The sequence below is a fragment of the Emys orbicularis genome, chromosome 1 (genome assembly GCF_028017835.1).
Source record: "Emys orbicularis isolate rEmyOrb1 chromosome 1, rEmyOrb1.hap1, whole genome shotgun sequence".
NCBI classification, from domain to species: domain Eukaryota; kingdom Metazoa; phylum Chordata; order Testudines; family Emydidae; genus Emys; species Emys orbicularis.
In genome coordinates this window covers 299,286,997-299,359,085 of record NC_088683.1, presented here as the reverse complement: position 1 = coordinate 299,359,085, position 72,089 = coordinate 299,286,997, and positions in this window count along the sequence as shown.

The following is a 72,089-nucleotide window of genomic DNA, read 5'->3' as shown; positions in this document are numbered from 1 at the left end:
TTGAGTTAATCGTGTGAGTTAATAGACAGCCCTAGTTTTAATAACACTTTATTAAAAAAGCATAGTGTGCAATTACATCTTTTGATGCAATTATCACAATTGCATGTACAAATTGTTACATTTTTTGCATGTGTAAATGGCCAGTTAGATGCACATCTGAGCATTTGCACACACAATTGCAGTAACTGTATGAAAAATGGGACATTTATTGCACATTTATTTTTGTGTACACCTGGCTTTTTGAAAATAATCCCTAGTTGGTTTATATCAGTGATTCTCAAACTTTTGTACTGGTGACCTCTTTCATATAGCAAGCCTCTGAGTGTGACCCCCCTTATACAGGGGCGGCTCTATGTATTTTGCCGCCCCAAGCATGGCAGTCAGGCGGCTTTCGGCGGCGCGCCTGTGGGAGGTCCGCTGGTAACGTGGATTCGGTGGCATGCCTGCAGGAGGTCCGCCAGTCCCGCGCCTTCGGCGTACCCGCCACCGAATTGCCGCCGAAACCACAGGACCGGCGGACCTCCCGCAGACACGCCGCCGAAGGCTGCCTGACTGCCGCCCTCACGGCGATTGGCAGGCCGCCCCCCGTGGCTTGCCGCCCCAGGCACTCGCTTTGAGCACTGGTGCCTGGATCTGCCCCTGCCCTTATAAATTAAAAACACTTTTTTATATATTTAAAAAATATAAATTATAAATGCTGGAGGAAAAGCGGTGTGTGGGGTGGAGGCAGTTCGTGACCCCCCACATAATAACCTCATGACCCCCTGAGGGGTCCCGACCCCCAGTTTGAGACCACCTGGTTTATACACTATATCTTAAGCAAATGCTGTATAAGTACACTGTTGCTGTACATGCAGTGAATGCCCAGTAGCTGAATTTGCTGCACAGTAACAACTAATTGGTACACCTGAAAGTACAAACTGTAACACTTTTAATGTTGAATATTATTATTCCATTTTAAATATGAGGTATTTTGCTGTTGTATACATTGAGCTATTTTAGGGATATTTTGTAAATAAAAATGTGTTAAAGAAATAATATAATTATCTATTATTTTTTTTATGGTTTTTAGAGTATTTTTTATAGAATCCTACCGGTTTCATCCTTATTAGATTCTATATGAGTTCACATTAGTGGAAATACACTGAACATTATTATAAACAATTGAAATACTTGCTGAATTATAGCTAGCTCATAGGTAGATAGCAATGATTTTCATATGGCTAACAATCTGTACTCCAAAGTAAACTTGTGTGGAGAAAGGCAATTCCATTTCAGAAGATTTCAATATATAAACATTTGGTTTTGTGCCTATTAGGAACAAACCCCCAAATTACAAAATTCATGATGAAAGGGAAAACCCTGGGGTCAGTAACTCTGGGACAGTCCACCTGGTTGACTGCTTCGGAGCCACACCCTCTGGAAGCCCAAGGGTCCCTGACTCAGGGCCAGTCCACCTGGTTCACTGTTCTAGAGTCACAGACTCTGGAAGACCTGGGGTCTGTGACTTCTGGGCAGCCTCTTTGGCTGGTTGTCCTGGAACTTCAGTCCCTGGAAGTCTGGACTCTCCAGCAGCCCAGCAAATGGAGTTTTGAGGAACCAGGCAAGTGAGCTGGTAGAACACCAGACAGGTTTAGAAAGTTGCCTAGCAGAAGGGGTCCTGCCTTGTTTCTGGAGGAACTTCACTGAAATCAAAATGTCTTCACAGACTGTTTCCATTTCAGTGAATTGGTTAATTCTGACAAAATAAAAACTAAACAAAACCCTTTTGTCTGTATTTTTCCAACCAGCTTTACTCTGAAGTATGCTTTATATGAGGGGACAGCCTGCTCAATTTATTTCCTCTCTCCTATTCTAGCCACATTAATCTAGAGAAAATTTACCAGACAAACAAAAACATCCCAACTCATTAACCAAATGATGCAATGAAACTCCATGAAAGAGATTTGGACACTGACTCTTTAAAAAGCAACTCACTGAGAGCCTGTCCCAATTCTCATTGAGGTCAATGAGTGTCTTTCCATTGACTTTAATAGGAGCTAGATTGAAACCTTAAAGGGCACCAGATACACATGTGCTTATTGAACCGTTATTGAATTTCACTAAATAGACCTTTAAATAGGTTATTGGGATTAAAATGTAACAAACATAAGGGCTAGATTTTACCTGCAAAGACATCCGTGCATGGAATTTCCATTAAGTTCCCAATGAAGTTCCTTGAGAATTTACGGGATAAGGTCATAACTCCTTAGGTAACTATATACTGAGGAAAACATATCCCGATTATTCATAAAATATTCATTTAGAATTAACATAATGTAACCAGTTTTTATTGTGGGGGTTTTAATGTTGAATAAGGTAGTCACTGATATTTATTGTTTATAACATGCAATAGCATTTCCTTTAGGAATAAATAAGTGCCAGTGGGGAACTGTATTTGAAAGCTTGACATTGTGTTAGACATTTGATATTCCCTCTTGTATTGCCAGTCTTAACGCCAATTTCTGCAGTGTTTGCCAAAATATAAACATCTGGAAAAAATTCAACATTTAGCACTGAACACTAAGCACTTTACCGCACAATGACTATCAACACTGTATAATAAAATCTGACAAATAAGCCATTACTGTTGGAGGGAAAGCTTTTAAATCAGGCCTTAACTACTTTTATTAAGGGCTTGGAAGGTAATCAGTGAAATTATATTTTTTTCCCCTGTGTATTTATGCTTCTGTCTGTAGTCTTTAGAGATGTGCCAGTTACAATTTATCCACTACCTGGTGTGAAACACAGGTAACCAGATAATAGAAGCAATTAGCAAGCATTTCTCACTGCGGAAAAAACTGTTATTTCCTCAAATGTATGTTCCCCAAGGGAGACAACAGTGTGGAGGTGACATTTTGTTCCCATCTTTTCCCAAAAGATACTTTGTTGTTCCCTTCTTATCCCAATTGATCAGTGACTTTCAGTGAATGCTGACTAGTAATATAGCAATATATTCTGTTGCACTGAAATACCATTATAACTCAAGTTCACAGACAACACCATTCTATGACAGGCTTCTATATGGACATCAACATGAAATATTTTAAATGTGTTTCTTGATATTATCCTTTGTTTTCTTTTATATGCCCCCTCCCCCAGGCACCTCCACTGTCTATTATACTACCTATGAATGTGGGACTTGATGCTCGCTTCAGGTAGGTAGGTTCAGTGAAACAGAGCAGGTGGGATTGGGGCATAGAAGAGGTTGGTATTGCTACAGGCTGTCATGTTTTGAACCTCCACAGCAATTCCATGTGGTGGAGTCACTCCACAGTGAACATGGGGAGGGATTTTAGGGTAAAATGGGAAGGAATCAAATTGTTGCAGCTCTCTGTGTCATGTTTCCAATGGTACCCAGAGAATTTCATTTGAGAAAGTCCCATATCATGTGCAGCTACTCCTTTCTATGCCCCACCACATTTACTGAATAGGGTAGTAGAGCACAGCCTTGGAAGACTGCATCAATGGCCATATAGCTCCTAAGGGAGCCTTGCTGCAATGTGGGAGGATTTCCTGCTGTAAGTGTGGGGGAGCAGATCATCGCAAGGTATTGCACTCTGCTTATCTCAGAGGTCCTCAGGGGCTGGCAGAGACTCTTCTCTTGCTTATGTTTCTTTTTGCTGTTGGAGAAAAGAATTGGATCCTTAATTTGTTTGGTTATTGGGGCAGAAATTATGGTCCTTATTCTCTAATCTGGGTCCAAGTTGAGGGAGTGGGTAGTGGCGGTGGCAAATGTGGGTCCTTGTAGAGATGTAGAAGCTGCTGCTGGAACTAATGGACTTGAGAAATTCATGTACTACCTGCATTTAAACAAGAAGTTAAGGAAATTTCAAGAAATGACGGACTTATATACTTGACTTCTGAAGTAGAGTATACTAGAAACACTAATCAGGGCTAGTTTATAGGGAAACACCCAGGAACATGTAATTTAATTAAGGATCGTCAGTATGATTTCACAAAAAGGAGGTTATAGCCACCATTTGATTTCTTTTAAAGAAGTAACAAAAAGCTGAAGAAAGAAAGCCAGGGACATAATTTGCCTGTACATTAACTTACTTATGCATTTTCTATGCAGTACACAGGCTGTTAGCTACACAGTTCCTATTAGAGAAGTAAATTGTGTAGATGAAACTGTGCTTTGAAAATGTAGGGTCTGCAAGGACAGCAAATACATTATAAGGGTGATCTACTCGCTTGCACAGGCTTGGAACTCAAAGACAGAGGGTAATTGCTAAATATTTAGAGAGAGGAAGGGAGTGCCCCAGGATCAGTATTAGAAACAGTTCTGTTCACTTTGCATAGCAATAACCTGGAGGTAGGAATGTGCAATAAAGAGATAAAATGTCCTGAAACAGGTCTAGTAGTCACTGACAAAAGAGGGCAATATAATTCAAAATTACTTGGATACACTAGAAGCCTGGGCAGATAAGTGGCTTATGCACTTCAGCACTGAGAAATGTAAGGTACTGTAGATTGGGGCAATATGATATTAAAAATATTCAAAGGAAAATAGTCAGCCTACATAATTCTTTGGGGGAATATCTGAGCATAGCAAAGGATAAAAGTCTGAAAACTTCAGAATAGCCTCTAAAATAGTAAATAACAAAGCAATAAACAAATGCAACACTCATTTATTATTAATGTTTTTATATGCCATCATTTGTGTTATACATAACATGGTCCATGTATCAAGGAACTTACAAGCAAGGACACTGGTCTTACTCTCCTTGAAATCCCATTGTTTTCAATGGAAGCAGGATTTGGCTCTAGGTTTGAAAAGACATTAGATCCTTTCAAAAATAAATGCCTGATTTAGGTTTCATTAGGTCTGCATGGGAATGTTGGATCTTTATTGCCAAGACTGTGAAAAGGAGTGGATTTAGTAGGAGGAAGTGGGATGCAGAAAAAAAATGATTGGGCCAGATCCTCATCTGGTGTAAAATGATGCAGCTCCACTGACTCCACTGGAGCTGCAACAATTTACATTTCTGAAAATCTATCCCATTTAATACAAGCCTGAGAAAATAATTCTATCACCATATCAGATAGTACAGCAAAGCCACATTTAGAATGTTATATTTGTTTTTGTATTCATAGATTTTGAGGCCAGAAAGGGCCATCACAAAAACTTCCTCTACCTTGTAGAAGACAACTTCATTTTTCATCACTAGCTGGAGGAGAAGACATCCTGGATCTACTTCTGATAGGGAAAAATGATTGAGAATTTCAGGACAATGTCTGACCTCCTGTATAACAGAGGGCATAAAACCTTATCCAGGAATTTCTGCTCAGAGCTTCTGTTTTGAGCCAAAATCTATCTTTTAGAAAGATGTCCAGTCTTCATTTAAAGACTTTAAGTCTCCACCATGTCCCTAGGCAAGTTGTTCCAAAGTTTAATTACCCTCATTGTCTAAAATGTGTATCTTATTTTTAGTCTGAATTTGTCTAGTTTCTGCTTCCAATCATTGAATCTCATTATGCCTTTTTCTTCTAAAAAGCCACCCACTATCGGAAATGGCTTCCCTGTGTAATTACTTGTAGACCATGAACATGTCACCTCTTAACTTTTTTTTAAATTTTGGCTAAATTAAGTAGACTGAGATTTTATTTTATTCTGTTCTATTTTATTTGACGTGGTGGGGAGTCTCTTCTTCTTTCTTGCCACTTCCCTGTTTGGAGTTGGTGACTTTTATAGCCTGTCACAGTTCAGTTCAGGACAACTACACCTATATTGCCCTCTGTGGTCCAGCAAGGACACCCACTTTAGGCTTTTGGCTCCCTAGATGTTGCTCTCTTGGGTAGAGACACATGGCTCTCTCCCTTCTGACTGGAATATTTCCAGGCTGAATAGTTCCCTGATTATACTGGGATAACCCCAGCAAAAAACATACTTCCAGAACAGGCCTGCTTCACTTCTCTCCTCAGAAACAGTCCACAGCATATTGCCACAGTTAAGTTACCACACAGACTTTTCTAAGCAAGCACATTTATTCTTAGGGTGAAAGCATTACAGAGAAAACATATTAAAAACAATAAAAGAATCTACACACATTCTAATAAGCTGACCAGAGAGCACCCCTGGTTGGTGATTAGTCCTTCAACCCCCACGCAGGGATTCTTCCGGTGGTCACAAGTTCATCACAGTTTCAGCTCAGAACCAGCACCCTAAAAGGGTCACTCTTTTATCTCATTTAGGTCTTTGAAGCCACTGTGAATAGGTAATCAGCCAGACAAAGCTTCAAAAGGCTAAATCCTTGCATAACCGGAAGAGGTTCATTTGCATATCTCTCCCTAGAGATTTCATGGGAAGCCCATTTAATTATTAAAGTTCATTATTGTCTTAGCCTATTATTTAAAAGATTTCTTTGAAGCTCACACCATTTCTCAAGTTTACATTAGTCAAGTCTCCTAGACAAGTTACATACAATCCCAAAATAATCCATAAACACTTAAACCCACAGAAACATTTATATTTTAATACAAGGAGCTCCTAGAATATTTAAACTTAATTCTCAAGTATCAGAAGGGTAGCCGTGTTAGTATGTATCCACAAAAAACAATGAGGAGTCCGGGGGCACCTTAAAGACTAACAGATTTATTTTGGCATAAGCTTTTGTGGGTAAAAAACCCACTTCTTCAGATGCATGGAGTGAAAATTACAGATGCAGGCATAAATATACTGACGCATGAAGAGAAAGGAGTTACCTTACAAGTGTAGAACCAGTGTTGACAAGGCCAATTCAATCAGGGTGGATGTGGTCCACTCCCAATAATTGATGAGGAGGTGTCAATACCAAGAGAGGGAAAATTGCTTTTGTAGTGAGCCAGCCTAGTGAGCTAGCCTAGTAACCCAGGAACCAATCCTTGTAACAAACCCCGTTGCCTACTCTGTCCCCGTATCTACTCTAGCCATCACACCTCTGACACCATCAGAGGACCCAACCACATGAGCCACACTATCAGGGGTTCATTCACCTACATATCTACTAATGTGATATATGCGATCATGTGCCAGCAATGCTCCTCTGCCATGTACATTGGCCAAACCGGACAGTCTCTACATAAAAGAATAAATGGACACAAATCAGACATCAGGAATGGTAACATACAAAAGCCATGTTAGTTTGTATCAGCAAAAAGAACGAGGAGTACTTGTGGCACCTTAGAGACTAACACATTTATTTGAGCATAAGCTTGCATGGACTAAAATCCACTTCATTGGATTCATGCAGTGGAAAATACAGTAGGAAGATAGATATATATATATACACACAGAGAACATGAAAAAATAGGTGTTGCCGTACACACTATAACGAGAGTGATCAGTTAAGGTGAGCTATTATCAGCAGGAGAAAACAACAACAACAAAAAACCTTTTGTAGTGATAATCCGGATGGCAGAACACTTCAATCTCTCTGGACATTCTATATCAGATTTAAAAGTAGCCATACTTCAACAAAAAAACTTCAGAAACAGACTTCAAAGAGAAACTCCAGAGCTACAATTCATTTGCAAATTTCACACCATGAATTTGGGCTTGAATAGGGACTGGGAGTGGCCCTCTGCAGTTCTACAAATTCTCCACTTGTAAGGTAACTCCCTTCTCTTCATGTGTCAGTATATTTATGCCTGAATCTTTAATTTTCACTCCAAGCATCTGAAGAAGTGGGTTTTTTACCCACAGAAGCTTATGCCCAAATAAATCTGTTAGTCTTTAAGGTGCCACCAGACCCCCTCATTGTTTTTGTGGATAGAGACTAACACGACTACCCCTCTGATACTTGACACCATGCAAGTCACTGAATTTAGCCATATGAAGTGGAAATCCATCCACCTCATCAAAAAACTTGCACAGATACAAACAGACATCATCTTCCTCTCCAAGTGCAAACAGATGGACATCATTCCAAGTGGACTGAAGGTAAAAAATCCATTGCAATCGACATACTACACTGACTATGGTGAGAGATTGTGCCACACACTCTCAAAAAAACTGAGGAACCACCTGATCAGCATCCTGTACAGCAGACAGGAGAAGATCAAGAATGAGCTCTCAAAACTAGAGACTCTCATACAAAACCAACCTTCCACACAAACTTCCATGTGGCTGGACTTCAAAAAATGAGACAAGCCATTTACAACGCACACTTTACTTTTCTACAGAGGAAAAAGGACAGTAAACTATCTAAACTCCTACATGCCTCAGACTGAACCAGTAACTATGACGTTGTCTTCTTTCAAAACTCATGGTCTTATGCTAGGGTGTCAGGCAAATTGGTCTCTCTAAGGTCTGTTGATATCTGGCCCACATACCGAGTCTTTGGCCTCCCCCTAAAGTCATCTTCTGTCCATCATTGCAAGGGCCATCCTACTGATATAACTGTTGGGTCTCTGCTGTACATGTCCATATCAATGTAGCATAGCTTCCTTCAACTTGTCTTCAATTGGGACAACCTATATTAGGTCCCTCACAGCCTCATTTTGTTTCCTGTTATGGGTGTGTGGGGGAGCTATTAATTATTATTATTTTTGTTATTGTTATTATTTTGAAACTTTTTTATTAAGACAAAGTTACAACAGAATGTTAATATACTGCATCGTACATCACTTATTACTTATTCAGGATCACATAGAATAGAAGAATCTGGCAAAAGAGTCTGACTTGCTGGCTGGGGAGCCCTCCACCTCTGAATATGATAAAAGAGTGATTACATTTCTAAATATATATCCTCTTTTTGGTACTTCTTTTGTGCATGTGGTTGGTGTGAAAGCTTTTCCATAACAAAGAAAGTCCATATTTTACTATACCACAATTCCATAGGAGGAGTCACATTTTTCCAGTAATGTGCAATACAAAATCTAGCTGCTAACAATAAAGAATACATTAACAGTAATTTATAAAAATTTTCTTTGTGAGCTACACAGATTGAAGATGTATATCCCCTTTCCCATATAAAGACCCATTCATCTGGATCAGTTTCTTTGTCAACTCATGCTCTTATCTTTTCATCTGGGTTGTTTACTTATCAACATCTTTTTCAGTCAAAATTTTATAAGGAATTAAATCTTTTGTTCCAGCTTACACCTGGGTCAACTCCTCAAATGTGGTTAAAGGAAGCTCTATATAAAGCCTTCTAGTATCCAGATTTCACAATAACATGTTTGACTTGTAAATATTGAAACTATGGGATCTTCATATTATTTACATTATTTCATACCTCTTGGTATGATTTCAAATCAGTAGCCAGGAACAGTTGCCTGAATCCAGTCATATTAGCTCTTTACCTTCAACAAATAGTCACTTTGATATTTCCTAGGGGTAAATTCCTGATTTGTAATTAAGGGGGATGGTCCTAGCGACAGGAATCTAGAAAATTTGTCCAAATCTGCAAAGATGGTCTGGATGAAAGGGTGACTTTTTATTTTTTATTTTTTTAGATTGAGCTTTTTAAGTCTTTCACTGTAAGGCAGGTTTGCCGAAACTCAGATCATTCTTGTAGCTCTTGTCTGAACACTTTCTGCTTTTAGAAGTGTGGACACCAGAAATGCACTCAGTATTCCAGTAATAGACTCACCAATGTTGTATTCAGAGGTGGTATCACATCCCCAAAACTACTTAATATTGCCCTGCTTATGTATCCAAAGATTGCATTCACACTTTTAGATTCAACATCACATGGGGAGCTCATGTTCAGTTGGGTATCTATTACCCTTTTCAGTGTCACTGTCTTCCAGCATCTCCATCTGATAATTGTGACCTCCATTTTTTGTTCCTGGATGTAGACTTTGCATTTGATTGTACTAAAATGCATATTGTTCAATAAGCCCACCTTAACTAGATCCAGATCAATCTGTATAACTGGCCTGTCCCCATCATTATTTATCACCTAGCCAAATTACTGTGTAATCTACCAATTTTACAGCAATGATTTTATATTTTCTTCCAGATCATGGATAATAATATTGAATAGCATTGACTAATTTGGTCATCTTATTTTAAGAAATATGGATCAGCGTTCATGTTGTGTTCCCCATCAGTACCCGGCCCAGGCCGGGGAAGCTAACGATACAACCAGAGGACCAAATTGGATGATGAATCCTGGTCAGGTGCCACCTGAGGCACGTTGCACATATGTGAAGAAGAAGAAATATACTGTAGAACTGGAGCAGATTCAACCCATGACAATCAGAATGTTACAGGGACTTGAGAAACTGAGGGCCTGAGTCTGAGCACACACAACAGCCATTGCAATAAAGCAGTTGATGGTACTACCACATAAAAGGAGATGTTCAAGCACCCTGTATGATTGGGCCAGAGCATCTGTATCACTATTGCTTCATAAATGAAACCAGCTGAGGTATTCAGTTCTCAAGGTAACAGAGAGATGAATGCTGTGAGTCTGTTTGGACGAACAGTAATGGCAAACACATGAACAAAAGGAATGAATGGGAATGAACACATATGAATTTAAAGGTGAACTGCAGAGGAAATAAAGCTTTTTACTGCCCATTTGTGATGTATGAAGACAGACTCAGAAGGTTTTCCTGTTTATTTTTTTTTTCATTAGAAATATGAGGAATGCTGCATCTTGAATTTTGGACTTTCTTCTTTTTGCAGGAGGGTTCTTTGTTGAAGCATTGCCAGCCCACAGTTGCAAGGGAAGAAGGCAACTGCTAAAGAATTTAAAATGCAAGTTAGTGGTAAAAAATATTTTATCTCATCTTCCATAGGTCATAAGAGGGGTGACCTATGGAAGATGTATTTCCTTCTGTTCTAAAAATGTCTCCAACACTTACAAAGTTTCTGGATGAATTTGAAACTATTGCAATATTAAGTCTAGCATGCCATAATATTTACTATGGTGTGCAACATTATATATTTCCTTATGAATATGTAACAGGATCTTCCCAAACCCAGCATCAGACCCCATATCAGCCTCAGTTTCTACACTCCTTTTACCAATGGCTTCATTTACTGTTCAAACACCCTGCCTAAGGGTATTTCTACCCTTCAATCTGAGGGGTGTGATTACAAGATCAAGGAGATATATCTATGCTAGATTTGATTGAGTGAGCACACTTAAAATGGAGTGTAGCCGTGGTGGTGTGAGTGCCAGGAGGGGCTAGCTACCAGACATGCCAAACTCACTAAAAAAATGCAGAAATTGGGATTTTTTTTGGCTTAATTGGCTTGTGAGTTGCTTGTTGGCTAGTTTTTGGCTTGTAGCTTGTTTGGCTTGTAGCTTCTTTTTTTTTGATCGGCTCCCGGCAAGCTGGGGCAAGCGGGGGAGAGAGTCAGGGGTGCAGAGCGGTCCCAGACTGCACGCCGGGGGCATCTAGTCACATAGAGTGTTGGGGTTCTTAGGGATTGGCTTGTTTTGGCCTTGTTTTGAAATAGGATTAGCTTGATTTTTGGTTTATTGTGAAAGTCGGGGTGCTTATTTACCACGTGAAAGTTGGCAGCTGTGCTAGCCACCCTGAGAACATGCCTAGCTTCTTGGATAGGTACATATTCAGGGCAGTTAGTCTTTCCCACCATTTGCACTGGTACAGCTACACTCTATTTTTAGTGCGCTAGTTTGATCAGAACTAGCATGGATAGGTCTCCTTGAGCTGGGAATTATACCCCCAGCTTGAAGTGAAGACATACCCTTAAAAGGCTTCTGCCTAAAAAGCAGGGATCCTCAGGCAGGTCTTTCACCTAGCTGGAGTGGAAAGTTCAATTTCAGGTCCTTTCCCTAACCCAGTGTCACCTACAGTTCTTATCCTTGGGTGAACTGCTTGTTGGCCTTTATCTCCCCAGCTGGAAGGCAGCTGAATAGTCACAGATGAAGGTTAAGCCCAGCTTCCTTAAAGGGCCATGCCAGCAGGATAAAGAACATGGGTATTAAAATGTTATAGAACAGTGGTCGGCAACCTCTGGCACACGGCTCGCCAGGGTAAGCACCAGTTTGTTTACCTGCCGCGTCTGCAGGTTCGGCCGATCATGGCTCCCACTGGCCGTGGTTCGCCGCTCCAGGCCAATGGGGGCTGTGGGAAGCAGCACGGGCCGAGGGATGTGCTGGCTGCAGCTTCCCGCCGCCCCCATTGGCCTGAAGCGGCGAACCGCGGCAAGTGGGAGCCGCAATCGGCCCAACCTGCTAACGCGGCAGGTAAACAAACTGGCCCAGCCCACCAAGGTACTTACCCTGGCGAGTCGCATGCAAGAGGTTGCCGACCCATTATAGAAAGAAGTAAGCTTACACACCCAGTAGTTATTTTTCAAAAGAAAATGTCTTGGTGGTTTCAAAATATTTTTGTATCCAAAACAGAGGAAGTTCTCAGGTGAGGGGGAGAACCAGGCATTGTCTATTTTTGTTTTGAACCAGGTGCATTATAAGCATTTCCTGCTGCTGTAAATTGGCCATGGATGCAATTTTTACGTCTATTTCATCTACCTACTTTCAGATGTCACCAGCCTACACTGATGAAAACATTTCAAACAAAACATTCTGTGCCAGAATTTTAACATACTATCTGTGTGTGTGTGTGGGGGGGAAATTACCATCTTTGGCTTCAAAGTTGGCAAAAAAAGAGAATGTACCTTGGTACCATTCATGTACCTTGAGCCTTCCTATTTTTTGCCTGTGGCATACAATAGTTTATTATATTGAGGACTGTAATTCTTTAGTCTAATCCAGGTTATTTGGCTCTATACTGGGGTAAATGGATGGGGGTTAGTGGTCTGTGGTGTTCAGGAGGTCAGAATAGATGACTCTTTCCACCTTTGGAAAATGCTATGAGATCTTGGGATGAAAAGTACATAGTGTGATTTTTTGTTGAAGAGTTTGTCAGAGGTTCTGTATTCAAGCTGAGTGAAAAAATTATGTTTTTCCTTTGTGGAGAATTTTGAGAAAATAAAATGGGACCTTTTGGTGAAAAATTGAAAAGTGAAATAATTGGATTTGGAAACACCACCAAAATCAAAACCAAAGGTGTCTGGAGCCAAAACCCTTGTATCGGAACCCCCAAATGCTGAAAGAAGTAGAATGAGGTAGGTTGGATAAATGGATCCATTGTGTCATTTTCTGTGCTTATAACTAGGGTTTACACAATTCATTTGAAAAATACTACACATAATAAATTATACTATAGTGCTAGATTGTGGCTATCCCTGTGCAGAAGGAGAGGTTGTGAGGAACTCTCCTCCCTTTTCATTTCCACACAACAGACAGCCACAATATTGATTCTTGTGCTTGTAGCATCTAAAGACCCAAGGATGTCCAGTGTGAAGTGATTATAGAGTTCCTGGTCCTTGACTGTTACTAGAGAAGACCAGGATGCATTGTAGTAAGGAACTTAATAATAAACAAATATTTACAAGACAAAGGAAGTTCCTGGTTAGGGGAGTTTAGTTCTACTTAAAGCAAGGCTCTTTGTGTTTACATCCTCACACTACATGGTGTAAACAGTAGGATATATGCTTCTCTCTAAAAAAGAAAGAAAGGAAAGAAAAGAGACCCTCCCCCCCAATACAGCCAAAGTAGTGAAATAGTGGGGAAAATGGAAAATCAGGGAGGAGACTTGGGTAAAGAGCAGTCAGAAGGAAAGAAGAGACCTGTGAGAGTCATATCAAGAATCCTCACAGAAACCGAGCAGCGATATGTTCAAGTGGAAGAGGAAGCTCTAGCAGTCACTTGGACCTGTGAACGGCTCTGTGCACATCTGTTTGAATTTTAACACAGAAGCAGACCACAAGCACTTAGTGGCATTGGGTTCAAAACCACGGAATGACCTTCCACCTAAGATTCAAAGATTTTGTCTATGGCTGATGTGATTTTCTTTCAACACTGAACACATACCAGGGAAAGCACTCAGAGCAGCAGATGCTCTATCGAGAGCCGCAATTCAGCAGCCCCCCCAATGGAAGAAGAAAAGGCTTTAGAGAAAGATGTCAACATCTACAGTGACCTTCTTCTGGCAGCAATTCCATCGTCTACCAGCCAACTTCAGCAGATTAGAGATTGCCAGAAACTGACTCAACTGTGGCAAAGATAGTGGGATCGAAGGAGTCAACTTCCAACAAACCTACTACCATATTGCCAGGACCAAAATGACCTTCACATGGCTGATGGCCTGCTTCTGAAAGGATGGTGCATTTTTATCCCTCTGGGACTCCAGAAAGAGATGCTCTCCAAAATCTGTGAGGGACACCCAGGTGCAAAAAAGTGCAGGGCATGAGCACAACAATCTGGTGGCCCAGTCTGAGTAGGCAAATTCAGACTTTAGTAGAGGGCTGCAAGATGTATAACAATTTTAACAAAAAACAATCCCCAGAACCATTACTCTCTACAAAGTTACCTGACCGACCTCAGCAGTGTGTAGCCACAGATTTGTTTTTCTGGAAAGGACACATACATCATTGTAGTCAATTATTTCTCCAGACATATTGACTTGGCTATACTTACAATGACTTCATTGGCACAGATCATCCGGATACTAAAGTTAATATTTGCAAGACATGAAGCTCCTGAAGTCCTCATATCTGATAATGGGCCTCAGTTTAGCTCTGATACATTCTTAGCATTTGTACAGGACTTTGATTTTTGAACATCTAACTAGTCGTCCACATTACCCCCAAAGCAACGAGGAGGAGGAGATAGCAGTGAAGGCCTTAAAAAGACTTCTGCAAATATCAGTGAACCTAGATAAAGTACTCCTGGCATGTTGATCAACATCACTTGCATCTGGACAGTCTTCACCAGAACTTCTGATGGGAACAAAGTTTGGCTCTAAAGCTCTCAGACATTTGAAACTGTTCAGAATTTGTCAGGAACTTCCAGATCCTCCTAGTGAAGACTCCCAAAGGACTTTTCTGGATGAATCTGGTTCATCTTCAATATTTCCACAATGAAGAGAGGATCTGGAACCAGCAGGTACTCTGTCAGGGAGTCCCCTCTGCAGGGATCCCCGTGCACAAACTCAACAGAAGTGAGAACAGTCTGGAAGACTGGTCCTCCCCAGTTACCAGAGATGACCAGGATGCATGTTGCAGCATAAAGTCCTTTGTTAGGGGAGTTCTCTAGTTGCTGTTTACAGCATGGCTCTTTGTGTTTATGTCCTCACGCTACATACAGCAACAAAAGGGTACTAGACACTCCATAGGTTATTCCCTATTCATAGCAGGTGCAGAAACTTAACCCAGTGTTGTCAGAGTACCTGTTGCATCTTTCCAAACTGTGGTGTGGTCCAGGTGGAATTCAGGCTCACTCAGCTAGAAAGTTTCCAAGGATTTCTGCCGGGACAGAATGAGTCTACATTGTGATTTTGGCTCAGGCTGTAAAAGCCAAAATGGAGCACTAAATATTGCACTGTATGCTGGAAGTGCTGACTCTTAGCTTCAGTATTTGACACTAAACTGTGAGCATCTATAACATACCACTTAAATAGCCTATTTTTATGAAATAGTTTGTGCACTTCAAGAAAAGGTAGAGAAAATAGTCTTTTACTCTTAATGCGGACAATCCAAGGCTAGAGGTTAGGTAGTTATTAATTCATAGAGTTTACAACTTTTAGTACTTGTAGCTTCATTTTATTCTCTTTTTGGTCACTGTAAGTGTGCATTTTTTTGCCATTATAAACATTACAGATTTAAAAATAAAATAAAACCCTCTCTGGACTGCATTTTTATTCCCAGATACTGCTTGATTTTGATTCTGGGTGACATGAGTTAATACCAAGTCAATGATAAGTTCAACTGTATTAAATGTCTTCAGAAGGGAGATGACTGGATTACTTTGACTGAGCCTGCTGGTAAAAATATCCAAAGATGACAAAGAAAAGGAGGTCAGTGGCAAAATAAATAAATGAAGGCAGAGGAAAGGAGATGGTGGAAAGATACCGAGATGCATTTAATCAAAATAGACATAACATAGAAAGCAAAGGCCAAAGAATCTTGCTGACAGTGGGGCAACTCAGAGAGCACCTATGCTATTCAGTAGCTCCCCTATGTCTTCTGTGGTGGGAATATCAATCCCTGGCCTTAGGCAATGTCTGCTTTGGGCATTGCGCTTTGGGGGTGTCCAGCTCCTGTGCAAATTCTACAGCTCACAGGAACACTCCTCCAACTCTATCTTCTCTTTTGAGCCTCTGTGTCTAAGTATTGCAGGTCCAATGATATATATTGTGACATTTTCTTTATAGGTATGAGTGCTTCCTTATATCTGTAGGTCCAGTGATCTACTGAGCTTTCAAAGAGACTTTTTAACCTTTTTGGAAAAAGATGTATTTACATATTGCAAAATAAGGTGGAAGGATGGAGACACAGAGAAAAGTCTGTTTGCTTAACAAACATATTGATTTTTTTTCACTGCTATATTTGCATTACCTGAAGCTTGCTTGCTTTTAATGTAGACCTACTGTCCAGTCAGCCTACTGTTGCTTTACTTTGCATTTTGATGGTCACAATCTTACTTCAGAAAGAATACTGTCCTCTTGCCAAGATACTAAGATGTATATTGTAAGTTATGCCTTCCACATCCAGGACCAAATTCTGCCCTGACTTGCAACCCTAAAAATAAAACTATGGAATCTCTTATTTTGATTGTTTGATAGTCTTTTCCATAGGCCTATTTTAAAGGTTGCCATTTGCAGGAGAAAGTGCCATATTTGAGATCTATCCACCTTGAGAGTATCCCTTTAAAAACAACTTTCCATTTTTTGGATATCTGGTGCTCATTTTCCCATATCAGTGTTGATATACACTGGAAAATTATGGGCTTGTGTGTTCAGCTGGCTCTCAGTCTAGCTCCCATTTTTATGGACACAAATATTAGCAGCTGTGGGCCTGGTTTTATAAAGTGTTAAGGGCTTCTTGTGAAAGCAGGGAAAACACCAGGGTTATAATGTTACAATACAAAAAAGATTAGAAATGGTTGCATTGCTCCAAAGATAAATAATTGTGTTTTAGGGGTAAAATCAAAGGCTGGGGAAGCAAAACCTATTCTGTGTGTATGGGCCCGTGGGAGTGGAATCTACAGGCAACATCAGGGAAAGGGTGTACCCTTTGCCTGCCTGCAAAAGACACCCTGAAATTAGCCTCAGAATGGATGGATTAGAGGAAATGTATCTTGATTTTCAGTTCACGGGAAATTCTGTCGAGTATTGTCACCTGGTATCCCAAGGGGAAACTCCAGGAGACTATTTATAATAAGAAATATGAGCCATTTAAAAGATGTCAGCAATATATAATAGGAAAATACCAAAAGAACTAGAGGGAATATTGGAATGAAACAACAGTGTTAATTATTTGCACTTACATCATGCCTTTCATTCAGGGATCTCAAAGCACTTTCGTATCAGAGTATTGAGTGTTATTTAATTAAATGCTTTTGGTAATAGATTTGTTATACTCTGAATACGAAGGAGATCTGGAAGGAATAAAAAGCACCGAAACACTTGCCTGATAAGCTGAATAGAATTTTATTGCAAGAAGAAGAATATAGTCACAGTATTTTCTCCTGTTGGTGGCTCCTTATCCTCCTTGGGCAGGACTCTGGTACAGAGGTCTTTAATACCTTGACTGGCTATCTTTGGATTTTTTTGTTTGTCCAATAAGTGGGAAGGGTTTCCCCAATCATTCTGAAGCACCCAGCTCTTCCCTCCTGCAACTTGCACTTCTCCCTCAAAATTCCATACAGGTAGAGCGTCCTGAGCCAGCTTTTCCCGCTTCCACATATCCTCAGACCTGCCAGTGTGGCGCTGAAGGTTTCCCAAATAAGAGCCACAATGAGCAGCTCTCCTAGTGGTCTAGTTTGGAATAATTTAATTAATTTTAAATTTTCCTTTCAACCACTCAATTTAACACTATTTTAAACATGCTTTTAGGATACAAATTCTGCATAAACAAACAGCAATAGCAAAAATCTCTTCCATAGCCCCACACACATTTAATAGCAGTTATTCACACATAGCTTCCAGTTTATTAAGATAAAATCAACAAAGAAATTGCTTCCTTATCTTCATTTCCCTTTATATGTGCATTTTAGCTTGATTAGAAGTCAAAGGAATCCAGCCACGTGAGGCTGCCTTTACAATGCTGACCTCCTAGGCCCATTTACAGTGCTATTGTTGTGTCTCTCATTATTGCTAGTATGTGACATTTAGTCACATGTAAACTGTAGAGATTTGAAGAGGAGTTGAAAAGAAAATGAAAAATTTGCTAGATGAACACAACAAATTTGGTAGGCAGGTCAGATATTTTGAGGGTGCACTTAAGAACTGTCACACATTCAAAGAGGTTCCAGAGGGTAGCACTTATCTACAGAATCATTTTAAACAGGAGTTAGTCGCTATTGCCATTCAGTTCAGTACAACACAGCAAAGTGATGTGGTCATTGTCAGTTCAATTTCTTGGCACACCTCTGGGGCATAATTTAACCACTTGAGCCAGCCACACACGAAGTGAACTCTGGAGATTGAAGTCAAAGTCACCCTTAGATTTCCCTTTTATCCTGATTCTGTGGAATACGGTAGATAATTTCCAAAGAAAATATGCCAGTACAGCTGTTACCCTGTTGATAACTTGCCTTTCATCTGTGAAATCGCTTTTACACTTGGTACCTGCCTTGAACATGAGCATTATATCTTTACTACGCTGTTGGATTCATTTGAAAGGTACCCTGCTGCTGCAGCTTGGAAGGGGAGCATTTTTAGGGGCTTGTTTGGAATCACAGAATGACTGGCCCATATAGGCAGCAATGACAAGATATTTGGATAATAGTTCTCAGAAATAATAGTAGAGGAAAACCTTGTGAAATTGTGGATAAAAGGAACCTTTCTAGCACTATTCTATTTTAAGTACCATTTAGTATTCATCTGTTTCTGCTGTAGTGTCTATTCTAATGATACCTTCCCTGATTCTAATGTTCTCTATAGAAACATGCTCAGCTCATATCTCCAAAGTAAGCAGATATTCATCCCACTTAACACAGTCGTTTACAGAGAGAGGTACGTGGTGAAACAAGAATTCAGATCTCTCTGCTTCCTGGGTATATGGCTATAGGGCTTGATTGTTTGAATGAAAGAAGCAGCTCCAATATCTCAAGCCAGAAAATGTGCTTTCAGATTTTACATACGCTTCCTTACATTTTTCTGGTGGTGATGTTTATCTCTAAAGAACCACATAGTCTTAGTGACAAGAAACAACCATTGCTTCCTTAATACTGTACTCAGATCTTTAATTCATTAATGTTGTGTCCAGGTGTGAGCTCTGATAAGAAGATGTCAATAATATCATGAGGAACTGAATCATGATTAAAATATACAAGTGATGGGCAACATCCTGTTTAAATGAAACAGGACACATTCTGCTCGCAGTAACATCTGTACAATTTTATTGAAGTCATTATTTCGGGTGTTGTCTATGACATATAGGAACATTCTGAAAGGCAGGTTTCTTTAAAATAGTTATTGATTTTTGTCATTTAATCTCTATTGTTTATAATAACTAAAATATAAATTTTCTCTCCCTGTTTTTCCCCTTTTCCATTTGGCAAGCACAGGATCTTCCTCCTTGTACGTTTTATGTAGTATGAACCAAAATAGACAGAGCCACATTAACTCCTCATTTTGTGTGCCCTGAAGATGTAAGCACAGCTCACTGCTGTATTCTCGGAAGCCTGCAGAGGAAGAGAAGTACTGGAGTGCAGTGAGACAGCACTCATGCAGACCCCAGTTTTGTAGCCTAGGGAACTGGCTGGCCCACTAGGCAAATATCCATTTCCCCAGACAGCTAGTCTAGGCCTGGCACAGCAAGTGAAATAATGTTTGTCAGTTATTTTTGTGCATGCTCCCCCACAAAACACAAATGCACTCAATTTGGACTTGCTGGTGTGACTGTGCATCTCCCTGAGCCAATGGGGTCTACTCCACTATAAGGTAGAGGTGAGGACAAACCATGTGGTAGGAAAGGTGGTGTTTGCATTGCTGCCCCCCTCCCTATTTCCCCCAGGTTTCTAACAGAGAAGAGTGGCAGTAAACAGTAGTTGGAGTGTGCTGATGGAAATTGTATTGGGGATACATTAATTCAGTGCCTCCTTTTGTTGTCTGAACCATGCTCTTTCCCCGTCAATACTTCTCACTTTTTGGTCAGCCCTGAATAGCTGCAAGCCCCCTAGTGGAGGGGTACTGTTGGTGCCTTGTGTCAATGCAAACCACGCATCAGGTGCATTTTCTGCTGCCAAGGGCCCCCCACCCTGTTTGGAATGTAGCCCAATATATTGTTGGCCTCACCTAGGCAGTAGCTATTGTATGTGTGGTTTTGTTTTGTTTTGTTAATACCTTGGTAACAAAAAATTACTTAGTAGGATTTTTTTTCTTTTAACTGTAATAATTTACTCTCTTTGGGCTATCTGAAGCTTCCGTCATTATGAAAAGCGATTTGCTGCTCAGTTCATTTTGCTCTGGGAGACAGTGATTCACTCTGGAGGTGGCAGCACTGTAGTATTCACTGTATGGACATGCTAGCACAGGTCTGTCAGGATTTCCCTGTCCAGCGTAGGCAGAGCTTTTTGTCAGAGAAACATGTCAAAACACCAGCATTGCCAGCTCCAAGCATTCAGAAATCAAGTCAAGGCCCCCAAAATCAAGAGACTGGCTTAAAAATAAGGAGATTAAAAAAACTGCATTATAGCTATTAGCCTTCTGGATTTAGCCTTTAGGGGTCACATTTTCAAGCTTTTCTCTGCTACCACGATGGCTAAAAACTTTCTTTTTCTGACTTCATCATAGTACTCCAAGAGCTGGGGCTTTAAGAAAATCTCCCACAGTATTCTTGCTGCCAAGTTAAAGAAGTATGGGCTGGATGAATGGACTGTAAGGTGGATAGAAAGCTGGCTAGATCGTCGGGCTCAACGGGTAGTGATCAATGGCTCCATGTCTAGTTGGCAGCCGGTTTCGAGCGGAGTGCCCCAAGGGTCGGTCCTGAGGCCGGTTTTGTTTAATATCTTTATTAATGATCTGGAGGATGGTGTGGACTGCACTCTCAGCAAGTTTGCAGATGACACTAAACTGGGAGGCGTGGTAGATACACTAGAGGGTAGGGATCGGATACAGAGGGACCTAGACAAATTAGAGGATTGGGCCAAAAAAACCCTGATGAGGTTCAACAAGGACAAGTGCAGAGTCCTGCACTTAGGACGGAAGAATCCCATGCACTGCTACAGATTAGGGACCGAATGGCTGGGTAGCAGTTCTGCAGAAAAGGACCTAGGGGTCACAGTGGACGAGAAGCTGGATATGAGTCAACAGTGTCCTCTTGTTGCCAAGAAGGCTAACGGCATTTTGGGCTGTATAAGTAGGGGCATTGCCAGCAGATCGAGGAACGTGATCGTTCCCCTTTATTCGACATTGGTGAGGCCTCATCTGGAATACTGTGTCCAGTTTTGGGCCCCACACTACAAGAAGGATGTGGAAAAATTGGAAAGAGTCCAGCGGAGGACAACAAAAATGATTAGGGGGCTGGAGCACATGACTTATGAGGAGAGGCTGAGGGAACTGGGATTGTTTAGCCTCCAGAAGAGAAGAATGAGGGGGGATTTGATAGCTGCTTTCAACTACCTGAGGGGGGGTTCCAAAGAGGATGGAGCTCGGCTGTTCTCAGTGGTGGCAGATGACAGAACAAGGAGCAATGGTCTCAAGTTGCAGTGGGGGAGGTCTAGGTTGGATATTAGGAAAAACTTTTTCACTAGGAGGGTGGTGAAGCACTGGAATGCGTTACCTAGGGAGGTGGTGGAGTCTCCTTCTTTGGAGGTTTTTAAGGCCCGGCTTCACAAAGCCCTGGCTGGGATGATTTAGTTGGGAATTGGTCCTGCTTTGAGCAGGGGGTTGGACTAGATGACCTCCTGAGGTCCCTTCCAACCCTGATATTCTATGATTCTATGAAAACATATCCCAAGATTCACAATAAAATCATGAGAACCGGCAACACTGACCGGTGTCGTCTACAATATGAATTGGATAGCAGGGATTCTATCATAAGGAATTTGATTGTGATGTGAGTATGACCAAAACATGAATATGATGTTCCAAATGGAAATTTCAATAAGCTAAATCTGCCACAACAAGCATTACAACAGAAATCCAATCTTACTCTCCTAATTGGCTTGGGTGTTGCACAACAGTTACAGAGCAGAGTCGTGTGTAAACATCTCCATATGTTATGCCGGCATGAATTACTATTGATGCAGTGGCTTGCTTTTCTTCTGCATTGGTGCTATTCTGATGAGGTTATTATTTATGAGAAAGAGTGTCAGTGTGTTTCCCTATAAGTCCTGGGTATCTAATATCTCTGGTTTAATTAGTATTGTGTGCTTCTAACACAGAAATGTGGAGCTGCTTGAAGACGCATTTAAAAATTCAAGTGGTGGAATAATTGGATGTAGCCTCCATACCATGCACTGGCAGAGCTATAGATTTTTTTCCTGCAGTGAGAGCTGTGATATTCTCTGGTGGATTGTTTTTTGAGATGATGACCGGCTCAGAGGTTCTCAAACTGTAGTCCATGGATCATTGGTGGTCTGCACTGAGCTTGCTGGTGACATGCAGCTGCCTCTCCTTCTTACCTACAGCTGCATTAAAAGAAGTTAAAAAACCCCCAAACCTTAAATATTTCTCCAGTATCACTTTATGTCTACACTACAGAACTGTACCACTGCAGCTGCACCTCTGTAAGGTCTCCAGTGTAGCCACTCTATGCCGATAGGAGAGAGCTCTCCCGTCGGCATAATTAAACCACCCCCAATGAGCTATGGCAGCAGGAAAGCATCTCCCACTGACTGGCACTTTTGTCGCTGAAACTTATGTCTGTCAGGGGTGTGTTTTTTCACACCTGTGACTGACAAAAGTTTTACCGACAAAAGTGCTAGTGCAGATGTAACCTACACATCTTCTGGGTATGGTGTTCTGTCCCACCTAGTGGCACCGATACCACTTAGAGAGAGATATAAAATGGGTCTGCTCTACAGCCTTAGCAAAGAGCCACTTGGCTTTTAGCTCATGCGGTAGAGACTCATGCACTAAGCTCCGGAGGGTCCCAGGTTCGATCCCGCCTGCCGACGACCAGGGTTTGTCGCCATTACACAGACATAGCCTAGGTAAGCAACTGCTGTGGTCCCACAGCGATGCTAATGGTTGTTAATGGGAAGGGAGCTTTCCACACAATTGCAAATGAAAGGGCAGGTGTGCCACAAGACAATCTTTGGATTAAAAGGTACTCTGTGTGTGAAAAAGTTTGAGAATTCCTGATTTTGCTCAGCCTTATAAGGCTACCTACTTATTCTGGTTATCACTGACAGTTCTGGCAGACACATAGTAGCTGTAACAAGTTGAATTGGATAGAATGGCATACATTTCAGTATTTCTGCTTTTGCATGGATCCGTCTAGTTTTTTTATAGCCCAGTTGTTGCATCACAGTGTTTTCATTTATGTTTACACCTCTCCTAAAGCAGTTTCTTACTATATGCTTTGGTATAATGTTACATGCAAAATAAAACTGAAAAACATTGTGGGGAATATTCATGTGAGAAACGGCCTTCCGACTCGTACCTACTGCTATTTAATGGCTTAAGTATTTCCAGGTCTTTTGATAACATAAGTATAATAAGGCATATTGATTCAAGTGTTACCTGTGAGGGAACTCTCACTAGAGGCAGAGACAGATTGTTTGTACTGAGTGAAGATGGTTTACTCCCAGGACTGTATTCATTACAGGAATCCCTGCGTCTCTTACTTATCGGATTTAAAACTTCATAGTTTTGTGTTCTTAAAAATCTCCCTTTATCTCTGACTGAATTCAAAGAGAAGACATTTTAAATTAAATTATCCCTCAAGCTGTTCTCAGCCATCATGTGTTCAATTTTTTTTTAAATTAAAAAAAAGTCAGCCATGGAACAGAGAAGCTGTTTGTGCTTGTTAAAATTCAGTTTTCATATTTATGTCTGAGGTGTTTCTATGGGACTTGACTTCCCTCCTTCTTAGGCTAATGATGACTTTATAACTTCAAATTGCTTGACACTGTCTCTGCAGAATACAGCTTTTTTGTTCTGGGGGGCTCAACATCTTCCTGCCTGGAGTAAGAAACTGTGATGGTTTCCCCCAAAGGCCTGTAGAGTATACTGTATGATAGCTTTCTAGCATTAAACATTAATCAGAGAGTTTTATTTCTCTGTGTTCAGATATTTTTTCTTGTCTTGCTTTAAAATCTGAAATGTTCTCAAGAGATCCTAGACGGCAAACATTTAACAAGAACTTCCTTTGCCTTCTGTTCTCTCTCTCTCAAGATAGCTCCTTTATTGCAAGTTTTTTAAACATGGAACTTCATTACTCCTCAATTTGGGGCCTGGTTAACAATTTGAGTTGATTTAATACTAGACTAAAGTAGTTATCTGGTTAAATTTCATGACATTTTCTGAATAAATTATTATTTAAACTTTTTTTAAAAATTATTTGCTCAGTTTATAGAGCTAAGCCTCAAAATGTGCTACCTCACATGACTCAAGTCTGAGTCCCTTTCATCACAAGAACATTCTGTCTTTTGTTCTGATTTGGTTCTCTCTGCAGCCAGATTTGAGACAGATGGGTTGGGAGGAAGGGTGAGTTGAAAGAAAATATTCTTTGGCCACCCTCTTTTATAGAAACTTTGTAACCAAGGCATGTAGCTAGTGCAAATCCTTATTTAGAATGTGGAGGTATCTGCAGAAGCATCATTTCTGTAGTGAAAATGAGAAAAGTCATCATGTGAGCCCTGGAGCTCAGCTCCTTCCCATAGATGTCATAGGAGAATTTTATCGTGAACAATTAATTATTTAATGTAAGAACATTATCAACTTGTGCAATGTGTTGGTGCAATACTGGTGAAAAGTTAATCAGTGTGATATGTCAGTTCATATTTCTTCTATGTTACCAATGGAATGCACTTATTTAGACAGCAGACTCTGGGTCACATCCTCAGTTAGTGTAAGTCAGAGTAGCCTGGTGACTTCAGTAGAGGTATGCTAATTTACACTGTCTGAAGATCTAGGCCTTTAACCCTAACAGGGTTGAAAATATTGGTTAAATTTAGTGAATCTCTGTATTGAAGTTCATGGATGGGTAACCAAGTCAGGATAATGAAAAATGATCTAGCACAGTGGTATGATGAAGCTATTTTGTTCCTTTGTGGAAGCTTCTGGTGCCAAGTATACTAATGTTCAAAGCATCTCTTCCCCCCCCCCCCGCTTTACGGATAAGATTTCCAATGCACATAGAACAGAACAATCTTTGTTGTAGGATGTTACTCTTTAGAACAGGTTAGTGCAGGTAATATTTCCAGTAAGTAGTTAATTCCTTATCTTCAAGCATTGTGAATCCAAGACTTTAGTATCTGACAGCTCTGTTAGTGCAAACTGAAATAAGATTGATTGAGTAAATCCTCTTCTGCTGATCCACCTTTTCAATTCACATTATCTAAGCTTACGTGGTTCCTCAAAACAATATGCAACCTCAGCCTCCCATTAAATGTGCTTGGACTACTCTTCACTTAGAGCTGTGAAGTGTGCAAGAGAAGTGACATTTAGTATCAGGCTGATATGAACATTCATTCATAAAAGCTTTTAACTTCAACTGGAATGACAATGGCATCAATTTGTGCCCTTTCCACTGCTTGGTGTGCTCCTAAAAACAAGGTATTTCAGTGAGTGCCCTCTCTGGCTAAAAGAAATTGTGAAGAAGAGATACAGAACTATTTGACATCTAGCTTTGTGAGGGTGGGGCCTCTGCATTTCACTGAGCAACTTATGCATTACACAGGAGCTGATAAAGAAGCTGTGGACATTTAATACTTTCACTCACTAGTATGCAAGTAGGATCACTTAAATCTCTGTTAGAACCTGAAACCCAGTGTTAACCACTGATACTGTTCTATGAATTAAAAGTTAAATGCATGTTCATCCTTGGATTTATTCTTATTAGGTGAACTGAGTGTAACATTGTGAATGCAAAAATTTTTAGCGGTAGCTGGAACAGCGTAACTACATACAGGGTGGCTATATATTTGATGGAAGAGGCTCATTTTTATGAAAAACGTGGTGGGTTACTGCTGCTCTGATCCTATATTTGTTTTATAAGCTGGTAAAATCAGTCTTTACATACTGGGTGAGAGAAGTACAAAGACTATCTAATCTCACTGTGACAGGGCTTGGGTGGCCAGGCAGACTAGTGGTTAGATTGCCTAGCTTTCAGCTTCCTGCTGGCTGAGTGGCCTCAGTCTTTAAGGCTGAGGGGGTTAGGGGGACCCAGGCCCTCCCTCTCCTCAGGGTCCTCCCTCAGCCTAGGGCCCTGTTTATGTTAACCCCCTCCCCAGCAGGGAGTCCAAATCCGCTGCTCTGGGCTACTTCCTACCAGTCTGTTAATCTGTTCAGTTTGGGACCTGGCCCCTCTAATCCAATCTACTGGGCGTCTGGCTTCCCACAGGATTTCCTCTTGGATCCAAATGGTGCCTTTCTGCGGTCCGAGGCTCCTACGGGAGGGGCAGCCACAAACTGGTGAGGGTCAGCCCCACAATGTCTCGGGTTTGCTCAGTCAGTAACCTCCAGTGCTGGTGGTTTCTCTGCAGTATTCCTTGGCTGGAGAGCCAGTGCTTACTTCCAGGTGGCTGGCCTGGGTGGCAGGCCAGTGCTCTGTTCCTTTAGGCAGGGAGAGCTACTTCCTGCCTCTTCAACAGTCAGCCCTGAATTGAGATGGACTTTTTTCTCCCCCCCACTCCAGGCCTGGCATTGGCTGCAGGTATAACGGAACGGGGCTAGCTGGGTCCAAAGGTTCTCCTTAACCCTTCTGTGTGGTAGGTGGTTCCCCTGTTTCACCATACTCACTTTATTAGAAATTGCCCAGTATAGAAATTGCTGGGAATGTAAACTATAAGAGTTGGGGTAGAAAAGTTTGGATATGAAAGAGCATGGGGATATATAGTAGGTGACTATTTACTTTACTAGGTCATGAAATATATGAAATTAAGGAGAAAAATGCTTACATATCACTAAAAATATGCCGTGTCCCAGACACCATTGTTTGCTAATTGTTGGCAAGTGCTAACTTTTTAATGGTGACCATTGCAACTAAATATATAATAGACTTAGACTGCTTAAAGATGTGCAAAGAATTGTAAAATGATCCAGTGTTTTCTTTGTGGCCTCCATCATTCAAAATGGGCTTCAATAAAATGACCCTAAGCCTGTGATTCAGGATATTACAGCAAAATCCTACTTTCAGCCTCAACTAAAGCATTTTGACTCCGATACTGAACTGAAATTGGTTAAGTGGACCTGAGATTAGGATTTCCTCCTAACTAGATAGGAAGTAAGAGCATTGTCTTTCAATCAGGACTACTTATGAGTTGCATCCTAGGAAGCCAGCATGAATAACAATCTAGAATAATAGACTACAAGCAAGAAGCTCTACAATATGTATTCCAGACTAATCATAGACTCATATCACTTTGGGCCAGATTCACCAATATATCTGGATTAGTTTGTTGTACTCTAGTGGCAAAAAGCTGCACTAAATCTGACTTAACCAGCTATTTCAACTGTATTTGCTTTACTGTCTCTTTGTGGATCACCAGAAAAACACAGCAACTAGAAAGTGCTTATGAGTGCTGGTTCCTTATCTCCACTTCACCAGTCCTCATTCTAGAGTTTACTCCTAAATTAAGATCTAGCAGAATCAAAAAATTGGGTGTCACTGTAGTACAAATAATTAGTATAATAAAAATATTTCAGGTTCAGTCTTCAATTTGTGAACAATTTCCTTTTCAAACTGGGCTACAGATGAAGAACTGCCAATTTGTTATTGTGATAAATGGATAACGAACACAAGAGTTACATGACCTCATTTTGTAATTAAACTAAAGTATCTCAGATTAAATAAGTATGTAACAATTTAAACCCAAAGTATCTCAGTGTGGTTCCTTTCCCTAATCCCAACCTTCACTGCTGACAGAATCATCTGTTTGCAGGTGCATCTATCACCAAAGATAGTGCTTGGGTAGAGAAGCCTGTAGCCTTGGTAGAATTCCTTGTTTTTTAACAGATACACTATGCATACTTGGACTGCAATTTCTTCCAGTTTTTCCCCACCTATCGAAGATTACTCTTGCCTAAGAGCACACATTAACCATTCTGTAGGAATATTCTTGACCTTCCCTCTTGCATCTATGAAGTTTAAGATAAGGTGTCCTCCTTCCATTGAACTAGTAGAGCATGTCATGGTCCTTGGGTAAGCTACGCCTTCTGAGATCCTTTTCCAGTTCCCCAGGTGAACTCCTGTCACTTGACAGGCCCAACCCTCCACTTCTTTCTGGGGTGGTACCCCACAATCCAGCTACTCTCCAACTGGGTCTTCAGGTTACACTTCCCTGATTGCCATCCCTGATTCCTCGCACACACCCCACACCCTTTGGGAGCCTGTAAACAATAATAATATTCATATTTTATTATGATAATATTCAATAATAATAATATTTGAAGAAGCAGCTTCTTCAAAACAAAGTATAGTTTTATTTTTTAAAAGATGCACAGTACTCAGAGAAATGTATTTAAAACAACAGAGATCAATACACACCTACGCTTGGCATTCCCTTCTAGCTCCTAGGTAGACATGAGTTAGCCTGGGTGCCCCCATTGCCTTGGAGACCGCGTTACAGTGTACTGGTTGCAGCCGCTGACTCTCCATCATCCTGGGTCAACTTGCAGCAGCTGACAGCTTCCCTCCTCCCTTTCTGCACAGTGGATCTTTTAACTGATCAGTGTCTTTTGATCTCCAGGTTCTCAGCCTGGGCAAAACAGTTGTGCCACCAAGGTTGGGGTCCAGGAGTCACCTTTTCATTGGCTGTTAAGTCTTTACTGACCCAGGCAGTGACAGAATAAGAATAGAATGAAAATAGATTGGCAGTATCATTTAATAATCTGAGTAGGGACTACAAGCAACACATTATAATCCTGGTTTTGACACTCATTTACTGTTTGATTTGGGTTAAAGGTTTCATTTATCTGTGTCTGTGTCCCCATCAATAAAAAGGAGTATTTATACCAACCACACAGCCATGTTGTGAAGATTAATTAATTAATTATTGTAAAGTGCTTTGGAGTTATGCCATAAAATGCTATATAATTGCTAAATATTTTTAAATTAGAGGGTAGCAGTATTGCTAGGCTGTAGCTTTGGCTATAGCTTTCTGACCTTAGTTAAAAGCTCGTAGTGGCAGGAGTAGCATTTTAATGCAGCGTTTTCAGGCAAATTCAGTGTTACCTACTGTAAACACTATTAGACAAAATGTGTTTTAATGATGAAGTAAATTAGCAGTTGCTCCGGCAAGGGACTTGCTGTTATATGATTCTGTGTATGTGCAAGCACTTAATCTGAAACCTGTCCTGCCTTATTGTGTTTTACTGCTCTGCATTCCATTACGTTCAAATGCTTCAGCAAAAAATCTGATGTGGTAGTGGCAGTTAAGTCTGTTTCTGCTGTTTTCCCCCTTCCAGCTGTCAAACTGTTTTATTTCATGCCACTACTCGAAGTTCAGGTAGGCAAGCTGAAAAGTAAGGGAAAGCTGCCAGCATTTTTAACTGGACTTGCACATTGAAGTCAAGTTTTCAATGGAAATGATCTTATATCCTCAGCTCTGATGATCTTTATTTTCTCATTAGAGCCTTCTGTAATGAAGCAGGTTAAAAAGTGTCCAGTGTGTTATCAGTATCAGGCTTGCTTCGAATTTTTCCTTTTTCCCTCTCTTCCTTCACTCTCCCGAACCTAGAGGTCTCCACCTTGTGTGTGTCTTACCTTTGTAGTTTTAGCTGTTCTCATTTATTGTGACCCCACACTGAGCCTGAAGGGGTTAAAGGACAGTACTGGACCCAGGTAGTGCCCCCCCTCCAGACCAGCAGAGCCTGCTCCAGCTGGAGAAAGGGTTGAAAAGGGAGCAACCCAGCTCAGAAGGAGGAAGGCTGGGGAGGAGGACAGACCTACCATGAAGGATCCTGGTATGGGTACTGGAGAAGCCTTCCTGAGGGAAGAAGACTACATGTTGAGCCTGATTGGGGCTGACGATTTTAGTTGCCTTTTCTTTTTTTTGGCTGGAGGAGAAAGATGGATGGTAGGAAGTGACCCATGGAGGTTAGCTTGCGAGGCACCTTCAGGGGCCAGACACAGTTGACTCTCCTAGGGCCCTGGGTTGGAGCCTGGTTAGTGGGCAGGCCTGGGCTCCCCTATCAACTTCCCTTGCTACAGGAGGGACCTAGATCTTCTGCCCACCTCAATACACCTCTGATTAATAGAGGGACTGGACTGGAAACCCTATCCACATGAAGGAGGCGCTAAGGTTGCTAACCAGTAGGTCGTCTGACCCACAGGGGACCCTATCACAGATATACACAACAGCATGGTTATAAAATATCAAGGTCACCCTGAGGTCAAGCTGTTCTTTATTGAACAGATGTTGAGAAACACAATAAATTAGGCTACTTATGTTGATGTTCTTGCACTGTACATCTGGATCTTACATTTTTAGGACCTCTGAAGGTGGGAGCACTTCTGGCCCATCAGACATTTCCTTGCTTAGTAATTCATCTTTTTATTCATTCTCACCAAATGAAGTATATGTTAATTTGGCAGCAAATACCATAAATTCTTAGTATCAGAGGGGTAGCCGTCTTAGTCTGGATCTGTAAAAAGTGACAAAGAGTCCCGTGGCACCTTATAGACTAACAAGCATCTGACAAAGTGAGTATTCACCCACAAAAGCTTATGCTCCAATACATCTGTTAGTCTATAAGGTGCCACAGGACTCTTTGTCACTTTTTATAAATTCTTAGGTAGCTGGAATAGGGGATCCACACTCACTAGAGAGAGATATCAAGTAACATGGTTACTTAAAGCTGCAGTTAAAGGGTTAGAATTCTAAAATCCACAAGGATAAAAGCCCAAATGTTTATCATTATCATCTGTCTAAGTATTATATTAATTATTAGAGATGGCCCCATACCAAAATCCCAGATCCAAACACCACTCAAGTCTGGGCAGAGGATTTTGGAATCTGGACATGGACTAGGTTTTCCTCATGTCTCTCACATCAGGCCAAACCATAAATCCAAGGAAGCTGACAGATCTAAAAGAATCAGCATGGATATGCTTGTCTATAATCAGGACAATTGCCAGCAGCACAGTTTCTATGCTCTAACCATGCCTGAAACCAGACTAACTAGGTTCAGGGTATTTGAAGACTACATTTGTCACCAAAGTTGCTTCAACACCTTTTCCCCTTTTTCTCAATGATCTTTCCCCCAAATTGTATATTAGCCCCTTATTGATCATTAGTAAGATTGTCAGTGTCAGTAGATAATTTCTTAAGCAGAGGCTTCACCGGTACTTCCTTAAGAATTTCTGGCAACCTATTCTTCTGAAGCAGGGGTCGGCAACCTTTGGCACGCGGCCCATCAGGGTAATCCGCTGGCTGCGGTTCGCTGTTCCTGGCCACTGGGAGCTGCAGGGGCCATGCCTACAGAAGGTCAACATAAAAAAAAAGTCTCGCAGCCTGCCAGCAGATTACCCTGATGGGCCACATGCCGAAGATTGCTGACCCTTGTTCTGAAGTAATTGACACTCTTCCCAAAAGTAGAATCAATAAGTCTCCACTGACTCATTGGCCGAAGAGGAAATGTGGTGAGGTCTCAGATTCTAGCCTTGAATTCCCTCAGTGCATTCATTAATTTAGTGTTCCACACCTCCCCACTCCACCCCCACCCAATGACCACTAAGCCAATCTCAAAATCAGTTTCAAAGTGTGGCCAGATGTAGGAATTAAGCCAAAACCCAAAATAGTTAGTTTTATGGCTGACATGGAGCCATGAAATCTTGAAGTGATAAGTATTGACATTAAAATCACCAAGTATAATCAATCTCAGCAATGTATAACAGAACCTTTGTGAGGAAACCAAAACTAGCATGTAGGCTGAAATGTGATCCCCATCTGAAGAATCTTATAGAAAATGGACACACTTATTCAGTTCTAGCTGTAGATTGAGAACCTGCTGATGTTTCTGGAGATCTACAAAACTGGATTATGGTTTTCAGACTGTACTGTAATTTCTCTTTAATGAGAGGTAGGACCTCTGCAGATTTGAAGATGGTTGACAGCCTCTTCTTACTTGATGAAGTATCAACGGTACCTGTCAATAACACCACTACAGCCTTTAGGTAAACCAGAAGGTGGAATCTAGAAACCCAAGGAAATACTTATGAGATGAACTCATTGAAGTGTCGGTGTATGCACTGTATTACATATTTCTCATTTAAAAGGGTCATCTCTTAATGCCACTGAGCTTGAGCAACAAATCAGATGATGATCATTGACTCTCATAAAAATATGCTGTACATTTTTTTGGATAATAATTAGGAACCAAATTCAACAGAAGAAATAAGGAGAAGGGGAGGGGGGGGAAATACTTTCACATTCACTTCATTTCCCTTTGTTTAGATTAGAAATGTGACAATGAAGTTATCATTGCTAGCCGATGTGGATAGTTGAGAAACACACAGTCATGCTGAACATAATTTTGTTTGGCTTCCAAGTATTTTGGGATGATGCATGAGCATGTTTTATAATCAGATCATCTCTCTCAGTGAACAATGAGAGGAACACTCCCCTCCCCACCCTTCCGTCTATATGGAAAGTTCTCCTTCATCCAGAGCCTCAGATGGTACAAAATGTCCTAGCTGCACTGAAGTCTGGAGCTATGTTTATTTACACCAGCTGAAGATCTTGCCCTTTATTTCTATAGTTGTGTACAATACTCACGATGAAACTCACCTGAATTTCAGGCCAACTTCATTAGAAAATTCACAGACCTTTCAACTGAATCGGGGCCCAGTTTTAAGAACTCTTTGGGCCAGCTTTCCATCTAAATCATATCGATGTCATTGTTAGCATTGCTTGAAGGTAAACCAATTTAAAACTCAGTGGTTTCAACAGAGTTGTCTTTTGAGATGCCGAATTTATTCAAACCTGAAGCTTAAGTCAAACCTTGGGAGGTGCAAACCTCCTTGGACTGAAATCAAAGAAAATATTCACAGAAAGTCTTGAGAGGTGAAACTGCCAAACTGTACATGACTCTGCATATTTCTTTACTTCCTTCAGGGACAATACTTGAGATTGTTATGGAAGAGCAAAACTTAAACAAGCCTCTGTTGCTATCAGATGTATCTTTACTTTCCAGATCATTTGTCGTGGTTTTTTTAATTGTCCTTGAGAATGTTCCCACACAGCAACCAGCCAGAGGATTGTTCAATTCAATTGTCAGCTGAGGCATTAAAATACAATAGTGAGTAATGATATTTCACATGGAACAGTTCATTAGCATTATTTATTTAACATTTACTGAAAGACTCTTTTAGTCTCATTCATCTTCGTTTCTAGGATTAAGCATTTTGAGGCATTGTAGCGGGGTGGGGCAATTTATTTGGGATTCTTAATTGATGCTCAACATCCTCTTTAAACAATGAAGCTCCCAAATACCCAAATCCCTTTGGAGTTTCTTGAAGCACTGTGTAATTTTTTACTTTCTGTAATCTTTTTTTCCCCATTTTGTTTTAAGGCCTATATATATATATCTCTTTTCATCCAGCTGGTGTCTGGAGTCCATTGCAAATTTTGAAGAGCAACAAAGTCACATCAGCTCCCTCTCATATCCCTCTGTGCCTCATTCATACAGTCAGGAACACAAGCTTGCCTTATGGCCTCACTCTTCCTTCGGCCTATTTTCTGCTGCATTAGATATCACAACAACATGAGAGATGCAGAAAATATAAAAATAAACAATTCAAATACAAACCCCTGTTATGGAGACTGTTAATCATGTGCTTTTTTCACCTTTTTCTTTGTTCTGCATTGTATAAATGGGTACAGTTGTTAGAGGGGAAAAAAGACTGTGTTAATAACAAAAACATCCCAAAGGTATCCTTATTCATATCTGGTAAACACACTGCTGACCAAAGAAAAATAAAGCAAGAATATGAACACTGCAATAAACAGTGTAGTGAGATTAGATGTAATTGGAAGTAGATCACTTACTTTACATTTTATCTGTTTGTTACCAGATAGTCTAAGTCAGGGGTCAGCAACCTTCGGCATGCAACCCAGCAGGGTAATCCACTGGGGGGCCACAAAACATTTTGTTTACGTTGACCATCCGCAGGCATGGCCCCCTGCAGCTCCCAGTGTTCGGGAACGGTGAACTGCGGCCATTGGAAGCTGCAGGGGGCTGTGCCTGCAGACAGTCAACATAAACAAAATGTCTCGTGGCCCCCAGCGGATTACCCTGATGAGCCACATGCTGAAGGTTGCTGACCCCTGGTCTAAGTTATTATAAATCAAACATGAGAGAAGTGTTTTAAATAACGAGGTGTCCGGTGGCACCTTAAAGACGAACAGATTTATTGGGGCCTAAGCTTTCGTGGGTTAAAAACCCACTTCTTCAGATGTTACCCACGAAAGCTTAGGCCCCAATAAATCTGTTAATCTTTAAGGTGCCACTGGACTCCTTGTTGTTTTTGTGGATACAGACTAACATGGCTACCCCCTGATACTTGGGCGTTTTAAATGTTTTACTTTTTCAGTTTTCTCATTTCTTGACAGTTTTAAAAACAAGATAATTAGAATCTACATAGTAGTTATTATGTTTTTTTATGGTTAATTTTTTACTGACTTCAAAAGCAAACTGCTGTTAGAAAGAAAGAGAGAGATTTCACAAATGTTTGATATATAATGACTTAGACCGTATGGTTTTCTTATATGACGAATCTGGAGTTCTGTGGGTAGTGTAACTTTATTTGTTTTTGTAATTTATAGATAGGGCCCTACCAAATTCATGGTCCATTTTGGTCAATTTCACGGTCATAGGATTTTAAAAATCGTAAATTTCATGATTTCAGCTATTTAAATCTGAAATGTAATGGTGTTATAATTGTAGGGCTCTTGACCCAAAAAACAGTTGTGGGGGGAGTCGCAAAGTTATTGTAGGGGGGATTGCAGTACTGCTACCCTTATTTCTGTGATCCTGCTGGAGGCGGTACTTCAAAGCTGGGCAGTTGGAGAGCGGCGGCTGCTGGCCAGGAGCCTAGCTCTGAAGGCAAAGTCACTGCCAGCAGCAGTGCAGAAGTAAGGATGGCATAGTATGGTATTGCTACCTTTACCTCTGTGCTACTGCGGGTGGGGCACTGCCTTCATAGCCGGGCGCCCGACCAACAGCTGCCACTCTCCAGCAGCCCAGGTCCGAACACAGCATAGCAGTAAGGGTGACAATACCGCGACTCCCCCAGCAACTCCCTTTTGGATCCGGACCCCCAATTTTGAAAAATGCTAGTCTCCCCTCTGAAATCAGGGGAGAGGGATAGCTCAGTGGTTTGAGCATTGGCCTGCTAAACCCAGAGTTGTGAGTTCAATCTTTGAGGGGGCCATTTAGGGATCTGGGGCAAAAATCTGTCGGGGGATTGGTCCTGCATTGATTTCACAGGAGGAGACCAGATTTCATGATCCATGATGTGTGTTTCATGGCCATGAATTTGGTAAGGCCCTACTTATAGTAGGGGTGTCCTGGGGCCTTAGCTAGGTGCCGCTTTTTATTTTTTGTATAAATCTTAGTACATAAATATATATAATATAGATAAAATCATATAAATGTAAGGCTACAAGGGACCTCAAGAAATCATCAAGACCAGCCCCTTGCGTGAATGCTTTCATGGACTTCAAGACCAGAAGGGACCATCATAATTATCTATTCTGACCTCCTGTGTAACACAGGCCAGAGAATTTTGCCCAGTAATTACTGCATCAAGTCCATGGCTTCTGGTTGAGTTAAAGCATATCTTTTAGAAAGATACCCAACCTTGAGTTAAAGATTTCAGGTGACAGAGAAGCCACCACATCCCTATGTGAGCTGTTCCAATAGTTAATGACCCTCACTGTTAAAAATGTGCACCTTATTTCTAGTGTGACTTTGTCTAGCTTCATATTTCAGCCATTGGATCTTTTCATGCCTTTGTTTGTTAACTGAAGAGCTCTCTACCATAAGAACTCTTTTCACTATGTATATACTCATACACCATGATGAAGTCACCTCTAAACTTTCACTTGGCTAAGCTAAATAGATTCATCTTCTTTAGTCTCTCACTGTAAGGCAGGTTGTCCAAATCTTGAATCATTTTTGTAGCTCTTTTCTGAACTCTTTCCTACTTGTGAAATCATTTTTAAATTGGGGTCCCCAGAAGTGAACATAGTATTCCACTGTGTATAGTGGCAATACCACCCCCTACTTCTATTCAATATTCCTGTAGCTATACATCCCAGGATTGTATTAGTCCTCTTAGCTACAGCACTGCAGTGGGAGCTCATGTTCAGTTGGGTATATGCCATGTGCCCTAAGTCCATTTCAGAGCCACTGCTTTCCAAAATACAGTTGCCTGTTCTGTAAGTGTGACCTACATTATTTGTTCTTATATATATGACCTTGCATTTCATTGTATTTAAAACACAAGCTATTCAAGTGAGCCCTGCTTACTCAGTGATCCAGATTGCTATATTGGCCTAAACACTTCACCAATTTTTGTATCATTGCAAACTTTATCAGAGGTTCCCAGTAATCCCGAGAAAAATCACCACCCAGATTTTTGATCTATATGTCTATTTCCATATCTCAAGTCTCTGTGTAATACTAAAGTATATTATGTGCATATCACAAGATAGCACAGATACTTAATACAAAGAAAAGTACTGTGGGAACTAGCATTATAGTTTTAAAAACAAAACTGGGATGTACATAAAGGAATGTTCAGGCATTTGCAAATGAATTCAACATGTTCTTAATGATAAAAGTCAACATCTAGCTGAATGTTGCAGGTGATCAAAGACAATTTTGTGGAAACACTGACATGTTTGGACAGAGACACCATAAGTTACATGCAAAGTGAAAGATATTTGGATTCTATCAAACACGGAGAACAGTGGAAGGGTTTAATAAGACCCTATTGCTTCATCATTCAAGCCGTGTGAATCAGCCCTGCATTAAGTATTTTAGTCAAATAGTCTCCGCTGTTAGGGGGAAGAAGTGGTTGCCAGCTAGTATCCAAACACTAAAGTGAGGCTTAACTAATTAGGCATCCCCGCCATGCAAACTTAACTTTTAAAATCTGATTCATTACAATATTATTTATGCTATAGTAGTGGATTCAGTTAAAGATGTATTGAATGTTGCATTCTGCATTTTTATAGTGGTGTAAACACATACTGATGCGAAACCAATTTTTATGAACCATAAAAAGTGTACTTTAGTTTCATTCTACACAAAGGATTAAGGACTATTTGAAGACTTGAGGAAGTTGAAAATATTCTATGTATCATATTTGTTGTCCTTATTTTAATAAATTTGTTATTGCACTGGTGCTATTTATTTGATCAATATTTTCTAGGTTTTCTATGCAAATTTTGTTCCCAGGCAATACACTCTGTTGTTCTTTGTTATTTTCCTTTCCATTTAAAAGCTTTCCTTACCTTAATTCAAAAGAATTTCTGACATTTGTGTCTGATTTTAATGTATTGTGATTGTCATATTAATCTTTCTCTGAGTGGGCACATGCTCTCATCTAAGTCATGTTGGCTGTTGGTGTAAAGAATAGAGAAGTCAATTCACAGACATGAAAGCTGGCAAACAGAAAGCAAAAGGCAAACACTACTAGGAATAATAAACAGCTTTTCCTGAAGGCCGTAAGACTTTAAAAAGGTCCTCACTGAAGAAAGTGGAGCACAGCTTTTCATTTTTTTCTCTTCTGTATTATTTAGCTTTCACTTTAGGATTAAGGATGTTAACTTTAAGAGGCAGCACCATGATCCTGTCAAAAACAATACATGATGATCCATAAGGAAATTGCCTGATGATATACTCAGTGTGTTCCCAAAAGCATCAGCTCCTTCAGTGTTCTGCACCCACTGCTTTATGGCTGAGAGATAATGCCATTTGTTTCTTTAAAAAGCTTTGCTAATCAGATTTTACGGTTTTGTGACGAGTACATTTGTGACTTAGCTTGACATTGACACTAAATATTTTCTGTTTAGATTTCTACAAAGTGAATTTTGTGTCATGTTTGTCTTTGTAACATTATTAAAAATGTGTAAAATAGGCCAGACCCCTTTACAGCCTTTGATGGATGTTTGAAACTGGGAAGTCAGATATGAGCTAGATGATACGGAATGGAATTCAATATAGTCAAATGAGCAGCACATACCTATTTGTAAGAAGTCTGACAAACATTTATTCCATTTATTTAGTTTTGTATATTGGGCCAGATCTTCAGCTGTTATAATTCAGCATAGCACCATTAACTTCAACTGAAGTCAATAGAGGTATGACAATTTACACCAGCTAAGGATCCAACCTAGGAATCCCACTTTTAAATAACTTTAATCCCTTAAATGTTTCAGGCTCGTGGCAAGTATTTAGAGAAATAGATAACGATAACTGATAGTCATGCCCCACTCTATGTACTATGTATCAGCAAAAATATTTTGAGCCATATTTGTTATGTGTGTTGTTCCTTATATACTGGTACAAATCCAGAATAATGCCATTAATTCAAATGGAGTTCAATACAAATTGAACTACTCTAGCTTTATAACTGAGAGTAAAATTTGGCCCATATTGCATAAGCAATCTGAGTAGGTTGTATTTAAATAAAAATATCACTGCTGCTTTCAGAAATAAATTGACACTCAAATTTTGGGAAATAAGTGAACAAAAAGTATCACCAAAAAGCTAGAACAGACAGGCAAAAGCACACAACAGATAGTAAGGAAAGGGACAATTACTATGTTTATTACATATTTGTAGTATTACAGGACTGGTTAAACTTCTCTGCATAATACAAGTAAAATGTAAATAAAAACTAAAATGTATTGGCTATTGGTTCTTTCCAATAGGAACTCTGTCTCTAGATAGATGTTTGTCAAGCTATCTTGATTGACCCCAATCATGGTTCAAAGATAATTTTTCTTCTTTGGTATGGAAAAGCCATCTCTAGCCTTCACTCTACCTATCTTCATTGTAGAAGTACTGATTGATGTCTGCAGTTAACAGACGTAAGATCGGATTTACAAGAAAGCAGCCAAGAAGCATGTTTTGACAGCCAGGTGTGTTAGTGTGCATGTTTATGTAGGAGAGTTTAAAATTAAAAATGCCCATTTCTAGATATTTGGCCTTATTAAGATTCTGTTGTGCTATGTGCTCTTTTCTTAAGCCTTGTTTACTATTGATGTGATACTTTAATGTTTTGGGTACTTACCATAACAGTCACTTAGTCTGTGAGCCAATAAAATGTACTTCTAGAAAGCTCCAACAAATCAGAGTGGTAGCATTTTCATAGCCACTTTGCACAGATATTATACAATGTGAAAAGCAATAGAGATTAAGGTGCCTTTGTCTTTACTGGATGAAAACTTACTGCACTTCAGTTGTTGCGTTGAAATAAGGGCCTTTCTGAGCTACAGTCTCTGGGTTGTTTAGTATTTTAATGCTGCAGCGGGTGCAGATAATTCATCACATTTCAATTTTATTTTTATGATTACTATATACAGAGACATCTCGCAGTTACACTAGCTAATTTAAAACAAGCCAGGCAGAATTTGACTGTCTGTTGGACATAAAAACTTGAATGGTCCAATATTTTCTCCAGTTAAATCTTAATAAAATAAAAGTGCTTCTAACAGATTCACATCACAAATTAAGCTGCTTGTAATTCCTGAAATTATTTAAAATGGCTGTATGATCAAATTGAAAAACACTGGCTTAATTTTCAGTTTGGCATTTCCTCCTTAAAAAGTGAATTTGGTGCTTGTGAAAGATACTGAACTGAGAAAATTGGAGAACAGAGTTGGCTATGCACATGTAACTCAAGTTAGCTCAAAGGAATTCTGAGTGGCAAGATCAAGTATAGAAAGTTTCTAAGTCTGTTACTCACTTCAAGTTAGTGGATCTGATCTTTGGACTCAAGCAGTAGCATCTCATTCTTTTAGTTCCAGAAGTTCAAGGTTTGGTCCCCAGGGACAGTCCAGCCACATGGATGTCCTTACACACACACAAGAGGTAAAGGGAATGTAGTTAATGGCAGTACAAACTTCCTTTGATGGTCCATTTAATGTTCATTCACTCAGATCTGTCAGGATCATTTTTAACCATGAAAAAAGCTTGTTCAGTCTCAATGACTCTTTGGTGCCTGGACTCTCTGCTGACACTGCCAATAAGGGAGCCAATTAATGCCAGATGACATTGTGGGTTTTGGTGGGATGTGGATATTTGTCTGCTGGCCCCTGAAACAAGCCCACTGACTCATTTTGTAGAGGCCACGAACCAGCTGACAAATGGTAGTGATTTTTGATCACTACAGACTTGTGCCAGATTTGAACAGATATAGTAAAATGTTCCATATTCCATTACAATCCCCTAAGCCATCCAGGTCCCTCACAGCCTAACATTGGAAAACATATTTGGTCAAATTGTCAAAGTGTCAGGGACCCAACTGGGACATGGGCAGTTGGGCCTAATGGCTGGAGCCATGGGGCTAGCCAGGCTGGAGGTTAGAGTGGAGTCAAGGATCAGGACCCTGGAATGGGACATAGCTGAGAGCAGAACAAGGGATCAGAAGCCAAATGCCAAAGACAATTGGGAGCCGGGGATGTGGTCAGGAAGTGGAGCTATGGTTCAGAACTAGGGTCAGAAGCCAAATCCAGAGCCAATGGATGAGAGAGAGACATAGTGGGGAAGCACATCCAGGGATCAGAGCTCTGGATCAGACACTCAATACCAGAACTAATTGGTGAGCTGGAGACACGGTCAGGTAGCAGAGCCAATGTCAGAGCCAGGGGTGTCAAGGATGGAGAGGGCAGGGGCTGAAGCAGGCAGGAGCAGGCATAGCAGGCAGGAAGCCGAAAGCAGGACCAAACAAAGCTGCAGGCATGGAACATGTTGAACAGCCAGCAAGCTCTGGCTGTTGCTGGGTCAAGTAGTAGCTAGCCTCACCTCTCCTCCAATCGGGAAGTGCAATGGTGAAAAGCGAGTATGAACTGTGGAGCATGAACATTCCCTTCTGGTTCCCAAGACCATTAGTCTGGGCCATAACCTTCCCAGTCCACCAGATGGGGTGCTGGAACAATTTGTATAGTGGGGATGCTGACAAACATTGAACAAAACTTTAAACTTGTATATAATGGAAACCACTTCAAGCCAGGGGGTGTGGCAGCACCCCTAGCACTTCTAGTTCCAGCACCAATGCCACCAGATAGTAAAGTCGACCTTGGTTTTGCTCAGAAGCCATGGTTTCTTGGATTTCATATTCTTCCTGACCCTGAATCTCCGTAGGAGGGGGAGGTGTAGCTGAACAGTCAGGAAAGGGATTTTCTGTGTAGGGCTTCAGGAGGGATAAATGACACACTGGGTGGACTTTCAAATATTTGGGAAGCTTAAGTCAGAATGCTAGTGGGTTGACTTGTTCAACTATCTTCAATGGACCCATTCTAATCTGGTAGATGGGTGGGAGGATTTGAGAGGTTCTGCAGACAGCCAGACCTTGTTCCCCACTCTTAGTGTTGGTGCAACTTGATGGTCTCAGTTGGCATGGCATTCCTTGGTGGCTTCCAGATGTTCCATAAATTCTTGGTGAACTTGGTGATGGTGGGTAACAAGATCTGTCACAGCAGGAACTTGCGAGTCTGCAGGTGGAACTAGATGGTGATGAGGCATAAATTGGCATAAAATGGACTGGATGGAGTAATTGTAAGCAAACTCGTCATATAGCAGGAGAGTGACCCAGTTATCTTGGGGATAATTAAGGAAGCATCAAAGGAATTGCTCTAAGATTTAATTTACCCACTCCGTATGTCCAGTGGTCTGTGGGTGGTAGGCGGAGGAGGTGAAGAGTTCAGTTCCTGGGAGTTTACAGAATTCGTGCCAGAATTGTGAAGTGAATTGTGAGCCCTGTACAGACACTACTCCTAGTGGAAATCCATGAAGCTGAAAAACATGGTTTAGGAAAAGGCAGGCTGTCTCCTGAGCACATGAAAAGAAATAAAATATACCATATTAGTGAAAAAGATCAATAGCTATGGGAGCAAAGTAGTTCTACAATGAAGTCCAATGAGGCCACACCCCAGGTTTGGGGTGGGATGGGCAGAGGCTGGAGTAGATCAAGCTGTTTAGCATGGTGGCCACTTGCTCCAACAGCACATGCCACAGGAACTGACATATTTTTTCACGTCAGTATTCATCCCTGGCCACCAGAAACTTCTTATCGCCAAGTCCTGAGTTTTATGATGTCCAAAATGGCTGGCCACCAGCATGTCATGGCACATTCTCAACACTTTATGTCTGGGCTGACCTTTTGGAATGTAAAGGTACTTCTCATGATACAGTACACCATTGTGCAAATGGAAATCCGAGTTGACTAGGGTGTCAAAGGTCTGACAGATTTTAACCAGTTGTGGGTCTTTTGGGAGTAGTGTACAAATAAGTCACATAAACTCCAAGGTTATGGTTCTACAAATAAAATTAGATGGTTGTAGCACAACATCTTGGGGAGCTGTGGTGAGGTCAGCATATTCATTCTTGTGGGAATGGGTGTCTGCTTTCCTGTTTTGTGACCAAGGGTGGAAGGTATTGATGAAATCTGGCAAAGAAAAGTGACACCTCCCCTCCCCCCCGCAATGGATCTGCTGTTGAGTAAGATTACAGGTGCCGCTTGAAGCCATTATAAGTTCTTGTGATAGGTGAGGACCTGGACTGGGAACCGAGCTCCCTCCATAAGATGTCTCCAAGCTTCAAATGCTGTTTTGAGTGCGAGCAGCTCCTAGTACCAGATACCATAGTTTTTTTCAGAAGGGGTTAGTTTACATCAGGGATTGGCAACCTTTGGCATGCGGCTTGCCAGGGTAAGCACCCTGGCGGGCCAGGCCAGTTTGTTTACCTGCCGCGTCCGCAGGTTCGGCCGATCGCAGCTCCCACTGGCCGCGGTTCGCCATCCCGGGCCAATGGGGGCTGCGGGAAGCAGCGCGGGCTGAGAGATGTGCTGACCACCGCTTCCCGCCACCCCCATTGGTGTGGGACGGCGAACCGCGACCAGTGGGAGCCGCGATCGGCCGAACCTGCAGACGCGGCAGGTAAACAAACCGGCCCGGCCCACCAGGGTGCTTACCCTGGCGAGCCGCATGCCAAAGGTTGCCAATACCTGGTTTACATGAATAATATGCACAGGGATGGAGTTGATTATGGGTGCCTGCATTTTGCAAAAGTGCAGCCCTGATTGTGAAGTTTGAGCAGTGGTAAAAGGTTTGTTCGGGTCTGGATGAACAGGAGCTGAAGTGAAGGCTTTCTTTAGCTGATCAAAGGCAGAATGTACTTCCACTGATCAGACAAAACAAACCTGTTTTTGGAAGAGTGCAGTTATTGGTTTTACCTGCAGGGAGAATCCTTTAATGAAGCACTGATAAAAATTGGCAAATCTGAGAAATTGCTGAAATCCCTTTGCATCTTATGGGGTGCACCATCCAGTGATGGCAGACACTTTCCATGGATGTATTGCTAGACTCTAGGGAGAAATGATATAAACAAGGAACTCAATAAATAGTGTCCTTGTTGAATTTATATTTCTTTGGTTTGGTGTAAAGGCGATTCTGGGGAAGTCCGTCAAGGACAAGGTGAACACGTTGCTCATGTAACTTCAGGTGTTTGGAAAAGACAAGAATATATTTAAATAGATAAATCAATCTAGCATGTCCCTGAAAATGCCATTCACTAAATCTTGACATGTAGCTGGAGCGATACATAGCCCAAATGGCATAACTAACTACTCAAAATGTCCTTATCGAGTGTGGAACTCTGTCTTCTACTCATCCCCTTCCTTTATATGGACCAGATTGTTGGCTCGGTGTAGATCAAGTTTAGCAAAATCCCTGGCTGAGTGAAATCTCTCAAAATGTTCATTAATATTTGGCAACGGGTAGCAATTTTTGAACTGTCACTCTATTCAGAGCCCAGTAATCAACACAGTGGAGCAGGGAGCCTTTTTTTTTTTTTTTTTTTGGTCACAAACGAGTTTGGAGCCCCTGCTGCAGAGTTAGAAGGAAAAATAACCCCCTTCTCTAAATTCTCACAGAGGTATTCCTAGAGTGTCTGGAGTTCTGGTTCTGAGAGAGAGTAAATATGGTTGAAGGGAACATCAGCCCCAGGCTGCAGGTTGAAGGGGTAAACATAACTCTGAGATGGTGGCAAGACATCAGCTGTCCTTTCGTCAAAGGCACCAGTGTAGTTTTGATATTTCTCTGGAATACCCGAAGTGGATGAAGAGGTGATGGGGAGGCCAGTATCTACCATTTAAGTCCATTCTTCAGTCACTGCTTCATGAGGGGGGTTGGGTCTGACATCGGACCTTGGGAGACATGACTGGTGGCAGAATCTTGATGTAAATCTCAATGTGTCTGTTCCCCACTGCATAGGCAGGTTTGTGGTCAACCAGTCAAGGAATACCAAAGATGATGGGGAAGTGAGCGGTGTAGATCAGTCCAATCTGCAGAACCTTCCAGGGCCCAGGAGCGTGGTCACAGTCAGTAGTGTCATTTGATGAGTAACTAGGCCAGAGGAGAGTGGGGGACTCATCAATTGATTCCACCAAATCTGGGATGGTCTTACACTGAATGGGAATGTGATGGGTCTGAGCAAAATCTGGGTCCATTAAGGTATCGGAAGCTCCTGAGTCCACCGGCGCCCTCAGCGTGACCTGAGTCATGTCAGGATGTTGTAACCAAAGAGGAAATTGGAGGGTTGTTTCTTGCTGGCTAACTACGGCCAGGGTACTGATTAACAAAATGGACTTTCCCAACTGGGGCAGTACACAAGTCTTTGTGGGGCCCTTCCCCAAAATGTAGGCGTAAGTCTCGAGCTCTTTGCTGGCTCCTTTCTGTGTCATTAAGACAGTGTCGAATATGGCTGGCCTGTGAGGGTTGAAAACTGGACTCCCCTTCTAGTTGATGTTCAGCCAGCTGATCATCCATGCTGATGCACAGCTTGGCTAAGGCATCTAGGTTAGGTGGTGGCTGTACTGGTGGCAGCTCATCCTTAGTTTCTTCATTTAAGCAAGGCTGGAAATGATAGTACTGTGCTGCCTCATTCCATCTAGTATTGGCCGCTAAGCACTGGAATTTTGTGGCGAACTTGATGACAGGTCTATTCCCCTCATGTAGGTTCCAAAGCACGCTCTTGGTGGAGTGGGTACAATTTGGGTCATTGACAAAATTATCATGGCTCAGATTAATTCCTCAAGCTACCTCAGTAGGGGGCTGGAAGTCTCTAGGATAGGGGATGCCCATACCAGGGCCTCCCTGATTAACAGGCTGATAATGAGCCCCACTTGGGCCTGGTCAGTGAGAAATGACAGAAGTTGTGGCATGAACAGGAGCCAACATTAATTCAGAAAGCCGCAAAATCCCCCCCCCCCGCCAATCACTGTCAAACTGGGCTGGCAGCAGAATCTTCAGTTCCTGGTGGACCTTGGCCCCAGGTAGTAAGATCTGTACCTGCAGGGCCATGATTTGGGTCTGCAGACTTTGCAAAGTGTCCATTACCTTTGTCAGGAAGACTTTGGGGGGAGGGGGGGTCAGCCTTTCAGCTGAGCCTGGTCTTTGGTCATTCTTTCTTGTGCTGCTCAAAGTGTTTAAGTTTTAAAGCTTTATTAATAAAATAACAGCGAAGAGTGCTGGGGGAGGGAGGAGGGTTCCCCACATCCCTCAAAGGAAGGAAAAAAGCATTAGTGCCCCAAGCCCTAACCCACTTTTATACTCACACCTACACTACCCGAGGCTGGCCAAGCCTGGGTGTAATGTAAGAAAAAAAGGGGGAGGGGTGGACAGAAGTTCTTGTCCTGGGCCCAGGTTGTTTGGGTCCGCTGTAATCTCCAAATTGCTTTAGCTTTTAGGAGGGTTTTAAGTTCAGGGTTCCTTTGGGGGTGTTTTGTTTCGTGACCTCTGTTCCTGGTGTTTTTTGTACCAGTTCAAACTGGCTTTCTGTGGTCTCCTTAACTTTCCCAAACACACCAGTTCCAGGGACACGCAGCTCTGCTCCCCCCCCCCCCCCCCCCCCCGTCGTCTCCCTGGTTCAGTGTACTTTTTTTTATGGCTGTCTGTGGCTAAGTAAAAAATAAATGCAACTGCAAATTTTTTGTTTAGCACCGTGACCTTGAACTGGGACCAGCGTAGCGTCTTATTGTTGGACTAAGCTAGCTAGCTACAGTGTTAAGTTAACCTGTTCTCTGCTCTTTTCCTCCTTCCCCCTTTGGCCTTCTGCAACCTGCCAAAAAATTTTTTATTTCACACTCACACCTTTAACCCTTCCCATAATGCCCTGCAATGCTTGCAACAGCGTTAGCAATATACAATGCTAATCTGCCTTCCCCAGGGGGATCCCTTGAGGGAGGGGGCCATTGGGGTGTAACACTGTCAGGGACATGACTGTAAAGTGGGAAATTGGGCCTAATGTTGGAGCCATGGGAGTAGCTAGGTCTTGAGGTTAGAATAGAGTCAAAGATCAGGATCATGGATTTCACAGGGCTATGGTCAAGAGCAGAATCAGGAATCAGAAGCTGAATGCCAAAGCCAATGGGTGAGCCAGAGATGTAGTCAGGAAATGGAGCCATGGTCAGAGCCAGGGGTGTCAAGGATGGAGAAGGGTAAGCACTGGAGCAGGCACAGGAAGCAGGACCAATCACAGCTACAGGCATGTAATGTCTTCAGCAGCCAGTGAACTCTGGCTGTTTCTGGGTCAAGTAATAGGTAGCTCCATGCCTCCACCAATCAGGAGGTACAATCAATCAGGCAGCCCTGGCTAGCATCAGCTGTATCCAGTGTGTTACCAGGAGACTGATCCTGCTGCAGCTGAGTCCCTGACACAACGCTTCATACTGTCAACTCAGGAAGATTGCTTGATTCCAACACTCTCCTGGTCAGATTCAGACCTCACACATAACACCAGTCATCCAGTGGAGTGCTCCTGATTTACAGCAAAGTGAGATTAAGAATCAGGTTTAGTGTTTCTACTGGATCTTTCTTTCTTTCTTGTATATTTTATAAGTGAATTTAGTCATTCGGGAAGATCCCAGATTGATAGCACTGGAAATTCCTGAATTTAGCCATAGAACAGACATAGCTCTGGCAGCAGGATTGATACTAATACTTACACTGATGTTCAAATCCTTTTACTAGCATTAAATTAATTAATCCTCTCTATGTCTGTGTCAGGTAGGTAAGTATTATTAACCTCATTTTACAGGTGGGGTAGTGGAATAGAGGCTCTTAGAAATGAGATGACTTGCTCAAACTTCACTTGTGGTGCTGTTAATCACCATGGTTGATAGTGCTCAGTGACTCTAAAAATTGCAGAGATGATGAGCAGGGATCCTAGAAATCCATTTGCCATGGACAAATCTTTAGTTATTACATTTTGTGAAAAAATAAAAATATATATTAACTATTAATTAAATGTTGCTGAAAGTAACAGTGTCACTTATTCAATGCATGCAGCTTCCCCCTCTTGTGATTAATTTTTGAATGCACTTTAAATTTACATAGCTAACCATACTCCAATAAATGGCTTCCGGTGTATATGTTACCCCAAGAACAGGCTCAGGGATCCCAGAGAAGCCCTCTTGTTGCTTACTTCCAGATTCCCAATCTGTTCCTGCAAGATGAAAGGAGGGGCCCCGCCCTAGTAGAATTGCCAGGGTTTACCCAGGATTTCCCCATGCCCTTCAGGAAATTCCCCCAGAACAGAGTAGATCTGTTCACCCCTGGGAGGACACAGATACAGCCTTCAACTCAAAGGATTGACACCCTGGCAGTACTTTTCTAAAACAAAGTGTGTTCTTTCTTTAGTGTAACCAATCTTTCCTAATACAATTAATCTAAACCTAAATTAAATCTTAAACATAAATCCTTTAGCACAGGTATACAAGTACCCAAGACTGTAATATCATACAGTTGGAATGGTTTAAGTGATTATGTTCTGCATGTGGTGATCTGTCATATGCAGGACACTGAGAGCGATCTTAATAAACCCTAAACTTTATACATAGTAACATAAATGTACACACCACAGACACTCATCTTTATTATCCCAAGTTTACACATTCATTACCCCTATTTCTATTCTATATCCTATACTCTGGCTCACATGCTTGCTCTCCATAGGCTTCTCTCCCTCTGTTCTGTCAGGGTCATTCAGTTCTGTCGCAGCAACACCACAGCAGCTGCTGCTGCTGCTGCCACTCTGCGGTTGCTTCTACTGTTTCTTCTGATTTCTTTGCTCTTTTAGGTTTCTTCTGATCTCTTCTGGTTCTCCTTCTTCTCCTACTCCTACCTTGACTGACTTTTGCCTGCTTGCTCTCTGCCTTATAGAGTTTTTGGCCTGTTCTGATTGACTTATTTTTCAATCCTAGTATTAGCATACCTATCCTCCAATTACCTTCAGACCCTTTCTGATTGGTCCATACTTATAGACCAATCACTACTGCTAAATCTAACTGACAATCAAAGCTGTTACACAATAAATTTTAGTTTTATGGGATGTTGACTATTATAGAATGGTGACCCTTACCTAAGTTTTGGACTGAGCATGCATGAATGACCCCCTTCCTTCAGTTTTGGAGTGACCTTTACCTAACCGCAGTTCATACTACCTACCAACACATTAGCCAATAGACTGAACTGCTTGAAACTGCCATCTCACTGTCCTTGGCTATGTGCCAACATTGTACACACTTAAATTACTAAATGTTTAAACTGTAAACCATTACCTTATTTCTTTAGTATATACTTAATTGTTAACTTATGCACCTTAATATTACAGTCTACCCCTGCCACTCCATTTCTTACCAATTTAATTGTATTCATTTTTTCCTCTTCTTTTCGGTTAATGGTGACAAAGCAATGTTTTCCAGTGCTGTGCTTAAGAAACAAAATTGAGCAGCTCAAAACCCTTTACATCACATAGAGGTTACTGAACGGCATGTAGGGCTTTGTGTTTTAATGCATCTCAAATTCACTTCAGTCTCCAGACGTGAGTAATTAAAGTTATGAAAAGATAGTGAAAACTTTAAAAATCACCCCTAAAGACCATGTCACTGAGTCTGGCAAGGACAAATTTCATGTTGATGGTAATGTGCTGTTCTGTACTGTTTGCAGCAAGGCTGTAGATTACATTAGAAGGCAGACAATTGTAGAACACATGGAAAGCTCTAAACATAAACTGAATGAAAAGAAACAAAAACAAGAGTCTGAAACAGAAGGGCCATTGACAACAGTAATGAAACAATGCACTGTGATTGGATCATTCTATTAATTTTATTTTATTATAATGATTGATGGCACTGGTAGGCTTCAAACTTGCTTAAAATTATAAATATATCAATAAAACATTGTGTTCAACTGATACCTATATATATTTTTGGCTAGGGAAACTAAAGTTCAGTGTTTTATTTTAATCACAGAAAACCACCGATTTTTATGTTTTTTTAATCAGATTTTTTTTAAAATCATGGGAAAGTAGGATCCCTGATGATGAGTCTTCTGAATTGGCTCAGGAATTCATGACCACTGTGACAGCATGGGGTGATTGCAGGCTCAACTCATTTGAACTGAAAATGCTTCTGGATCTAGTTTTTGCTCTAGGATTAGGGCATTATTTCCATGGCATGGCCTTATCATAGAATCATAGAACCATAGGGTTAGAAGGGACTGCAAGAATCATCTACTCTAACCCACCGCCTCTTGTGGGTTGTGGTTACAGCCAGTGTCTCCCATTGGGCAAGAGACCTGGTTTGATAGTTCACCAGAGCAAGGCTATCTCTAAACTTCACATCCTACTTGTGAAGCTCTGGGGCTCCATTTCCCCGTGGCAAGGGGAGGAGATTCTGGGGTGAACGCTTATTACACTCCAGCCACTGCTGGTCCTCCCACTAAGTCAATAGAGCTATGCCAATTTAAGCAAGCTGAGGCTCTGGCCCTTACAGTCCATGGTGATATTATTAGTTCTACCAGCTGCTTTTGTTACTGCTGATCATGAGGAGGGGTTGTTGTCTTTCAGAGAAAATGCAGGGGATAGGGTTAGGCAATTACTCTTCGGCCTTGCAAACTCTGTCAGGTTCTACTCTGTCACTCCTCTTGTTAAACAAGTATTGGAGGCTGTTAAGAAGTCTAGTGAGGAGAACTGGGTTTTCAGGATGCTCATGAAATCCACCTTTATGTTTCCATATGGGTGACATGGGCGAATGTGGGTGAGTGAGATTGGAACAACTTGACTGAGGTCCAATTCAGATAAGACTGCGGTGTTGATAGAGAGAGCAATGGGAGGATATGGCAGAGTTTATATTGGCTACTTTGAGAGTGTTTATCCATCAGTTGTTAGTTGGATACACAACTTGGAGGTCTTGTTAGATTCCCAGGTGTTTTTAAATGATTGATTAGCAGAAGTGACCCAGAGGATTTTTGCAGGAGATAGCTGAAGGCCTGTCTCTTTGGGTATTGGGGAGAGCTGGTCTGTGAGATTGAAAGTGGTTCTTGGGGAACTGACGGTTTGAGATTTTTGTCATGATCTCTGTGGAAAGTCTGGGGTCTGTTTTAGTTTTTCCTATTATTTTCTATTCTACTTTATTTTACTGTTGTGGATTAAAAATATTTTGGCAAGTTGCCTACAGCCAAGTATAGACATCTTTTTGTATATCTTAACATGAAATAAATATTATTTCTCCTCATGTGCAATATGATCTAGGCTCAATGAGGTGAGGTGAGGTAAGGGTGGCGTCGTAGTCCAACCCTTAACCCTACTTGCTTTTATTAGTTTCCATAACAAGCATCTTTGATTACTAATTGTTTTAAGGTAGTATAAAAATGACACCCTCCCCCACTTGCCCAGCCATATCATTGCTGATGTTTGGGCCTAATGCGGCATTCCTTCTGATGGTCAGGGTTTTGCATAATAAGAATTTTATACATAATCAGTGTCTCCACTGTTTTCATTCGGTTCATATCAGAGCTGAAGGACTTGATGCACAGTGAATGTTAATATGGTTCTTCAAAGCGAGTAATATGCTACTAATTGGCATGTTACTCAGTACATCAGTTGGGATTTTATGTAGTAAAACGAGTGAGCAATGACACAATGCTTGCACTCACATTACATGAGACTGCAGACTAGATATGTTGGAAATTGATCTATTACAGTTTTCCCATTGACATGGTAATGATTCCTAGAAAGTCATTATGATTTCAGCCTTTTGCTTACATTTGTTGTAGTCTCAGTGTCATGCTATTACCCTTGTCAGAATTTGGTGTAAAACATCCTTCATTGAAACACTGTTCCTTAGGCTGGGGGTAGACTGACACTCGGCCATACATGGCAGTAAAGGGGCGGGGGCCAGGAGAGGGGAGGTCAAATCTCAGTGAATTAGCTGTCCTCTATGTTGGAATAACTCACATGAGGGATAATTTGGCTCTAAATAACTATAACATTTCAAAATTTTAAAATTAGATTTTATTTGGGATGCAGTATGCAAAGAGGCTAAAAATCTGTCTATCAAAAATTGCACACATGTTTGATATATATGTTTGAATTAGGATTTGTGTTCATTGATCAAGCAGCTCAATATCTGACTATCCACTTTGCCTGCACACATATTGCATTTACATGCTACCCAAACCTGCACTTTTAAAAACTTGCATATGATTTTTGGATGAGCAATAGAGCTGTGCAAAATTTGTGGCAAATAATTTGTTCACTGAAAAATACATTTTTTGTGTTGACTGAAACTGTGAATTTGTGTTGAAAAAGGCAAATAACTTTGGCAAAAAAACAAACAAACACCACACACCAAAAAAACCTGAAAATGTAGAAACATTTTGTTTCAGGGTTTTCTAAATGAAATGCTTTGACTTTTCATTTTGAAAAAAATAATAATTTAGAAATATAGATAGATTTAACAGAACCTCCCCCACTGCAAAATAACACCTGAATATGAAACTAGATGCTTTGTTTCACATAGAACAAAATTTGTAAGACCCAAAACAATTATTTTTCTAATTTTTTGGTTTGGCCACTGAACTGAAAAAATCAATTATTAGACCAGCTTCAGTGAGCAAATGTAGTGGCTCTTTTAAAGTGTATCTCTTTGTGTACAAACTAAAGCCATTCTGTCATCAGCCTCTAACAGGAAAGCTATATAATAAAAATGCTTTCAACTTTGCTGCTGGTTTTGATTGTTTCCTTCTTTGATTTTAGTTGATATAAATGACAGCAAACTTCTCACCCTGATACACCAAGGGTTCAGAGTCCAGCCTTGCGTGTGGAGCAGTAAAAAAGTCCTGGACAGACAGGTCAAACCCTTAGCCCCTCATTTGTGGCTTATTCCTTCCATTCAGTATTGCAGATGGCTGAAATCTCTGATATGAAGTTGTCAGATGTCAAGGGAGCCCTTTTGCCCAAGGACATTCCTTCTTCTAGGGAAAAGGTGGGGAAGCAAGTAGGAGCAGAACCCTCAGAAACGTTTTAAACCTCAACAGCACCTGGCCTGGGGGGCTCCCTCCAATTCCTGACTCCCTCCCATGCACTGGCAGACCTCAGGAGCCATGGCTGGAGGATCAAGAGGGGTCTAGATCTGCGGACTGCCTGTGGGGGAGAAAAAGGGAGTGCATGAACTTCCCATTCCCTTTGCAATCTCCACTAGTTCTGTCTACTGAGTGTTTGCCCCATATCCTGGCTGGCCTCAGGATAGGTCAGAGCTCCACTTTGTGAGAATAAGGATTCCTGCTCACAAGTGGTTTCCCACTCATCATCTAGTGTTGGGCTGGGAAAGAATTATTGGACATATTGTCACAGCTCTTAGGGATTTTTCACTTTCCTCTAGAGCACTGATAAGAGATCATCAGGAAAAAATGTTGAGGCTTTAATAAAGCTGTTGAGCATAGAGTGATTGGTGGAATTATTAAAAACTTGTGTGGAAGAAGGCTGGAGAATCCTGAACAGCAGCCCAAATTTAAGGCAAAGCAGAATCAAACTCCTATAAAGAAGAAAACGAGGAACAAAAAGTAGTTGGTGTGGTTTCACTCACCAGGTCAGAGTCCGAACTTTAAGTGGAATAGTAGAGAGACAGCCCAAAACTATATAATCAGTTCAGACTTTCAGGACAATATAAGGCGGCAAAAAAACAGAGGGCAATATAGTGCCTAGTTCTTATGCAGGTTCACAGCAGAGGGTCGAAGGAGACTTTGCGCAGCATGTGTCAGGTCCAGGCAGGATTGCAGCCCCAGCACCCTGAGGAAACCAGGGTTGGCCTTTTTCCTACTCCTTTCAGAGAGCATAGTACCGTAAGTGGGAATGAGGCAGGGCTGTGTTTCCAATCTTCTATTCAGCAGGCGGTGGAGGATCAAGATATACTCATCAAAGTGGTATAGTAATAGCCTCACAGAGGATGCATGCCTAGGAGGACCAGAAACCACTTACTATGGGCTGTGAGAAATCTATACAATCAGCCCTTAATCAATTAAAATCAGGTTAAAGGGTTAAGGGAAACAAGAAGGACTTCTGTAAATATATCGGGGAAAAGCAGTGCCACAGATAAAGTAGATCTGGGATGGCCACAGCTGGAGGTGGGACATGGGATGGGCCAGGGCTCTGAGGTGGCAGCAAGCATTCTCTCTCCGAGGTGCTTGGCTGGTTAGTTCTTGCTCAGGTGTTCTGTGTCTAACTGATCGTCATAAGTGGGGTTGGGAAGGAATTTTCTCCAGGTCTGATTGGTAGTGACCTTGAGGGGTTTTTGCCTTCCATTGCAGTGTGTGGGTGGGGGTCACTTGCCAGTATTATCTGGGTATATCTCACTTAATCATCTTGCTGCCACTGTGGGGGCCATGGGCACTGGCGCACCTTAGTCCTTCCTATTCTCTGACTATGGCACATAATAGTCTGTCTCCTATGAGCTGTAATACTGTGGTCTAATTTTGGTTGTTGGATTTAGTGTACGGGTGCTGGGTGGTGTTGGTGGCCTGTGATATACAGGAAGTGAGACTGGATGATCTGGTGCTCCCTTCTGGCCTTAAACTCTATGAAAAGCCCAAACTGTCCCCTACTCAGATGCTAAAATTTCCAGCCTGATCCACTGACAGCTTCTGCAGCGCTGTTATGCATTGTCAATAGAATAATCTGTGGCACTTTGAAAAATGGAAAAATCAGAGCCAGAATAAAATAAGCTCAATTTCATATCAGAAACAGTAATATAAGGGATGGTATATTGATTGCATTATTTATCACCCTATTAAATTCACCTTTTGAATTTACCTGAACCTGCCACAACATTTTGAGTCTACCACACTGCTGTGTCACAGAAACCAGGAGGCCATGTCCCAGAATTGAGGTCCAGCAAAGAACACAAGACCTAAAGATGTATTATGAAAAATAAATAAATAAAGGAAACCTCATTTTCTTACCCAGCGTGTGTATTAGAAATAAAAGAGACACTACAAACAATATGTGGGTTTTATGACTATTCCTCATTCAGGTATGAGCTTCAACTGCTACTCCCATCTCAGAGTCCTCCCTTCACTTCCCTCAGAGGAAGGCTACCTCATGCCAAGGAAAGGTAAAGAGGTGGGGAGGAAGATCAGAAGTTGTAGTGCATCCCATCTGCCCTTTCTTTTAACTCATGTCCACAGCCCAGGTGGAGAAAGAGCAAGACAGAGGTGGAGTCTTTGCACAGTGACCCTTGTGAACATTTTTGTATGAGGATCACAACTGCTGGGCCAGAGGGAAATGTGAATGGAAAACATCTTTCTGGAAACCTACAGATGTGGAGGGGGAAAATGCTGTCTCTCTCCAGGACTGATGTGCCATCAGAGACAGGAGTGGGGAATAAAATGCTGCCCACTTTCCACTCACTTCAGAGATGCTGAACTAATTGTTTGATGCTGCATGCACAGATATTTCTCCCTACTTTAAGAATAACAGAAAGCTTTGTGAATCTCATTGCTTGTACAGCACCTGGACAGGAAGAGCCAAATCAAGAATGACACTTTGGAACTCTAGACCTTCAAGTTATTTAATGTAATATTTTGTATTTATATGAGATCTTTAGCAAGATATTCATAAATGACAGAGAATAGTCAATGAAATGTACTAAATTCCTGGGAAATGTTAATCACGTTGGGCTAGAATTTCAATTACACTAATGCCACTGTGTAATTTATCTAGCCCACGAAAGCTTATGCCCAAATAAATTTGTTAGTATCTAAGGTGCCACGAGGACTCCTCATTGTTTCTGCTGATTAAGCCCTGGTCTACACTACAGGGTTAGGTCGAATTTAGCCATGTTAGGTTGATTTTATAATGAATGAGTCTACACAAGCAACACTGTTCCATCGACCTAAAGGGCTCTTAAAATCGACTTCTGTACTCCTCCCCGGCAAGGGGAGTAGCACTAAAATCGACCTTGCTGGGTTGAATTTGGGGTAGTGCGGATGCAAATCGACGTTATTGGCCTCCGGGAGCTATCCCAGAGTGCTCCAATGTGACCGCTCTGGACAGCACTTTCAACTCCGATGCACTAGCCAGGAAAGCCATTCAGCCTCGGTGCGAAACTAACCTATTTTTAATCTGGATTTTTTTGTTTTGGCCACCAAACCAAACCCCCCATTTTGTATCCAGTTCTAATTACAACTCAGGAGTTTGTAGCTCTGCATCCTGGTCCAAATTGGAAGTTTTACCATTGACTTGAACTCAACCAGGATTCGGTCGTCTGTGCATTAGACCCTTCTGTTTCCCTTGTTGCAACTCTATTGCTTCTTTTATCTCTTGTTCTCTTTTAACACTGTGGTTGTTTGGCTTTCATTGTGCGTTGAAAGCATCGGCATAGAATTGTGTTTTAATTATGTCTGTGTGCCCCTGTAACTCCTGGGCGCCCCTACTGGGTTCAGCTTCCTGGCCCCGCTCCCCAATGAGTCAGGACCACTTCAAGCTGGTGCAACACCCATGGGGCTGGAGTGGCAGGAGCTGATTAGGGCTTCCCTTGCAGCACCCTGCCACACACTTCTCCCATAAGTAGATATGTTATGCAACTGCTGAAAAAGAAATGGCTTTTTTTTAAAAAATGGTTCTCATGTTATAAGGAATTCAAGCTTTAAATGTGACACTGATCTACCACACTAAGTAATGAAAAGGTAAATATTCTTTGGAATTTCTTGTTGTATAGTTGTATAATTATATAAGTGATTTTTACAGCAAACTTATCAAGGATTCATTTGAACAATTAACATATTTCTGCCAACAAGTTCCCAACATCATATTCTGCAATTTTGTTCAGAATGTTAACGATCTTTACTCTTTGTGTTTTAATTAGTATTATTAGTTTTGCTTGGCGGATTAGTCCAAGGTATTTTTTAAAATATTAAAATAGGCATCTTACATACAAAATACCAAATTGATCTAATTTTTTTAAATCACATTTTCACTTGAGTCCCTCTTATGACACAACAAGGCTTTCTTTGTTAGGAAGCTTTTTGAAATCCACAAGTGAGTGGCCTTGAAATTACATTAGTTGGCTGAAATCATAAAATGCGGAGGTGTAAAACAATAGAAAAATACAAGGAAAAGTTAAGTAGACTTTTAGGAGCTCAACAAAAGAAAAGAACTCATCTTAAATTGGGAAAGAGGCCATCTTTGTGCTGTGTGTGTGCAGTGCCTAGCACAACGGGGTCCTGATCCATGACTAGGGCTTCTGGGCAGTATAATAATACAAATAATAAATAGTAATAAGCTCATTTTTTGAGAGACTGTAAGTGATGTAGGTACCCAAATCCCACTGAACAAATAGATTATTTTAAAAGCCATGTGGTTTGGTGGATAGGGCTGGAGTGGAAGAACTGAGTTCTTGTTCCTGGCTTTGCACTGACCATTTATGTGAGCTTGGACAAGTCATTTTGGGCTAGATCCACAAAGGCACTTAGGCTTTGTGGGGAGGGGATTTGAACTTAAATTCTCTCCCAAGAAAAGTTTCCTAACCACTGGGATCTGGGGTATTTTGGTCTCTCAATATTTCCTGTTGGAGCTGTTCCATTGTGTATAAATAATTATTGGACCAGAGAGAAAGTGAGTAACTCCCTAACTCAGTGGTTGGGGGAATCACCATGATCCGCCTCATCCTCTGGCTGTTTTGTGTGGATATAGGCATATCCAGAGAATGCCTACTGAATCAGGTCTCACAGGTAAGATAGGCAGGGGTGCGCATAGTATGAAGATCCTGCTATAGCTTTGGCATTAGATAGGCTCCTGGGCATGTAGCCAGAGGTGGCTGTGTGCATGCTCACTGGCAGATTTTTAGGTTCTTGGCGGAATTTGTCAGCAGAAATTTAGGTGTCTAGGGACTTTAGGTGCCTATAGAATTCTGCAGCTGCTGAGCAAGCATTTTGAACAGGGGTCGGTAACCTCTGTCACGCGGCTCGCCAGGGTAAGCACCCTGGCGAGCCGGGCCAGTTTGTTTGCCTGCCGCGTTGGCAGGTTCGGCTGATCGCGGCTCCCACTGGCCGCGGTTCGCTGCTCCAGGCCAATGGGGGCTGCGGGAAGCCGCAGCCAGCACATCCCTCGGCTCACGCCGCTTCCCGCAGCCCCCATTGGCCTGGGACGGCGAACCACAGCCAGTGGGAGCCGCGATCAGCCAACCTGCCGACGCAGCAGGTAAACAAACTGGCCTGGCCCGCCAGGGTGCTTACCCTGGTGAACCGCGTGACGGAGGTTGCCGACCCCTGGTTTTGAAGATCTCAGTATCCCTAAATGTTGGATTTAAGTGCCTAAAGTGGCAGTTAGATACCTACATCCTTTTGTGGATCTAGGCCTTTCTTCCAAGTTACTTCCATTGAACCTTTATTTCTTTGTCTCTGTTTCCCCCTCTGTAAAATGGAGTAATGAAACATGCTCCTTTGAAAAGGGGCTATCCATATATTAAAAGGGCTAAAGATTAATATGGGCAGTCTCTGACAGGTTTCAACCAGCTAAATTCTTGAAGTTATTATTGCACATCCTGGCACTGAGGAAGGACTTGGAAGAGAGGAGAGCGTCCCTGTGGTATGGGTTCAGGGAGAGCTTTCAGTGCATAAGGAAGAAAGTGGAAGAAGGCTCAAAGAAGTGGACAAAACAATGGCCCAAGGTTGGCATCACTGACAGTGTAGAAGGGTTGACACAATAAGAGACAAAGGCAGATAAGTGAGAAGGGGCAGAATTGTGAAGGATATTTCAACCTTTTTTCTTGAGTTAGTGCATTTGGATGCCACACCATCAGTCATGGATTATTTGATACTTTTCTTTCAAACACCAGACAATTGTCAGAGATGGTTAGACTGGCTGTGAGACCAGTCCCGCAGCAGAGTGGTGTACTCAGAGAGAGGGATCGAGACTGAATAAACAGCATAGCTTTGCCAATCTGTTTGTACAAATCAGGCCAGTATAATTAATGGTTAGAGAGACTGTGTGTTAACATGACAAACTGCCAATTCAGGGCACCTTTTATGAAAGCTGGAGCTATTTTACTTTGTTTCTGTTATAGAAACTGTATCTTCTATTCATGTCTCATTTTTTAATGAAGAAATAATGAAATTATTATTTATTCACACAAGGGCAACACATCTCACACCTACATTGTAGCCAAATCTGTCCCTCCCCATGGAGTTGATCATGCTACAGGAGGGGCGGGATGGAATTTTGAGAACCTATTAGTTATGTACACCCAACGCATTGTGGAGAATACTGCCTTGAGTCCCCATGGGAGGAAGGATGGGTAAGTAGCTAGCTTGGAGACTGGGGTTTAGTTCACTGCTCCACCATAGATTTCTCTGTGGCCTGGGGCAACTCACTTATCCTCTCTGTGCCTCAGCTTCTTGTCTGTAAAATAGGGATATTGTCACTTTCCTGCTTCACAGGGGGCGTTCTGAGGATAGACCTGTTAGAGATGGTGAGCCCCACTGGCTATGTAAGTACCCAAAGATAGTATGCAGGAGGCTTTCGGTGTGCTGGGGAGGAAGAGGCTCCAATAACAGCCAGCTTGTCTGGGGCACAGACACAGCAGCAGTGTAAGCTGCTAATATAGACTGAAATCACTATCTTGGCCCAGCTTCTCCAAGATACAAGCACCTAACTCCTGTTGAAATCAGTGGAAGTTAGGCACCCAAATGCCTGTGAGGATCTGGGCCCTTGATAAATGATCCAATAGGGATGATACCTTCCCTCTACAAACCCTGCTGAATTGTTCAAGGCATAGCCTGCTTCCTCCTCAGGCTGTGTATTGACCAGAGGATATTTTTAAAAATAGCCTTCTGTGCATTTTAAAAGCACTGCAGAAATCCCCAGTATTTAATTTAGTTTTGTTTGATACTTGAAACAATTAACTCTGGAATCAATCGATTTTAGGGAAAGTATTTCCAGCTGCAGCTGCAGGCTCCTTTTCAATTTCAGATACAATCGCCACAGTTAATTATCCAGTCAACACTAATTCTATTTAGTCTGAGAAAAAAACTCTGGTTTTAATTTTCAAGCTTTAATTTAGCAATATTAGAGTTTAGTCAGTGATTGTCTAATGAGGAATTAGATAATGCTCTTGGGAAATAGATTACTACACATCCAGCTCTAAAATTTCAGTTCAAACTAAATTTATCATAGACTAACCAAATTATGTATTCGGTAGCTACAAAGAAACTGCTTATGAAGCTAGATTGGGAAAGCACATACTTGTACATACTTGTCATGGAAACACATTGAGGAATTTAAGATGAGGAAAGTAGACATTAAACAAAATGGGGCAGATTATTGGCACCTTCTTGTTTCATTCTAAATTATTTCCTACTTTAAATAGGAAACACTAAAGTTTTCCAAGATTTCTGTTGGGAATTGTTTTTATTTCTTTATTTCTTTTTAATTAATTTTGGATCAGTAGGCATTGCTAGAAAATATTGGGGTATTTCAAACAGGAGCTCAGATGCCATGGTGATGAGGATGGTATACAAACACTAATAGAATAGAAATATAGGAGAATAAATTATTTTTTTCCTAATCTCCTCCGGATGTGGTTTGGCTAACAGCATTGCTTTCAAATCCCCATCATGAATGTATAAGGAATAGTAACTTCACCAGTTTGATAAATAAACTATATCATATAGGTTAAATATGTCTGGAGGAACAGGCTTAGAAGGTCAAGGCAATAAAGAACCAGTTTACACACCTTCAGAAGTGGTACTAAGGTGTGCCAGTACAAAGAGATTCCTATGCACCTCCTTTAGTGCTGAGTCAACTCTCAGTGACTTCAGTGGGAACTTAGCATCTCCAGGAATTGGGCATTGTTCAGTCCCTTGCAGGATCAGGTCCAAGGTTCATAAACAAAATCGTTCTGGCACTGATATTCGAATCCTCTCCTTCTCCTCTAGAACAGTGGTTCTCAAAGCCGGTCCGCCGCTTGTTCAGAGAAAGCCCCTGGCGGGCCGGGCCGGTTTGTTTACCTGCCACGTCCGCAGGTTCGGCCAATTGCGGCTCCCACTGGCCACGGTTCGCCACTCCAGACCAATGGGGGCTGCGGGAAGTGGCGGCCAGCACATCCCTCGGCCCGCGCCGTTTCCCGTAGCCCCCATTGGCCTGGAGCGGCGAACCGCGGCCAGTGCGAGCCGCGATCAGCTGAACCTGTGGACGCAGCAGGTAAACACACCGGCCCAGCCCGCCAGGGACTTTCCCTGAACAAGCGGCAGACTGGCTTTGAGAACCACTGCTCTAGAACACATTTTGTTTCTCTTATTGTCCCTCATACTGCTTTCTCCATCAGCTTATGCTCCCTAACGTGGTAACCTTTCCATCTGCTCTCTCTCACCCTCTTTATTCCCAATGCTGCATGTGTGCTGCCTTTCTGGCACACCTCCTTGACAATGGGGACTCCTTTGCACACTCTCTACATTATGCTGGTACAGGGGAATACCTGCACACCTCCTAAGGTGCATGAGCTGACTTTTCATTGCTTTGTTCTTCCAATCACCCCCTGTTTCTCCAGACCTTCCTTTGCTGTTCTTGTGCTCCCTCTCTCTCCTCCCCATTTTCCTGAGGTGGAAAAGTCACATGTATTTCCCTCATTTCCTGCCTGTCAGAGCTACAATCATCCTCAGTTTCCTCCTGCATCCCTCAAAGTCCTATATCCATCTCTGACTTCCAGCTGCTTCTGTGCCCCACTCAGCTTGGCCATAACTGGCTAAAGAAGCTGGGGGAAATGCTGCTGCTGTTCTGGGTGCATCTGTGTAGGAATCTATGTCCTTTCCTTTCACTTGCACAGCGGGAGGAGATCAGTAGTGGGGGAGCAAAATGGGCAACTACTATTGAGAAGAGGAGACTGCTAAAGAAGATGTCAGCAGCACCTCTCCAAAGCAGGCCTCAGGCTGACATCAACCTACTGATGTCACGTGACTGGTCCTGGGGCAACTGTGTGCAGCCGCACAACTGTAGGACCAGATTTGATCACAAGGTAAACTAGCATGCTGCTCCCTATGTGTTTGTACAGTGCCTACCACAATGGGATCTCTGAACATTACTATGTCGTCGTCATCATCATTGTCGATCCCTCAAGGTTTAGGATGATCTCTTTCACAGGTTTTATTTTTTATGGGTCCTTTGGTGACTGAGGAGTCTGATCCTTGAGCCACAGGCTTGTTGGCAGATGTCGCAGGTGGTGGTGGAAGTCAGGGTTAGGCGGTGATTGTTGCATGACGGTTGGCTGTCCTTTCTTTTTGGGTGTTTTTCTGCAATCAGGGCAAGGCGATTTTCCTCAAAAAGTGGACGTTCCTTCTCTGACAAGTCTTTGCCAGTTATCCCTATCCTGGGCTACTGTCTCCCAGTGTGTGGTGTCGATGCCACATCTCTTGCTAATTACTACAGTGATAATAATAAATTCCAAAGCTAACTATAGTTCAAATGATTAACATACGGTATATTTAATGAACACAGTATTGTTCAAGAAGAGCTCTGTGTGTCTTGAAAGTTTGTCTCTCTCACCAAAAGAAGTTGGTCCAATAAAAGATATTACCTCACTCACTTTGTCTCCCCAACATATATTTAAATCATGAAAAGACAGAGGGTCTGTAGGTGCTAGAAATTGTTCCTTAATAACAAAGTCTTATGTGGGGAGAGCAGTAGAAGTATTAAGTTTGTAGGATTAAGTTTGGAATAAGGGCCTATAATGCATCAGAGAAACAAAGGAACTTTAAAAACTATGATTTTTACTTATCTTGCCCGTTGGGTATAATAAAAATACATATGTTTTGAAAAGGAAATACACACTAGCCTGCTGGTCATAGAAACCAAGGTTATGCCTGAGACACTGGGGAAATCTTACAAGAGCAGTTATCCAAGGTAAAATATTATTTCTGTAATGCTAGGAATGTGAGTGTCACTAGTTATTTGCTCTGTGCTGGGCTTACAAGTTAGACTTGCCAGAGGGTATTCTAGCCTGCACACCTGACATTTCAGAAAATGTTCTTATTCTTTCAGTCATTCCTGTATATCAGTACCTGCTAGGGCTGCAGTTAAAATATTAGTTTGGTGGTTTCTTTTTTGGTGGTAGACATTTATGAACTTCTGTAACTCAAAAGCAGCCTGCAAATACAGATATTAGTTCATTATTTGGATTAGTGTGATATAATTTGGTATTACAGAAAATAATCATCCTCTTTTTTTTTTTAATAAAAGCTTTATAGATATAAACTAGCAGCTTTTAAAAGAGATTTTTAATATACATACTTGTGCATATATTGTATGTAAAGTATGAAGATAGTATTTTTTCAACACATAAGCATCCATTGCCTTCATAGAGAGTAATAGCTCCAAGAAAAAGAGTTATCATTTATTGTGTCAGTGATGTGTGGATTAAGGACTCCCTAAGTATACACTGATATGATAAATCATAATGGCTCTGCTGGAGTCAGTACAGGCTATCATGACAATGAACTGTGGATTAAGGACCATTTAGAGTTGTTACAATCTCAATGGAGCAGACATAATGATTTTGCTGACTGTCTCCAAAGTGTTCTCAATTACAGATTTTATTTTCTATTTATTAAAAATATATCAAAGGAAATTAAAGTGATGTCAATTTATTTACCTGCATGGAAGGGAGATTAATAGTTTCCAAGCCCAGAAGGCATCATTGCAATAAACTAGTCTGACCTTCTGTATAACACAGGCCATAACATTTTCCCAGAATAATTCTTATAACATATTTTTTAGATAAAACATCCAACCTTCATTTAAAAATTGCCAATGATGGAGAATCCACCATGAGCCTTGGTAAATTGTGCCAATGGCTAATTACTCTGACTATTAAAAATGTATGCCTTAGTTCCAGTCTGAATTTGCCTAGCTTCAACTTCCAGCCAGTGGGGGCCGCGGTCGGCCGAACCTGCCACGTCAGCAGGTAAATAAACTGGCCTGGCCCGCCAGGGTGCTTACCCTGGCGAGCCACGTGCCAGAGGTTGCCGACCCCTGGTCTAGACTGAAGAGCCCATTATCAAATATTTGTTCTCCATGTAGGTACTTACAAACTGTGATCACGTTGCTCCGTAACCTTCCCTTTGTTAAGCTAAATAGATTCAGCTCTTTGAGTCTATCACCTCAAAGCATGTTATTTAATTTTTAAATCATTCTTATGGTTCTTCTCTTGAACCCTCTCCAATCTATCAACATCCTTCTTGAACTGTGGACACCAGAACTGGAAACAGTATTCCAGTTGTGGTAGCACCAGTGCCAAGTACAAAGGTATACTAACTTCTCTAACTCAAGATTCCCCTGTTTATGCATCCAAGGATCACATTAGCCTTTTTGGCCACAGCGTTGCACTGGGAACTCAAGTTCAGATGATTATCGGCTGCAACCTCCAAAGGGGAATTGACAAAGAAGATGACAGAAAGATATGAGCAAGGTCAAAATCATGATCCATCTAGTTGCTGTAAGTGTGGAAGAAAAGATCAGCAAGAATGAGAAAACACTAGAAGTGTTATCATGCATCTGTCTATATTAGCAAGTGGGTAGATGTTCCACATGAAGCCAAGGAGCTATTGTGCTATCATGATGAGCAAGAGCCCTCTCTGCTTGAAAAAAAGGCTTTGACATTCATCTAATGTGACCTAAAAAGCAGAAACACTGTCACTTAGCAGGAAGATTGAGCTGAAGCAAAATAACAAGAAAATCAAAGCCCTGGGCAGTAAGCATGGGACAATGTAACTTCACAATATATGGAGGAAGGGGAAGAAACAAAATAGTAAGAGAGCAGACCAAACTGTTGGTCTGGCAGAGAAGACAAACTAGCTGTACATATCACTACAAGAAGAGATGAATGATGGGTTATGTTTACAGTGGAATGGAAAAAAAAAACATGGCTGGCCTGTTGGAAATGCGAAGAACAGAGCTGCGTTCATTTAACTATAACAAAATCCAGGGGAAAAAATCAGTTCTGGTGGGTTACATTTTTATGAACTGTTTTAAGGAGGAGATCCCCAAGCAAACAGATCCCTCCTTAACTGTGCCTTATTTATCATATAGCAAATTGTAATTTAGGAGTCACCACTAGATGAATATATCAAGTATTACATTTCTGGATGTTCCCTAGTAATAATAAATAATAATAAAACTGGCATGATGGAGTCTTTTTTCTCTGTGTACAGTCCATCTTGTGGATTCCTTTATATGCTGGAATGGATTGTGTACTTTTTTATGGGGGGGAGGGGGGGAGAATCAAAGAAACTCATAATATAAAAAAGATGTACAGGGAGTCTTTGGATTTAGAGGAACAGCGCAACCACATTTGGTTCTGAATGGCATGGGTTGGGATGCTGTGGCAAGACCTCCACCTCACAAGTGACTGACTAAGGCAGGGGTGACCTATATTACCCCCTGATTCAGGAAAGCACTTTAGCATGTGCTTAAGTCCATTGAAATCAACCCGCTTCCCCTCCACATAACTTAAACTTTCCAAAACGAACTAGAAGAAGCTCCTCAGACACTTCTTGTTTCATTCACTACACTAATAGCAAAGGGTTTCCCTAATAAAAATGCAATTCATCAACTATGTTGGAAATGAAAATACTACCTAATATGTGACCAATCAGATTTTGTATAAAAATTAGAAGCCCATTTGCTATCTCCAAAATTGTGCTAGAATGATTTGGTGCTCTCTGAAACAAATCCTTGATTTATTTTTGCTTGCGGCTAATTGAGAATAATTATAAGTATGAGATTTGTGAATATTGGCTTGTGTGGTCAATCAAGGAGAAAGAAGACAGAGATTTTGTAAAACACAGGCCATCTGTCTTCTTTTCCAACCTAATTAAGTATGGTACAATCTGTGGAAAAATGACCAAAAATATGGCTATTTTGGCATGTGACTGTTAAAGAAATCTGATTTATACATTAGTAATTGGTTAATAATTCTTTCATGCTGTACACATTCAGTTTCATTTTAGCTGCAATCTATTGCCCCAGGCTATGCTACTGAATCGAGGTAAAACAGCAAGTAAAGGCTCTTTTTGATTATGTCTGCAGTTGCAAGACTTATCAACATTGTCTATCATTAACAAAACACACAACACAACCACCACAAAACTAACCCCCAACCAAAAAAACTCCCAAATCCCACAACCTCCACTTAACAACACTTTAGCAAAACACAGCTGAACATGAAAATTAACAAAAATTGATATTTTTTACAGTTTGGTAACAATTTCCTAAAATTTTCAGAACTGAGGCAACCAAATCAAGCAGCAAGCTGTGACAATGCAGTTTTCTTTGTCAGAGTATGACTGTGATGGGGCATACAAGCCCCACACTGGAAAGGATGGGATTAAGGAGTTGATCTGGGCCCAGGCAGCCCCATTCCACTGTACCTGCAAAGCCTGCATAGGCTGGAATAGGTGCACAAAAAGGGGAACAGAATAGCTCAGTAGCTGGCAGACAATGGAGGTGAGCTGACCTATACACTGAGCTCCTGGGAAGGAGCTCCACGGGAGTTCTTGCTGCCTGAGGCCTGGCAATAGTGACCTGACCAGGCCTACAAAGAAGGGACCTGTGACTCTTTTAGGGTTTATCTTTGTGTTTATTTCTTTACTTTACCATGTAGGAAAAGAGGGGAAGTGATCCAGAGAGGCAGCTGCATAGCACCACAGGGTGCAAGACTTTGCTACCTACCATTGGGCCCGGACTCCCCTACCAAACCCAGGCATAGAGGGACAACTATGGAAGTCTATCCTTCAGTGGGGAACCTATTTGGGGGAAGACCCCTGAAGATACAAGGGTCTGGACCCTGAGACTCTGACCCCAGGGGGAAGCTCTGAATCCCTTGATGAATCCTGAAGATTTCCCTGTTACTGGATTTTTTATACATACCCCGAAATGGTGGACTTGTGAATGTGACCTGGCTGGAGGACTGAGTCCCTAAAGCAGGGTGGAGAGGGAGTAAGAAAGAAAAAGAACTGGGACGAAGTCAACCTGCCACATCCCTGCCCAACTAGCAGCACAATGACACAGATACACAAACTGATACCCTGAGGATTGTCCTGACCACTACATTTGAATCATAGTCCCCAATGCTGAAAGGTTAATGCTCATGAACCTTTTGTACCTCTTGTGCCATTCTTTAAGACTTGATTCTGCAAAGTGCTTAGCAATTCCTGGAGGTGCTGAGCACCCTCAAGAACCTTGCAGGGTCAAGCCTTTAGTGCCTAATTCATAATTCCCAAGAAAGAACCTCAGCACTTCAATAACTTTTATATTAATGAAAAAATAAAAATGGCCTTCTGGTATTAAAGAGATAATTCCTGCTGCTGTAGCTTGAATTTTGTATTCTGCTTTTAAAATAGAGAATTCAAAATATCAAGTTAGCTAAAAATCAGACATAACACTTACAAACACCAGTCAACAATTTACATGGAAGGAAAATGTATTAAAGACAGAACAGAAAAGGAAACTAAGTCTGAATGTAGGATCTGCAGAACCTGGGTACGGTAAATGCACTTAGCTTTATGAATCATCCCAGTAAAGTGTAAGGTGTCAAAGAAATACAATTAAACTTGAAGTACAAAGTTAGATATGTGCTCAGTCAGTATTTACAGTCAATTAGTTTTTCCACAGAGTGTCAGTAGTATTCGTAAAAATCATTTGATTTTCTACTTAAACATTCAGGTGACAGAGAAGTTCAAGGTGACTTGGATGATTGACCTTCATTGATGAAATACTTTTCCATGCTTCCTCTGGCATTAGCTACACAAGTAGTGAGCTGGGACTTGTATTTTTCTACTAAACACTGTTCATTTTGTTATCTTATTTTCTTCTCTACCCCATCTCCCCTTCACCTTTTTTTGTCTATTTCTCTGCTGTCAGACACTTAGCTCTTTGGGGCAGGATTTTTTTTTTAACTTGTCTCTACAGTGCATAGCACAAGGGGGCCCTGATCCTTGACTGGGGTGCACAGGTGCTACTGTAATATAAATAATAATAACAATTTGACATTTGTCTTTTTTATAAAAACTGAAGAAATCTGGAAACCTGGAACTGACTTATGTTTGCAGGAGCCAAGTGAGGCTTGTGTGGTTGCAATAGAGGAAAGTGCTTTATTGGTAATAACCTGCAAGTGACACAGATAATCAAGCGTTTCCTCTGAGTGTAGTCAGACATACAATATTAACTTTTTAAGTCTTTTCTGCCCAAAGGCTAGCACAACAGCTCTGGATGGAGGCAAAAGCACCCCAAATACACAATACTAATTAATGGTTTCAGAGTAGCAGCCGTGTTAGTCTGTATCCGCAAAAATAACAGGAGTACTTGTGGCACCTTAGAGACTAACAAATTTATTAGAGCATAAGCTTTCGTGGGCTACAACCCACTTCTTCGGATGCATATACTAATTAATGTTATGTTCTTCGCAGAAATCTAGTAAGTTGTAGCCTTTTCACATGGTTCTTATTCTTGTAATGTGTTGTTTTACACTTCTGTGATGGGGTTGTTCTACTCATCACTGGACAGCACCACCTCCTGGCAGTTCTGGGGATTAGCTCTGTCAGGCTGACACTTCTCTCAGCAGTTACACCATATCAGTTTCTCCTCTACAGCCCTTCTCTCACTCCAGGAAATTCAGTGTCCTCTTTGTGACTCAGCCCTCCCTGGTTTCCCCTTCCGGCAGTCTTCCTCTTTGCTGCTTCACAGTGCCACTCCCACGGTGGCAGGCAGGAGAACCTGGGCCCACTCGGGGTTCTGGCTCAGGAACCCTCTACACCAGTGGTTCTCAAAGCCAGTCTGCCGCTTGTTCAGGGAAAGCCCGGACCGGTTTGTTTACCTGCCGCGTCCGCAGGTTCGGCTGATCGCGGCTCCCACTGGCCATGGTTCGCCGCTCCAGACCAATGGGGGCTGCGGGAAGCGGCACGGGCCGAGGGATGTGCTGGCCGCCCTTCCCGCAGCCCCCATTGGCCTGGAGCAGCGAACCGCGGCCAGTGGGAGCCGTGATCGGTCGAACCTGTGGACGCGGCAGGTAAACAAACCAGCCCGCCAGGGGCTTTCCCTGAACAAGTGGCAGACTGGCTTTGAGAACCACTGCTCTACACAGTAGCCAAGGTCTGTTTCCTGCGCCTTTCCCTGAGCTGCTTCTATATCTCCTAGCCCTCCCCACTCTTTTGGCTTTGCCAATCTCTTCATTCCCTCCTCCCAGGGAGTAACTTTGGCAACCCCTCAACACTCCTCCCTTCTCTCACTGAGTGACTGCAGACTTCTCCTTGCCACTCCCGCTGCTTTCAATTTCCTGTCTTTTGTAGAAACCCCACATGCCTCTAACAGGTAAGCTTCTCTCTAATTAGCTGCTTCTAGTCTAAAGTTCCCCTGTTTGCAGCCTAATTAGCTGATTGGGCCCACCTGGCCCAATTCAGCTCTTGCAGGGCCACTGTGGGGAGCAAACCCCATCACAGCTTCTGTTCCTGTTTGTAGAAAAGCTGCTAACTGCTACAGTAAACAAACAGATTCTTCATTGATTCATCTACAACAGACTCTGAAATAAGTAAATTTTTAGGATATGAACATAAGAACTTAAACTCTAGACAAGACCAATGATCCATCCAGCAAAGTATCCTGATTCTGACAGCGGCCACTACAAGATGGTTCATACAAAGGTACAAACCCCACCATACTGGGCAATCATGGAATGATTTGTCCACAGGGAAAGTTGCTTCCTTACCTCCAACGGTCAGTGGTTAACAAGAGTCTCTGGGATTCAATACTCTACAGTTCAGCTTCTGGAATTGGCAAGCAGACCAGTAAGCTTTTATGTTATATTACTACAATGACCAAATCATGTTTAATTGCACAGATTTATAGGGCAATGCAATTTGCAAGTATGGTCACTTCCTCTTTAGATCCGTTCCACTTGAAAAATTATAAAATATTCACTGTTCTTTGGCAGGCAGCTGAGAGCAGTATGCTTTCCAGAAAGCTTTGCAAAGTCCAGATAAGTCTATAGTTTTCTCATGTGTAACTTGCTGAATTGGAATATCTCAAGAAGAGGATTGTTTAATGACACGAGACCAATATTTCCCATGTAGCACACTATAAAAGATTAATGAAGAGTTAATTATGAAGCATGCTAAAAGCTTAACACACTAAGGACATGTTGGTTCTGTTTTTTTAAAATAAGATATATCATCCCAGACTTATTAAAGTTTTGTCTTTTCCCCAAATGGCCTTTTATTGACTCAAACAATCCTTTGTACTTTCCTAGCATGAAATTATAATAAAAGACAGAGTCTCACAGATGTCTAAAATGTCCTTGAAATGAAAAGAGAAAATGACTCAAGCAATGTTTCAAAAGTGAATATATATCACTCATCATAGAAAAATGAATTGACTTTGTATTCCTTAGTCTTTGAAATAAACTTATATTAAACAGACAATAGACTTCCAGCTCTTTCAAAGACCAAGTTTTAATCTTACATGAAGATTTTTTTTTGTCTGCATGTCAATCTTCTGTTTAGATTTTACCCTCTCAAACAATTGGTGGCAGAACAGGAGGATGAGGGGCCGAAAAGCACTAGCATTCCTGCTGTGGTCACCACACCTCAAATTTCAGAAGCATCATCACCACTTGCACCATTTAGCATCCGTATTGGCAGTAGCGAGGCCAGACTGAATGCCCATGTAGGCAAACATTACCCTTGTACACTTCCCACTTACAGTAATTAAACCTTCCAAATGCTGTACCTCAACTAATGAACCTTCATGTGTGAAGAAAGTAGAATGGGTGCACTTAGCATTTGGCTTCTGTGAGAGAGATTTTCTAGATCTGTCTCTACTTCTTTCTGTGTATATTATGATTATTTGTGCTATGGCAACACTGGGGGGCACCATTGTGCTAGACACTGTACAAACACATAACAAAAAGAGATGCCCTGCCCCAAAGAGCTAACAATATAAGGCAGGAGACAACAGGTGGATACCACAAACAGATGAGGGGGGCCCATAAGGAAACAGTGAGACAATATTGGTTGGATATTAGAAAACATTATTTCACAAGGAGTGTGGTAAAGCACTGGAATGGGTTACCTAAGGAGGTGGTGGACTCTTCATCCTTGGAGGTTTTTAAGGCCCGGCTTGACAAAGCCCTGGCTGGGATGATTTAGTTGGTGTTGGTCCTGCTTTGAGCAGGGAATTGGACTAGATGATCTCTGGAGGTCCCTTCCAACCCTAATATTCTATGATTCTATGATTCTATAATACTGTGCAATGTGTACCTGCTTGTATAAATAAATGGGGGATAGAGCTAGAAATGGTAGAAACTTTCAGAATGGAAGAGGCTGTTAAGCAGTCCCATTGTAGGTGAGATACATTTCATTTTACAGATGAGGAAACTGATCAACAGAGTGCTTAAAGGGTAGAGTGGAACCCAAAACCTCACTCTTTGGAAAAAGTGAAGATGAATAATGATAATTTTGGGGCCAGATTCTGTGATGTGATACAGAATGTGCAACCAAAGAGAAGTGGGAGAAGGTGACTTGATGGATGATGCAGGATGAAGTAAGGGCCCCAGTGCAAGTTAGAGCAACCTTGAGAACTGCACTTCAGCCCACAAAAGCATGTAGACTGAGTGCTACTCCTGAAGTGCCCCAACCTCCACCCCAAGTGCATCCCCTATGCCAGGGATTGCAAGTGGAGGTGGGGGGAAGACAGTGTAGAAGTACTTATGGTGGCCCTGTGCCAGCGGAATTCTCTTCTTTCCCCTTGTGACTCAGTTACCATTCCCAACCACTGGAGTAAACACCCGAGACCAACAATTTTACACTTTCAGTGGGATGTTTAAAGTGGTAATAATCTGGAAGTCAGTGCCCAGCCACAGTCAATCAGGCCCTTAGCAGATCATATTGGAAAGATTACTGGCCCCAAAAGTATCTGCTATCATTAGTGTCCTCTGGAGAGGACGTGGGGCAGTAGAAGAGAGGATGTGATTTGATGTGACTTTGTGTCGCACTTTGGATAAGGGGAATAAAGTTGAATGTTAATTTGTTTAGTTTCGCTTAAAGTAACTGCAACAAACATGTTTTAAAACGTATTCTAGTGAAGATGCCAAAAAGGAAAAAGGAATGACAGCAAATCAGCCAAACACAGTGAGTTAAGGGAAAAGATTCCACTGCTCACTGGAAAGTAGGTGGAATGGAGTCGAGAAGAAGGGAACAAGAAACAGACTCTCAATCTCCACTGCCTTGCACATGTTGCTAATTACAACTGTGTAAAGGGAGTGTAAAATGTACAAAATCAGAATTGTCGTTTTACACCCAGATTTTATATGTGTAAAGGACTACTCTGTGTGAAAGACAGTGGAGAAT